General features: G+C 43.4%; 2 protein-coding genes across 2 annotated transcripts; one reads left to right on the top strand and one right to left on the bottom strand.

Moving 5' to 3' along the window:
* Positions 1 to 18254: 18254 nt before the first annotated feature.
* IL20 (interleukin 20) lies at positions 18255 to 23779 on the top strand. The gene is made up of 3 exons (XM_084853352.1): positions 18255 to 18359; positions 21369 to 21443; positions 23702 to 23779. Exons 1-3 carry the CDS (start codon positions 18255 to 18257, stop codon positions 23777 to 23779), a joined length of 258 nt encoding a protein of 85 aa, XP_084709478.1.
* Positions 23780 to 29553: 5774 nt separating this feature from the next.
* On the bottom strand, positions 29554 to 70487 carry LOC146348523 (interleukin-20-like). The gene is made up of 9 exons (XM_084851671.1): positions 70392 to 70487; positions 68769 to 68797; positions 62966 to 63095; positions 42447 to 42570; positions 37932 to 38116; positions 35517 to 35582; positions 31000 to 31152; positions 29975 to 30049; positions 29554 to 29785 (listed from the first exon to the last, which is right to left on the bottom strand). The coding sequence occupies exons 1-9, from the start codon at positions 70485 to 70487 to the stop codon at positions 29711 to 29713; spliced, it is 933 nt and encodes a 310-aa protein (XP_084707797.1). The 3' UTR covers positions 29554 to 29710.
* Positions 70488 to 72089: the final 1602 nt, after the last annotated feature.

The following is a 72089-nucleotide window of genomic DNA, read 5'->3' as shown; positions in this document are numbered from 1 at the left end:
AGAATGCAGCAGCTCAGCTGTTGTTGGAAGCGGCCCCTTTTCAGCATGCAAATCCTTTGCTGAGAGAACTGCACTGGCTACCCATTCACTGCCAGGCCAGGTTTAAGGTTTTGGTACCAGTGTACAAAGCCCTAAACAACTCAGGACCAGGATACCTGAGAAAGCACCTTCTCCCCTACCAACCTGCCTGGTCACTAAGGTTGTTGGAGAGCATGCTTCTGGTGGTTCCACATGGACCTGTGGCCTGATTGGAGTCCACCAGGAAAAGAGCCTTCAGTGTGGTGGCCCCCTTTCTTTGGAACTCCCTGCCCCTGGAGGTCAAGTAGGCACTAACACTGTGTTGCTTCCAGCACCTCCTTAAATTGCCAGCCACAGTTTTTGTTGGTGTTTTTAATAATTTTAATATGGTGTTTTAAACTTTAATCTGTTTTATATTGTTCTTCTTGTGTTAGCCACTCCATAATCTGTTTGGATGGGGAGCAGTATACAAATGTAAAGAAAAAGAATGTATTTATTTATCTATTTCATTTCATTTCTATACCACCCAATAGCTGAAACTCTCTGGGCGGTTCACAAAAATTAAAACCAAAGAGCACACAATAAAACAACATAAAATATATAAAACATTAAAGCCACAGTATAACAATACAACCAGAATAAAACCTAGCAGCAGTGCAAGGATTTATAGATTTAAAACAGCAAAGCTATAAGTCTAGTGCCACAGCAGAGAAAGCCCTCCTCCTAGTAGCCATCCGCCTCACTTCCTTTGGCAGGGGCTCACGGAGAAGGGATGCTGAGGATGATCTTAAGGTCCAGGCAGGCACATATGGGAGGAGGCGATCCTTCAGATAACCTGGCCCCAAGCTGTTAAGGGCTTTGAATGTTAATACCAGCACTTTGAATCGGGCCTGGAAATGGAAAAGTAGCTGGAAAAGTACTGGCATAATATGAGCTCTTTGGCCAGTCCCTGTTAACAGTCTTACTGCCCTATTTTGGACCAGCTGAAGTTTCCGGACAGTTTTCAAAGGCAGCCCCACGTATAACGCATTGCAGTAATCCAGATGAGAAGCTATCAGAGCATGGATAACTGTAGCTAGGTTATCTCTGTCCAGATAAGGGCGTAGTTGGTATACCAGCCTAAGCTGATAAAAAGTGCTCCATGCCACTGAGTTCACCTGTGCCTCAAGTGACAGTTCTGGATCCAAGAGCACCCCAAACTATGAACCTGATCCTTTAGGGGGAGTGCAACCCCCTCCAGAACAGGTTGAATATCACCTAGCCAGGCAGATGAACCACACACTAACAGTACCACCCTCTTGTCTGGATTGAGTTTCAGTTTATTGGCTCTCATCCAGTCCATTACCATGCCCAGGCCCTGATTCAGAACAGCCACTGCCTCACCTGGGCTTGATGAGAAAGAGAGGTAGAGCTGGGTGTCATCCGCATATTGATGGCACCTCAGCCCACACCTCCGGATAACCTCCCCCACCAATTTCATGTAGATGTTAAACAGCATGGGGGATAAAAGAGAGCCCTGTGGAACCCCATGGCATAATTGCCATGACACAGAGCAATAATCCCCCAGCACCACCTTCTGGAGACGGCCATCCAAGTAGGAATGGAACCACTGCAGTGCAGTGCCTCCAACTCCCAACCCAGACAACCTATCCAGAAGGATACCATGGTCAATGGTATTGAAAGCTGCTGAGAGGTCCAGGAGAATCAACAGGGTCGCACTCCCCCTGTCCCTCTCCTGGCAGAAGTCATTCTACAGGGCAACCAAGGCAGTTTCTGTTCCAAAACCAGGCCTGAAGCCCGATTGATATGGATCTAGATAATCTGTTTCATTCAAGAGTGCCTGGAGCTGTCCTGCAACCACCTGCTCAAGCACCTTGCCCAGGAATAATAAATAAATAAATAAATAAATAAAATATTCCCTGGCTTCTGCTCAATGCTAAGAGCCAAACTACATGTTACACTAACCAAGTAGTGTGTACCTGCTTTTTTACTCTGGTGTAAGTGTGTGTGGCTCTAATTTGGATTAAGACCACCATGCACCAGGAGGGAAGGATTAATGCTCCCCACCACTACCATTTGCCCTATTTACACCAATGGAAACTTTTAATTCTTTTCATCCCCCGTGGTGGGGGTGGGAAATTTCGGGCGGGGGGAATCAGTGTGCTGTGGGCTGGATCCAAATTGGGGCCATGCATGCTTATACTAGAGTAAATAAAAAGCTGACCCTCAACAACACATTACATTAATTGTAAGATGAATTTGGCTCTCAGAATGCACTATCCTCATTAGGCTGGTTTGCAGGGGGCGGGGGTTTCACCGCTTTTGGTGGTTTGTAAAAAAAACACACACACCCTTTTTTGTATTTCTGCAAAGCTCAAAGTTGTCTCAAGCACTGTTGTTGTTTCTCAGCAGCCCCATTTCTCTTGGGAAGAGGGGCCCAAAGTTTAGTATTGATGTATATCATTTTGCAAAGCACTAAGTAGAGACTGAGGGGCTTATGCTTACCACATGCTATTGTCATGTATGTTCTGCCCCAGCCTTTCTCAGCCTGGGGTCCTTTCCAGGCAGCATGGCCATTGGCACCAGGTTGGGGAAGGCTGTTCTATACCATTAGCAAAGTACTGAATGTATAATATGCTGTTTTGCCAGTTGTTTTGCAATGTGTTTTTCCTAGATACTCAGAGGCAATGAACACACCAATGGGTGAAGGAAAGAAGTTCATTTAGCTAAAATAGGCTAATAAAGCAAAAATAAAAAATAAAAAATGACCGGACACAATTAATATGCTTATTGCTTGCTGCTGGAGTCCCTTCCAGCAGCAAGCATAGCCCCAAAATCAGCCAGGCTTATACACAGCACTTTCGCAATCAGGCTGTGTCGAGACTCTGAATGTGTGTGTGTGTGTGGGGGGGGGGGGTTCCAGGGAATCATATACTATCCCCTTGATCCCTCCCATTCTGGACATGGTCTCATGACTTCACACATTCTACATGGGGGAGGGGGTGTCACTAGCCCTAATAATGGGCAGGTTGGCAGCCCAGACCATAATATTCTTCTTATCCATTCTAAGCAACAAATAGGTAACCTTGAGATTCTGCTGGAAGTTTATCTACATTCTGTTGAACAGAGCATCAATAAGTGATTCTCTGGGAACTAGCATACAGTAGCTAACACCACCACCCCAGCTCAACAAACAGGCACAACAGCACTCTAGACATGGGCAAGAGAAGTGGTGCATCATTGACTCCTTGATATACAATGGTTTTCCACATTTCCACTGCCTATGCCTTCTGCCTTTTCCAAGTATAAGGTAGCAACCTCTGTCTGTCTGTCTGTCTGTCTTTCTTCTGCCATAGCTCTTGCACCTTTCCAGCTCTGTGATAGACATACATTCAGCTGATGAAGCTTCCCAAACAGCTGTATCTTTTTGCTGAAAATCAACACCAACAAAATCCTTAGCCATTTAAATTTCTGTCTACTATGCATTTCTTAAATGCATAGCATTACAAAAACCATGCCAAATGTTGGCAACAGCTCTAGCCAAGAGCTTGTCAAGTGATCTCTGTGAAACTCTGCAAAAAGGCTGAGTACAGGTGGTAGTTGAATACCTAATTTCTTTTCTCAGCCAGCAGTTTGTTACCTTCTTTATCCTCATCAGCATGTAGGTGGGAGGTAATTGCAGAGCTCTACCAATAATCTTGTTACATGACAAAAGGAAACACAATTCAAAGCAGACTACGATATTGCTAGGCAAGGGTGTTATTAAGTTTACAGTACAAAACATGTCATTACCGAGAACTTCATAACCGCAGGACAGAGATAAAATGATGGCATGAAAGCACTTGGATAAATAGATATCCAAGTCTCCACTCAGTCCCTCTGTATGTTGCTCATTGGGGAGAAGGCAAGCCAACCACATCAAGATCTGTGAGGATCTCATGAAAGGCTTATTCATTTAAGCTATTTTTATCCCTCCCTTAGGCACAAGTGCTCACAGGGTTGCTAACAAATCCTAAGGTTCTTTTATTCTCACAACAACCCTATGAGGTAGGTTAGGGTGACAGATAGTGACTGGCCCAAGGTTGGCCAGTAAGCTTGATGCTTGAATTGAGATTTGAATTGGGCTCTCCTTAGTCCTAGTCTGACACTCCAACCACTATACCACACTGGCTCTTTGTGTACTTTTCCCTCTGTTCCCTTAGTCCAATGGGCTGGCATAGTAAGTTATGGACTCGGACTTTAAAAACTATCATTCATCATGCAGTACCTATGCTACAGCTCTGTTTTGAGGCTAGGACTGTTAATGTAATGCAGGGGTGGGGAACCCATGGTCCTCCAGCTGTTGGACTATTTATTTATTTATTTGATTAGTACCCGGCCTTTCTGCCAAGAGAAATGGCATTCAAGGCAGCTTAGAACCATAAATAAAAATTTATTAAAACAGTAATAAAACAAATACATTAAAACAGAATTAAAAACACAACCATAACAGAATAAAAAATGTCTATAGCTTCCATCATCCCTGACCATTGACCATACTGGCTAGGGCTCATGGGAGTTGGAGCCCAACAACATCTGGAGGGTCACAGTTTCCCTGACCTGGTTGCAATGGCTTCAGTGGGACTTTTGGCTTAAACCCAAGTACTCCGCCTTCACATTTTGTGAAATCGCACCGAGGAACTCTTTTAAAGGATAGAACCTTAAAAAGTACATTGCAGAAGTGCACAGACATTCAGTCCTGTTCAGACAATATGTTTGTGTTGACTGAACACATGTGGGAGAGGGGGGAGTCTGGATTGCACCTGCTTGCCCCTTCCCACACATTTGCCATAATTGAACAGACTACACATACAGGTTCTGTACAGAAGCTATGAACATGTGGAGTGGGGGGAGTTACTCCATGCACACTCAATCAATACAAATGTGTTATTTGAATAGTGGCTGGCTGGGGCAAGCTGGGAACTGCAGGATTTTTTTCTGTCCAAACATGCATAGGATTGTACCCAACATCTCTTTTTCACTTGAACATCTTTGAAGTTTTATCCTGTTGTGACTGAATATCAAAAACCTATAACACATCTACAGCATCTTCCTGTATGCATGGCGGGAAGTGAGCTAGATTAAAATAGCCAAGCCGTATCTCCTTATTTGAAGATAAAGAATCATTTTCCAAAGTGACTTCAGTTCCAAAATTTAAGAGAAAGGTTTTCAAAAGCATCCAAGTGAGTTAGAAATGGAGTTTTGCTTTTCATTACTTTTGCCTTTTCTTTTGTATATCTTACAAGCAACACTAAAATGGTGAAGAAAAGATTCGGGTACTTAGATTCTCTGGGTCTGGCGCAAAATCTTCTCTTGGACACAGTTTGCAAGCCATATAATCTCACTAGCATCAGTGGGATTTATTGGTAAGTATGCCTCTGCACTCTGTGCAGCACTCATATTTAACAAGAGTACATCGGTTTACACATGAACCTGAAAGCCCTAATTAGGCTGCAGCTCCCTGTTTAAATATTATTTATGTCTTCATTATTCATATCACCTTATCTGCTAAAAAAAAAAAAAAACCTTATCAAGGTGGTGTACCACTATTTAAAACAATAAGACCTTAAGGGAGCAATCCTATGCTCCCCCCCTCCCCGACAGTTTCTGGTGGGGAGGCATACGATAGTTTGGTTTCCTGGCTCAGAGACAGAGTCCCGACCCTGGAGTGAGGAATCCATGCTTCCCACCCCCTCCCCCTCATAGCAGGTGTGGAGAGAACTGTGCCAGCTACCTCTCCATGCTTGGAAAATGAAACATGGAGACGGGGGAAAGGGTGTGTTCCAGGGGCAGGTAGTGGAGGAGACCAGGACAGCTGTGATATGACATATCCTATGGCCGCCCAAGCCTCCTTCCCTCCCCCTCCAAGGCACCACTACTGGACAGATGAAATCGTCCGTTTAGTAGAAATGCAGGGCACCTGGAGTGCAGAGGTGAAGATTGCCTCCACTGTACTCCTGCCCTGCATGATGAGATACTCTGCAGCCCCCAAGTTCGGAAGCTGCTGGCAATCCAGATAGCATTGCATCCTAAAATAATCAAAAGAAGGACATTAAAAACAGTTAAAAAATTAAAGTACATATGTTAAAAGGCTAAATTGAAGAGATACATCTGCACATCCTTTCTAACATTCAAGATAGTGGGGTCCAGTCATAGTCCTTGAAGGAGTGCATTCCATAGTTTGGAGGCAACACAAGATAAAACCCTTTCCTGTGTGCCTGACTGACAGCCTCTGTGTCAGGATTCTTTTAGCCCCCACTTTATTTCAACACTGAAGACAACACAGACGAGACGCTTCAGTCTACAGCTTTTAATCTATTAATTCACAGGGTCATACAGATGCAAATTCTCAGTGACTCTCAGTCTACAAAGGAATGCCTTCAGTGGAATTCAAAAGGAAGTTAAGAGAGTTGCCCACCGTTTGAAGAGGAAGGTGGTCTCACTAGCCTAACTTAAGAGGGGGAGGAACGCAAGGCCAATCGGGCAGACGGTCTAAGTTCCGCCCCTGCCTTCTCTCTCTTTGCTCTGTGCCTCACCTGGCATCTATTAGACTCTCCACCCCCCTTCTGTTCGCTGTCTCTCACAGGGGTGTGTGAAGAGGAACCCTCATCTTCAGCCAGCTGGGCATTTGTAACCTGAGAAGCCAGCCCAGTCATGTCTGAACTAGCCTGGGAAAACACCTCCCCCATGTCTGGCAGTTCTCCTTCAGAATCTGAACTGCTATCCCACTCCCTCTGCTCAGAAACAACCCTGACACTCTGTGGGCTAAGACACCATCAAAAGGCCTCTCCTGCCAATTTTAATACCCAGTCAGGTTCATAGAGAGACAGGTGGTCCCTTAGATAGTCAGGTCCTAAGCCATTCGGGCTTTAAATGTTAGAACCAATATGTGCATTTGTCTTTCACACTGGACAAGCTTGCCAGAAGAAATGCTGCTGCACCACCAGCATATCTGCAGCAAACAATTTCAATTTTAAGTCTGGAGCTCTTCCATGTGGTAAAAGGAGTTCAGCCAAAATTTTATGGGAAAATGGGCACTAATGTTTATGAAGGCCATAAGCATCAGGGAAGACACTTATTGACACTTGTTCAGTAGGATCTCTCTTGAATCATTGTTACAGGGCAGAGATGGAGAACATGTAGCCCTCCAGATGTTGCTGGACTGCAACTCCCAACAGACCTAGCAAGCATAGTCAATGGTAAGGGATGGAGTCCAACAACAGGGATGGGGGGGCAGGTGTTCCCCATCCCTACACCACTGGCACTCTGTTGTAGTCGCCCTGTTGCCTTTTGTTTGATTTCCCCCATTTGTGCTTCTCCTGCTTTTCCTATCTATGGCTTGGATCCAATGGTGTCCTTCTGCCAGAGGAATGGAAACTGCTGGTGGATCAGAATGTCCCCATCCTCTCCTTCCTCCTGTGATTCCCCATGTGCCCTCAAATCTGCTCCAGAGGGTCCCCCAACCCTCCAGAGCAGATTGGGGTCACAGAGGGTTGCCAGGGGGAGGAGAGGATGGGAAAGTCCCATTCCACCGGTGGCTTCCATTCCGCTGGTGGAAGGACACCCTCAAATCCAAGCCTGTGTGTCTTTCCTCTTCTGAAAACAGTGTATTATTTGTTGGGCTGGTTAACTTTAAAAATGCTTAATGTAGACACAGATGCAGCAGGAAACTATTACATGCCTAAACCATTTTGTTGGTTAGCAAAGAAGGGGGAAGCCTTGCATGTGCATAGAAGGAGTGGGGCAGTGCCATTGACCCCACCATTGATGTTGCATGGCTAGGCTAGCCCTGATCTCCACTGTGTGCGAACAACGTCTACACACATGCAGCTACTCATGCATAGGGACTCCTCTTCAGACGTCTGCACTCGACATGTGGATGGCAGCAGCAGGGCCAGCAGTGCAGCCCCACTCTTCCTTCTACATGTAAGTGTCCTGCATATGAGTAAAGGATGACTAGGGTTTCTGTCTCCTTGGGATTATGCAAGTGGAGGCTGGTGGCTCCAGTGTCAGTTGGGCAGTGAATCCGCTCTGGGTTTCAGTCAGAACCAGTCAGAACTCTAAAGGAGCTGGCCAAGGTGCTGAATCGATTTTATTTATTTATTTTATGTATTTACAATATTTATATACCACTCCATATCTAGAACAGATTTCAGAGCAGTGAACACTGGAGATAAAACAGTAAAGGGATATTAAAGATTAAAACATGTTTAAAAACAGAATACCAATAGAAACCGTGACTGGTCAATTGATGAATTCCTCCTGGAACAGTTTTCAGGAGGCACCAGAAACAGCACAGTGTTGGTTCTTGCCTGACTTCCAGGGGCAGGGAATTCCAAAGAAAGGGGGCCACCACACTGAGGGCTGTTGTCCTGGTGGACTCCAACTGGGCCATAGGTCCACCAGGAGCAAGCCCTCTGATGACCTCAGTGACTGGGCAGGTTGGTAAGGGTTCACTGCCATTGGAGCCACCAGCCTCCACTGGATTGTACAATATGGTTGTAAAATATCAGAAACACGTACATAGGATTTAGGAAGCAGCCTTATAACAAGTCAGACCGTTGCTCCATCTAGCTCTGTATTGTCTGCACTGACAGGCAGCAGCTGTCCGGGCTTCCCAGCCCTGCCTGGAGATGCTGGGGATTGAACTGGGGACCTTCCGCATGCAAGGCAAGTGCTCTCCCACTGAGCTACAGCCCTTCCCCTAATGAGCTAGTACTGACTGAGCAGTCTATGATGAGGTGGAAATGTGCCCTTCATAATAGACAGCTCTATTTTTACTTGTTTCAAAGGCTTATTTGAAACAAGTAAAAGGAAAATACTTATTTCCAACATGAAAGACAGATGGCAGGAAACAGGCATGTTTCCAAACAAGCATAGGGAACATGTGAAATCTTGACTTAATAGTTCATTTATTTTTAGGCCACCCTTCCTACAAGGAATTCAGAGAAGTATATATGGTATTCACCCTTTTTGTCTTCAGAAGAGCCCTGTGAGATGGGCTAGACTGAGTAATAATGACAGTTCATCCCATAAGCTGAGCAGACATTTGGACCTGGCTGGCTTTCAAGAGAGTGTTCCAGTGAGTTACACCCACTGGAATAAGATATGGGAATATGTATAGACAGTGCAAGGTCTTCACCATACATTAATACTCAAATTACACACAAAAGGCTGGTGCACACATACCATTGGAGATGTAGATGAGCCCCAATCTTCAACAAATATCTTGCTGTCCTATTGCAAAACCAGCATCTTCCTGTGCAAGGTAGGGCTGTTTCCCAGGTCTTTTCATTCCTATTAACAGCTCTCCTGGCTGGGTAGTGCTAGAATGGAGGATGACTGCTTCCCCTTTCTTCTGTACATAGCCTTTCTGCTATGTTTGATTCCCAGCAGCAGCCTCAAACAACTCCATTTTGGGCACTGCATGGTCACTGTGGATATTTATGAAATACGGAAAGGCTTTGGAGACATCAAGGAAATGATAGTGAGTATTTGGACAGGGGTTTGGAAAGGCTTCTGCCACTACACCTCCAAAATGTAGCAGCAAAACAGAACTGTTTGCCACACTCCAGGTGAGAGATGGAATGAGCATGAACTAATGGAAGTAAGTTGAATGGCTACGAAACAAGCACCTTCTTGTTCCTTATATTGCTTGCTTGGTTGGCAAGCCTGATGTCTTAGATGTGACCAGTGGCTGGTTATAACCACAAGCTACACACTGTGATTATGTTGTTTGGTTGGGAGTGACTGTTGGATGAGTGGAGTGCATGTGTTGAATGGTTGAGGGTACATTTGAATGGTGGGTGGGTGCTGAGAGTGTTTGGGTAGTTTTGGTGTGGTAAGGATGTACTTGGGAAACCCTGATACAGGGACCCAGGGAGGGGGTACCACTATTCCATTGATTTGGGGAAGGAGGAGGGGGATGGGATATCAAAGTAGAATGAGCCAAAGATGTCTACACACTGTTCTCCTTCTACTCCCTTCCTCTACCTCTCATGTGCCTGGTAGCTCATCCACTGAGCCCTCCTATCTCACGGTGCTGCTATTTAATGCCAGGTTGGTCTGCAATAAGAGTGTACTCATTCTAGGGATGGACAAAAGGGACTTACCTTGTCCCGCAGCTTGCTTCGCGGTGGGGGGGAGGCGCCCCGCCTCGCCCGGCCGAAATTCAGGCCGGGGGGGGAGGCGCCCCATCCCTCGCCAGCGAAATTCAGGCCGGGGAGGAGCGCCCCGTCTCCCCGGCCGCGAAAAAAAAAGTACAGTAAAAAAAAAAACCCACACACCCATGATAGGCTACATAACGATTTACGTAGCCTATCACAGCTAGATTTCCAAAGTCAGCCATGATTGGCTACATAAATCGTCACGTAGCCTATCACGGGTGACTTTGCAAAAAAAAAAAAAGCGCGTACGCAAATGGCGGCGCCCCATGGGCGCCACCATTTGCGCTCCTTATTTGGACAGGGGTAGTCTACGTAAAGATTTACGTAGACTACAGCAAAAATAAGGGCAACGCAAATAGTGTTCCCTTATGTTCGCCATAGTCTATGTAAATCTTTACATAGACTACCCCTGTCCAAATAAGGAACGCAAATGGCAGCGCCCATGGGGCGCCGCCATTTGCATACACGCTTTTTTTTTTCCCCCAAAGTCACCCGTGATAAGCTACGTGACAATTTACGTAGCCTATCACGGCTGACTTTGGAAATCTAGCCGTGATAGGCTATGTAAATCGTCACGTAGCCTATCACGGGTGTTTTTTTTTTTTAACTTTACTTTTTTATTTTGTAATGGCGGTGGTGGCAGCCGGTCGGGAGACCAGCCACTGCCCCCGCCGAAACGCCGCTGAAACGCCGCCGGGACCCGCCACCGAGAGGGACATTCGCCGAAGGTAAGTCCCATCCCGGGGGGGGGGGGCGGGGGGCCGGCGGAGAATTTCCCCACCAATTTCGGGGGGCCAAATGCGTCGGCACTCGGCCTCCCAAAGATTCGTGGAGAAATTCTCCGCCATCCCTGACTCATTCATGATTTAATCGTGGATGAGAAGGCCGACCTGGTGTGTATCACTGAGCCTTGGGCGGGTGAGATGGGTGGGGTTGATGTGACTCAGCTCTGCCCGCCTAGGTACTTGGTGCAGCACCAACATACGTTGGAGGGCAGGGATGGGGGGAGTTGCTGTGGTTCATAGAACCTCCATCACCAGGAAACCACTCCATCTTGGAGCAGGCCTTGAGGGGCTGCACCTGCTGTTGGGCCATAGAGACAGATTGTGGATGCTGTTGGTATATTGCCCACCCTGCTGCCCAGCATCTTCCCTGACTGAGCTGGCAGAGGCAGTCTCAAGTGTGGTGATGGAGGAACCCAGGATGGTGGTTCTGGTTGACTTTAACTTCCATGCTGAGGCTGTCTCTGGAATTCCACCTCGGGACTTCATGGCCTCCATGACAACCATGGGGCAGTCTCAGGTTGTCATCAGCCCAACAAATGAAGCGGGGCATACCCTTGATTTGGTTTTTGCTCCAAGTTGTGAGTTGGGTGGCCTGAAGACTGGGGGGGTCCAAGTAACCCCATTGTCATGGTCAGACCATTTCCTGGTGAGGTTTGAACTTGCGGTGTTATTTCTCTCCTGCGGGGGGGGACCCATTTGGATGGTCCATCCCAAGAGACTGATGGAATCCAATGGATTTCTGAATGCTCTTGGGGATTTTCCAGTGGCAAGAGCTGCTCATTCAGCCAAGGCTTTAGCCTCACTGTGGAACAGTGAGATGCAGAGGGTAGGGATGTACGAATCCTAGTCACCCGTCCATTCCGGGGCATTGGCGGTGGGGGGGAGGGGCTCCGTCTCTCCCCCCGGAATCCTTCCCAGACCGGCTCTGCTCTGCAGCAGCTCTGCAGAGCTGCTGGCTGGGGCCAGGTGGCGGCCGCCATTTGCGTGCTTGCAGTCAGCCGTGATAGGCTACGTAAGTATTTACGTAGCCTATCACGGCAAAGAGCAGGGACGCAAATGGCGGCCGCTACGCTATTTGTGCCCCTGCTCTTTGCTGTGATAGGCTACGTAAGTATTTACGTAGCCTATCATGGTAAAGGCGGCCACGCAATTGGCAGCTGCTATGCTGCCATTTGCATTAAATATGCAAATATGCCATTTGCATATTTAAATGGCAGCCACTATGCCATTTGCGTGGCTGCCTTTACTGTGATAGGCTACGTAAATACTTACGTAGCCTATCACAGCAAAGAGCAGGGGCACAAATGGCGTAGTGGCTGCCATTTGCGTCCCTGCTCTTTGCCGTGATAGGCTTCGTAAATACTTACATAGCCTATCACAGCTGACTGCAAACACGCAAATGGTGGCCGCTACGACGGCCGCCATTTGCGGCTGCAGCAGCCTGGCAGTGGCCAGCTGGGAGACCAGCCGGATCTGCCTCCGCCGCCACATCCGCTGCCACGTAAGCTCCGTCCCAAGGGGATTCCGTGGGGGGGGGAGGCCGTTCCGCCATGGATTCCGGGGGGCTGCATTCTAAAGAATCCGGCCTCACTGGAGTCCGTGGAGGAAATCTCTGACATCCCTAGCAGAAGGCCATCGACTTGATTGCACCTGAGTGCCATTTCCAGCACTGTAAAGCCCACTCTGCTCCTTGGTATTCTGGGGAGCTGTGGTCAATGAAACAGGCTGGACATCAGCTAGAGCATAAATGGCTTAAGACTTGAAGCGAAGATGACCGATCACACTCTAGATCACGTAAGCGTGCCTATTGCGTGGTGTTGTGGGCAGCAAAGAAGGTTTATTTTGCTGCCCCGATTGCGTCCTCGAGCAGCCATTCAGTGGAACTCTTCCGGGTGGTCCAGGGGTTGTTAACAACCTCCCCAGCAAATGGGGCCCTGGCCCTGTTGAGGACCCACTGTGATCTCTTTGCATCGCACTTTGAGGACAAAATTGCTTGTCTCTGCAGCAAACTTGATGCTGTTGTTATCGCAGTTCCAGCCAAGGTGTCTGATACCACCATCTGCCCAATTTTGTGGCATCAGTTCCAGTTGCTGTGGCCTGATGATGTGGACAAAATGCTGGCAGCAATGTGACCAACCACATGTCCTCTTGATCCCTGCCCCTCCTCGCTAATAAAAGCTAGCTGAGGGGTATGACTGGGTGGGTCCAGGGAGTGATAAATGCTTCCTTGTGGGAAGGGGTGGTCCCTGCTCTCCTTCAGGAGGCAGTAGTGCGGCCACTCCTGAAGAAGCCCACTCTGGACCCAATGGTACTAGATAGCTACTGCCCAGTGTCAAATACCCCTTTCCTAGGGAAGCTGCTTGAAAAGGTCATGGCAGAGCAACTGCAGGCACTGTTGAAGGATGCTGATTATCTAGACCCATTCCAGTTTGGGTTTCAATCTGGTTACAGGACTGAATCAGCCTTGGTCACCCTGATGGATTACGTTTATTGAGAGAGGGGCAGGGTTAATTCTGCTCAGTCTCTCATCACCTTTTGATACCAGATCAACTCTGTGAGATGGATATCGGAGGCACTGTCTTACAGTGGTTCTGGTCCTACTTACAGGACTGATTTCAGAGAGTAACATTGGGTGATTATTCTTCAGCCCCTTGGCAATTGAGCTAGGGGGTGCTGCAGGGCACCATCTTGTCCCCAATGTTGTTTAACATCTATATGAAGCCACTGGGAGCGATCATTAGAGGATCTGGAGCTAAATGCCATCGGTATGCTGATGACATGCAGCTCTATCTCCCTGTGACATGTGAATCAGGAGAGGCTGTGCAAGTCCTGGATCAGTGTCTAAACTCAGTAATGGCTGGATGAGGGCCAATAAACAGAAGCTGAATCCTGGCAAGATGGAAGCCCTTTGGGCAAGTGTTCCTGAGTCTGGGAGATAGGCTCGTTGCCTGTTCTGGATGGGGTTGCACTCCCCCTGAAAGATCAGGTTCGTAGTCCTAGATCCATCACTGTCACTGGAGGCCCAAGTGGTTGCTGCAGCTCAGAGTGCCTTTTACCAGCTTTGGCTGGTTCACCAGCTATGGCTTCTGCTGGACAGGAATATCTTGGCCACAGTGGTACAGGCATTAGTAACCTCGAGACCGGATTACTGCAATGAGCTCTATGTGGGGCTGCCCTTGAGGACGGTCCAGTAGCTGGAGCTAGAATGCAGCAGCTTGGCTGTTGTCGTGAGCTGCGCCTTTTAGTATGTAACTCCTTTGCTGAGGGAACTGCCCTGGTTGCCTCTTCACTACCAGGCCAGGTTTAAGGTATTAGTACTAGCGTACAAAGCCCCAAATAACATGGGATCAAGATACCTGAGACAGCACCTTCTTTACCAACCTGCCCAGTCACTGAGGTCATTGGAGGGCATGTTCCTGGTGGTTCCACATGGACCCATGGCCTACTTGGAGTCCACCAGGAAGGGAGACTTCAGTGTAGTGGTCCCCTTCCTGTGGAATTCCCTGCCTTTGGAGGCGAGGCTGGCGCCAACATTGTGTTGCTTTTGGTGCCTCCCTAAGACATTGTTATTTCAAGAGGCTTTCCCTGAGTGACCAGCTGCAGTTTATTATGTTTAAAATCTGTTCTTTAAAGTGTTTTAATCATTTTAATTATGGGGTTTTATTCTTTTATCTTGTTGTTCACTGCTCTGAAATCTTTGATGTGGAGCGGTATATAAATATTGTAAATAAAAATTTAAAAAAATTAAAATGTATTTGGAATTGTACTCAATTTAATAGAAAGTTATGGAGACAAATCGTGATGTCTTCTTTTGTATATCTGAACCATTTGCGTTTTTTCTTCTTCTTCAGCAGTCTCAAGACCACTACACTAGCATCCGATTCTTACAGAGATCATATTCTCTTCAAGATACCAAGGTAACTCTCCTGTACCAATCAGTGATTAAGTTGGGGAAAATTAAGATCGTGTGTGTGTAATGTGGCAAACATCTCAGATTTCCCAACTAAACCTTTGTACTTGGGAACTCATGCCTTATACTGATTTCTTGCTTAAGAAAGTGCATCCTTTATCTCATTCTGAATTTGCATTTTGGAAGAAACATGCAGTGCAAATTAACTGCTCGTATTAAAAGACACAATAATTTGCTTTGTTGATGTGCCCATTTGTCCGTGTTACGTGATCAGGATGTGTTCTTTCTTATTTGGGAGAGAAGGTTTCATATTCCAACTAAATATGTAACCTAAGGAAGGAAACCTCTTTCCGGGCCTTTATAATCTGACACTGCAATCCTACACATTTACTTCAGAGAAAGTCCCATTGAATTTAGTGGGGCTTACTTCAGTTTAGGCATGCATATGATCATACTGTAAATCCTTCTTTATTCAGGATGTGTCTACCTTTTAATTAGCATTACCATATTTATGCCAAGATCTATCTAAGCACTCCTCTTTTTTTATTTATTGTACTAAAATATTTATAAACTGCCTTCCGCCCCCAAGCCAGTGTACAGAAACAGAACAGAACATTAAAGCAAATGTACACAACAAAATAAATAAAAAATTGAGCTATTATTTTTAAAGCCCAAGAGAGCAGAATCTACTAGACTGGGGCCCTAAGAGCTTTAACCCTTTTCTTTCCCTACTATGGGCCTAATCCAGAGCAGGGCCTGTGCCTGCAATTTCTAATGCAAAAATTATTATCTATTTCTTTAATTATTAATGTTTATATAACACCTTATCTACTAAAAAGCCATCAAGGCCATGTACAACAATTTAAAACAGTGAAAACCTGCAACAATATAAACAAGAACATTAAAAACGGGGGGGAAATTAAAACTACATATTTGGAAAGGCTAAGTTAAAAAGATGCATCCTTACACCCTTTCTAAGGGCCAAGAGTGTGGGGGCCAATTGTAATTCTTGAGGGAGTGCATTTCAAATAGGCCTCTGTGGGTAATGGTGGCCTCGAAAGGGGCCTCTCCTGCAGATCCTGTAGGATCTCTCTCTCCTGTACCTGGGAAAGTTCATAACGAGACATGCAGTCTCTTAGACAGCAAGGTCCTAAGGCATTTTGGCACTTTAAAGGTTAAGACCAAGATTTTGAACTGAGCCTGGAAAGCAATTTGCAACTAGTCCAGGTCTTTTAGGACAGGTGTAATTAGGGTGACTCTACACAAGCAATTTATTGCACACTCATGATTGGTCACTCACGGAATTTTGCAGGTCCTTTACATAACGTTATGAACCTCCAGGATGCCTTGCGCACTTTCCCCCCTTTATTGTGCGTTCAAAAAGATGGGAGATAAACTAGTAATAAAAGTTAATGGTGCCATATCGGCAGTGGGTAATGCCAGTTTAGCGCCATGAACTTGCCGAGGAAGGACTTTCCCCAGTTCAAACCAAGTGTCTCTCAATCGCTGATGAGAGGGAGAAGAGACTGAAATGCCTCCCTGAAACAAAAGGGGACAGATCTGATCCCCCATCCCACCAAGCTCAGAGTCAACATCCTCTGTTGATTTGAGCACCCCATTAAGTTCAGTGGGGCTTACACCTTGTAAGTGTGCCTAGGGCTGCAGGGTAACAGTACAACACAAGTTAAGCTATGAAAGCAAGACTCCCCCGCCCCCTGCTCCTTTGCACATATACCAGGGAGGGAGGCACTTCCTCTACTCAAACCATGTGTCTGCTATGTAAAGAAGCCCACCCTAATCCCACAAAGAAAGCGAAAGCAGAAAGCCCTGGAAAGGATGTGGGGTTTTTTGCTTAATGTAGCGACACCCATGGTACTGTTCACTGGTTAGCAGCCTCGCTGCCACATTTGCACCAACTGAAGCTTCTGGATACTCTTCAGGGTTAGCCCCTCATAGTGATAGAGATGCATAAAGCAAATGGGTCTTTATTTTATTCATTTATTGCATTTATATCCCACCTTTTTTTCTCCAAGGAACCCAAGGCAGTTTACATGGTCCTCCCCCTCTCCATTTTATCCTCACAACAACAATCTTGTGAGGTAGGTTGGGCTGAGAGTCTGTGACTGGCCCAAAGTCACCCAGTAAGCTTCATGGTCAAGTGACGACTAGAACCTGGATCTCCTGGCTCCCAGTCCAATACTCCAAACACTATACCACACTGGCTTTTGCATTTGAAATGGCAGGCATGGGAGGGGGAATCTGGATTGGGACCATAGCAGGGGAAGAGTTAAAGCCCCCTATTCCCCACACTAGTGTCCTGATCTATATAGAGGTGCCTACTCTAGAATAAAATGGGGGGAAAGATGTAGCTGCTAGCTATGCCTTTAAAGTAATATCTGCTTTGGCCCTTAGATATCCTGGCCCCAAGCCATTTAGGGCTTTATAAGTAAGAATCAGCACCTTGAATTGGGCCCAGAAACAAATAAACCAGTGGAATATGGCCCATAAAATACACACCAGAAAGGAATCTAGCTGCAGAATTTTGCACCAGCTGCCCTTTCCAAACACTATTCAAAAGTAATCCATGTAGCGCACTGCAGTAATCTCAACTGGAAGTGATTAAGGCATGTACCATTATGATTACATATTAGTAATGCATGTTCCTCTGGCTATCCACACACATATATTGCTTCTAGTAAATCATTGTTCTCCTTTCATTAATTAATTAATTACATTTCTCTACTGCACAATAGCCAAAGCTCTCTTATTAGTACCAATAGTACCAAAGTTAGCAATAATTCCACAACCACAGTTAAGAATAACTGATCTGTAATCTGGATCAGACTAAAAGAGAATTTGCTTTCTAAATTTCTCCCCTGGCAATTTTGTTTCTGGAGCAGGCTACAAAGAGAATGTGCTCTCTGTCAGTTTTGATGTTGAATATTGTATATTCTCTAAATATTAAAATACTTGCAAAAAGAAATGTCCATTTGTACTTGATATTTGATTATTTGATATCTGGCAGGTCATGTTTGACAGTAGTTGGTAGCTGACATACAGTGGAATTTAGTATTTGGCACATGACATTCAGTGGTAGTATTTGACAGTATTTGAGAGGTGACATGCTGAGAAATGTAAGCAGGTAACTGCTTGTGATGCTTCATATTAGATAACTGAGAAAATCAAAACAATTGAGACAAGCCTCTTATTTGAACTGTAAAGTTGAGTAATATTATTCACTGAAATAAATATTATTCTAACAAGATATCTTATTCTGACTTGCTTTAGTCTGAAGACAGATGTTGCTTCTTTCATTACTTGCTGAAATTCTACCTGATGCATGTCTTCAATCAATGCAGGGAAGGAAGCAACTTTCATGAAAGGAGGGTCAGCCGCATTGCCAACAACTTCCTCAGCATCAAGAAGGAAGTGACTCTTTGTGTGAGTTATAGTAATAAATAACGGGCAATCCTATATTAGCACTGGGAAAGCTATAATAGCTGTTGTACACAATATCTAAGTAATACGTACAGTAAAAGTTACTTTGCTTCTGGTTCATGGGATGTTGTTAGTGTATGGTGCTTATGGAGTTGGGTTAGTCTCCTACAGGGCAATCCTACACATCAGAGATAAATCCCATTCAGTGGGACTTGATACCTCCCAATTCAGTGGTACTTGTTCAATGGGACTTATTAAGTAAGTCTGTATAGGATTGCAGGCTAAGAATCTGTCAGATTTTATTTCTATTGCCCATCCTTTCTGCACCTCACCCCTTTTTCTAAAGTACCTTATCTGCCTGCTTTAAAATACATATCTTTTCCATTTCCTCTGTGCGTGTTTTCTGTGCTAGAGACTCAGGGCTTTTCTACACAAGGCATTTATCATGCGCTTGCCATTCCCTACTCATGGTTGTGTATGGGTTCTTTAGATGACACCATGATCCTTCAGTTTCACTTCTGTATCTATCCAGCACTTCTGGTGAGGTTTTTTTTTTTTTTTTAGAGCTGAGAATATGTGGCATTTAATGGTGAAAGGAAAAGAAAGTGCAATTTCCTCTTGGGCATTTGCACTATTCTGCTATACCACAGTACCACCTAGAGGTTATCTAGCAGAAAAGCAGGAAAGGAAATGCTCCTTGTGTAGTGCTCAGATCGCAATTCTGCCATGAAACTGAAAGTAGATACAGTGGATAAACAGCCTCATGTAGAAAAGCTCTCAACTGCTTTTAGAAAATTTCTTCCCTGTGTAATCCCAGCCACCTGGGGATCATGCCATCACAACAAAAAGTGCCCTGCAAGATCTGGCTACATGATAATCTCACTGAAGAAAGGAAAGCAAATGAGCATTGTAGGCTCTGACCCTACCCACTGCCAGCATGTGGCTCCTGACCAATAACTAGCAGGGGAATGTGGCCCTTGGTGGGAAAAAGTTCCTCCAACCCCATAATAAAGTGTAGGTTCTCCAATTGTAGGGTGGGCCCTTCAAATGGGGAGGAGGAACCAGAACCTCCAGTCAAGCAGACTTTGCCAATCGCAGACAGCCTGTTTCCCTCACTCTTTCCTAAACTGGACTTAAGCAGCAATCATATGCACTTTACATGGGAGTAAGTCTCATTGAACTCAGTGGGACTAACATCAGAGTAAACAAGCATAGGCGGTGATTGCGGGGGGACTGGATCTGGGCAAGAGTGCACAGGCATGGGAGAAGAAGGAAGGGGGCGGGGTTCTCCTGCTTTAACACCATCACCCCCTAATATCCTTTCACCTCCATCTACAGATCCTCACATGAGGCTGCATGTGAAGATCTCTGTGTGTTCACACCCTGAACAAATGATTGGACTTTGATTCAGGGTAGAGGCACTGGAGGAAGAGTGTTTTGGAAGGGGGGGGGGAGGCTGAGTTCAAATAGTCTGAGAAATGCTGCGGTGAGGGCAAGCTGCATGCAAAAGTCTCAACCCACAAGGAACTGATCACTTCATAAGAAATACACATATATCGCAAGGAATAGAATCTGGGTGATAACAAAGAGGACCTACCTACAGGGCTGGCCCTACCATTAGGCTGCATGACCATCTCAGGTGGTAGATGCTGGGGATAGGGAGCAGCAGTAAGTTGTTGGATGACAGAGCTGTAGACGCCACTCAGCCTGCCCTGCACTCCCTAAACTAGCCCTCCAATCCTCAAGGGCAGTGGAGAATGCTTGCTGATCCAAGAGTAGTCTTGAAATAAGATTCAGCTGCCAGTCTAGTTAGTTTCTGTACATGGAACTGGGGTGGAGTGGGACGGGGAGGCCAAACAACATCTTGTCCTTTCCCTCAGACTGCAAAATGTCTTGAGTCAGACCTGCCTCTGAAAAAGTTAAAATGTTTCCGATGCTGTTCCACTGCCAACTTGAGCTGCATTGTTCGCTGACAACTGGATATGATCCCCTAACTATTAAGGCTTCTGTCAACTCCCATCAGCAAGAAATTTTTCCAGAATGTTAGATAGGGATGTACACGTTCCAAAAGTTGAAATGTTCCACTCCCAACCCCGAACGTGAGCAATTTTTCGGGAAAAGTGTGCACATTCTTCGGCTTGCAATCACATTTGCAAAATGCATCCTTTTCGAAAAATGCACACTTTAACATTCGGGTTTTTCAAAAAGGACACATTTTCATGCTTTAATCAATGGGAGGAAGGGTGCATTTGGATGCGCAATTGGAAAAATGCATATTTCTCCTGTTCAGAAATGCACACCTTTCCCGTTAGAAAAACACACACACTCACATTCAAAAGTGGGAACAAAGCAAAACTAGCATCAAGGTGGGAAAAGGAGAGCCTTGCCTAGCTCAAATGTTGCTTGTTTGCCCGTCTCTAATGTTAATAATAAACATATTAAAAATGAATGAGTTGGAAATACTTTAAAACAGAATTCCCGCCTTAATTGTATTTGTTCAATAAATCTGTATTCAGGTATGTCATTTTAGAATTTGTCTTCAGTAACATCCCAGAGTTCCTGTTTCTTGTGAAGTTGGATTTTATACAGTTCAGTATGTCATTCTTTGGTGTTTGTTCTCATTAGTATTACCAGCTCCTCCGTATGTGGCACATGTCAACCAATCAGTTATGTGCAGCACTCCAGAATAATTAAATGAGTGGATGGTAAATAAGCAACTAGGAAGACTGATTGTAAATTGATTCCAAACTGTTCCTGCATACCCGTTTTTCCAGACTTAAATTAAATGGTGTCACTGTGCATTTTTTATGTTTACATGGGTGGAGAGTAAGCACCCTCATTCCCACTCACCCACCCTCCTCAAATCTCACAATTTTGTAATCCGGTATTTGCTTAGTATATAGTATACACTGTATACACTTCATTACTCCTGTGATTTTGGTTCAGCTGTTCAGGGGAAACTCGAAGAAATATGCCTGAACATCATTTAGTTAATGTGTTATTTCTCTCCAGGATACTGTCACAACATGCCCCTGTGGGAAGCAAGCTAATCACAGATATGAACAAATCCTGAGTCAATTTCAGCAGGTAAATGTTCTTTTCACTTTGTAATTTACGTACTGGAAATGGAGGAGGTCATTTGAGCTGGTTGCAGAAGATGAATTTGAATTGACAAGTGGAATTAAGCTGAGCTGGAACACATTCATGCCACTCCATAAAATCAGTTCTTATTGAAGAACATTTTATCCTACAGACTTCACAGCTCAGTTCATTCAGAGAAACAAGCACAGCTTTTCCCACAGCGTTGTTGTCAGACCAGAATCTCTGACTGGCACCGATATGTACATTAACAGCCAGGGCCATCCCAGCCATAAAGGTAAGCAAACCAACAACCTTGGGTGCCAAAAATTCAAGGGGCACCTCCCTCAGCTATCTAAATAATTTTGAGACACAGAGAGAGAAACAGAGAGAGACTGCACTTTTGGAGAAAGTGCATGAAGTCACTTTATCAGCTGATTGGCTAGATGATATGCCATGTATTTAGGCTCAGCTTCAGCACCGAATGTCATTGGGCCCGTGCTGGGCCCCCATGTTCCGATTGGGCCACTGCACTAAGACCTGCCTGCCTCCCCTCCCCAAGCATTTAATTCCAACAACTGCAATTAGGTGGGTGGCCACCATTTTGTTTTCCTCACCTGCCCTGGACTTATGCAAGATCCACCGCATTGTGGGGAAAATCAAAAGGCAGATGCCAGAAGGCCCCACTTCTAAAAGTGGAGCTTTAAAAAGAAAATAAAGTCTGCAGCGGTACATGGTAAGCCCCTGCCCACAAACTAGGCGGGGGGGGGCATCCACATAGGAGTGAGCCCATCAAGGGCCCTTCATTGAAGGCCTCCTCAAGCCTGGAGCCACTCTTGTCTGCATTCCACAGAACACACGTAAGAGTCTTCTGATCTCCACAAGTCATTCAGAGCTCAGATGTAGTTGTAAAGGGGAGGAAGTAGAGAAGTGATGGATATTAAAAATGAAAATGATAAGAAAAAAATAATCACGTAGTCAACACTTGATCATTTAATATGTAATTGTCATGCTGCTCAGCAAGTAGTGCAAAGGAGAGGGAAAACCTGAAAATGAAAAGTGATAAAGTTACATGTTGGCAGACTGAACTATAAATCAATGTATGCTTAATTGTTGAAGCACGTGCAAGTGCAAAGAACTGCAACATGAAAAGCATGCAGTTTTGAAATCCTGGAGAGTTCCAGGTCAAATGTTATTTAAATATTTTCATAGATGGTGGATTTTAACATTGCAGGATGCTTTCTTCTTCTTTTCTGGTGGGATTTTAAAATGGCTTTGAGGGATTTGTGCCTGCAGAGCTTGTTCTACATTCTTCTACTTCTATGATAATAGAGGCAAATGTGTGTCTGTTTAGCTCTAAGACTGTAAAACCTAAAAACCTGAAACTTGGAATGCATACTAGAGGGACTCTAGGGGTGTGCATCTCAGGGTTTATTTCATTTCAAAATGCATTAATTAATTTTAATTAATGTGACTGCTCCAGAGAGCCCCGCCAGCTGCTTTCTCACTGCAGCAAATGCAATGGTGGGAGGGCAGCTGGTGGGTCTCTCAAGAGCACCTTTTGGAGGCAGTGAGGGTGGGCCCTCCTGGTGAGGTGGAGTCATACAATTCAGAGGGCTTTAGCATTGCACCAGGAGAGGGGCTTTGCCTAGGGGTGAAAGCAGCCATGGGTTCACTCAGATGGGGCAGGCACAATGGGTCTAAATCTGACAGATGTGTAACATTCCTTGAAGACTTTGCTGTTAAAACCATGGTCTATTTGAACCTGTGCAAAGCTGGGTTTGTTCACTAGTCATAAATGTAATAACCACAGATTAGTGAGCAAAAAATGAGTACCTATATAGACTTGAAATTAACCAGTACTCTGCTTTGAGATTTTAAGAAACCAATTAAAAATAAAAATAAATGAGATGCTAGAGATTTGTACTTGTATCTCCTGTCTCATATATATATATATATATATATATATATATACACACACACACACACACACACACACACGGACCTGTGCAGGGAAAAGGGCAATTTGGACTGGGGGCATAGCTCTGCATCGAGGGAATTTATACCTTTCCCTTTGCATTGTTTTCTGATGTAAATTGCCCCCTGCCACAGAAGCTGCTATTTGCCCCATTAAGGAAAACTTAAAGGTAACTTAACAGTATGTTCTATTACATCTTTCTGTCCAATGCTGGAGGCACTGTAGGAAGGAATATTTTTTCTCCACGGTAGTAGTTTGGAAAGCTGACATTTTTCTGTTCCCTTTTCAGATAGACTCTCGCTCTGCAGTACTGAAAGCCCTTGGGGAGCTTGACATCCTACTGGACTGGATTGAAAAGACTGACTAGAAAAGGACTAAGCATAAAAGTGGGCCATGCAGCAGAAATTAAATGAATTAACCTCTGTGAACCCTGAAAAGCTTCATTTGCTGTCGAATATCTGCCAAATAGTCATTATCTGATACATGATGGTGATATTAGACATCTGACAATATTTACTGTATCTAATTATTATTAATGGGTTAGACTAAAGGTGTCTAAAAGTGCAATCCTGTGCATGTTTAGAGAGAAAAAAATCCTACAACCCCCAGCGTGGTCCAGTCAGCATGGCTGGCTGGGGCATACTGAGAGTTGTAGGACTTCTTTCTCTAAACATGCACAGGATTGCACACTAAATATCATTTGATCCAGTGAAGGTTCCTACTAATGGGAGGCGAAAAGTTATTTATGTCAGTTTTCTCCCCCCCCCCGTAACTCCCCATGCCCCCTCCCACACTGTTCCAGTGAGCGCCCAGCCCTTCAGAGAAGATTTTTGTGGGCCCAAGGGGCTGCAGGGGGTGGGGGATTGATGAAAATAACCTTCCCCTTCCATTAGCATGGGACAAGAGCATCCTTTCCATGAACAGACTATTCACAATATTCAATACTGAATAATGAACAACCAGTAGCAATTAATATTGGACTTTCAGCTTCATCTGTAGCAGTCCAGGTAACCTTTGTTTATATGATTATTTATTAATAAATATTTATTTATTTAACATGTTTACATCCTGGCTTTTTATTCCAAAGGATCTGCAAGGTAGCTTAACCTCAATATATAAAAACAAGTTGCACCCACCTTCCCCTTATAAGAGCTTTTTGTTAGGCTGGCTTGGGTGATATTATGTTGTTTGACTTTTTTATGATTAAGTGACTTGGGCTGCAATGCTATCTACTCTTATCTGGGAGTGAGCCCCATTGAACAGGACAGGGCTTGTGTCTCAATGAATATGCATGGAATCGCACCTTTGGGTTGTTACTGTTTGGAACTCTACTGTTTAGATTTGGTTTTTGCTCCAAGTTGTGAGATGGGTACTCTGACGATTGGGGGGGGGGGGTCCAAGTAACCCCATTGTCATGGTCAGACAATTTCTGAGATTCGAATTCACAGTGTCACTGTCCTCATGTGGGGGTGGGGGAGCTATTCGTATGGTCCACCCCAGGAGACTGATGGGATCCAATGGATTTCTGAATGCTCTTGGGGATTTTCCAGTGGCGAGAGCTGCTGATCCAACTGAGGCCCTAGCCTCACTGTGAAACAGGGAGATGCGGGGGGGCCATCGACTTGATTGCACCTGAGCGGCCTCCCTGGCATTGTAGAGCCCACTCCACTCCTTGGTATATTGGGGAGCTGCAGTCAGTGAAACAGGCTGGACATCGGTTACAGCACAAATGGCACAAGACTCGAAGTGAAGATAACTGAGCATGCTCTAGAGCACATAATCATGCGTATTGCTTGGCAGTGCAGGCAGCAAAGAAGGCTTATTTTGCTGCCTCTATTGCGTCCTCGAGTAGCCATCCAGCGGAACTCTTCTGGGTGGTCCAGGGGCTGTTAACCTCCCCAACTAATGGGGCCCCAACCCTGCTGAGAACCTGCTGTGACCTCTTTGAATCACACTTTGAGGACAAAAGCGCTTGTCTCCACAGCGACCTTGACACTGTTGTTAGCGCAGTTCCAGTCGAGGTGCCTGATGCCACTATCTGCACAACTTGGTGGGATCAGTTCCAGTTCCTGCAGCCTGATGATGTGGACAAAATGCTTGCAGCAATGCGACTGACCATGCGCCCTCTTGATCCCTGTCCCTCCTGCCTAATAAAAGCTAGCCAAGGGAGTATGACTGGGTGGGTCCAGGGAGTGATAAATGTTTCCTTATGGGAAGGGGTGGTCCCTTCAGGAGGCAATAGTGTGACCACTCCTGAAGAAGCCCACTCTGGACCCAATGGTTTTAGACAACTACCACCCAGTCACAAGTACCCCTTTTTAGGGAAGGTGCTTGAGAGAGTTGTGGCAGAGCAACTGCATGCACTGTTGGAGAATACTGATTATCTAGACCCCTTAGCCTTAGTCACCCTGATGTATGACCTCCATTGAGAGAGGGACAGGGGGAGTGCAACCTTGTTAATTCTGCTCAATCTCTCATTGGGTTTTGATACCATTGACTATGGTATCCTCCTTTCCTCAGCCCCTTTGCAATTGAGCTATGGGGTTCTGCAGAGTGCCATCTTGTCCCCAATGTGGTTTAATATCAATATGAAGCCACTGGGAGCGGTCATTAGGGGATTTGGAGCTAAATGCTCAGTATGCTGATGACATGCAGCTCTATCTCCCTGTGACATGTGAATCAGGAGAGGCTGTACAAGTTCTGAATCAGTGCCTAGACTCAGTAATGGGCTGGATGAGCGCCAATAAATTGAAGCTGAATCCTGGCAAGATGGAAGCTCTGTGGGTGAGTGGTTCTTGAGTCTGGGAGATAGGCTCATTGCCTGTTTTAGATGGGTTTGGGGGTACTCTTAGATCCCTCATTGTCACTGGAGACTGAAGTGACCATGTTGGCTCGGAGTGACTTTTACCAGCTTCGGCTGGTTTGTAGCTATGGCCTCTCCTGGACAGGGATAGCTTGCCCTGGCATTAGTAACCTCAAGACTGAATTACTGCAATGCATTCTATGTGGGGCTGCTCTTAAGGCTAGTGCAGAATGCAGCAGCTGAGCTGTTGCCAGGAGCTTCCCCTTTTCAGCATGTAACTCCTCTGCTGAGGGAACTGCACTGGCTGCCAATTCGCTACCGGGCCAGGTTTAAGGTATTTGTACTAGTGTACCAAGCCCTAAACAACTTGGGACCAGGATACCCGAGAGAGCACCTCCTTCTTTACCAACCTGCCTGGTCACTGAGGTAATTGGAGGCATGTCCCTGGTGGTTCCACATGGACCCATGGCCCAGTTGGATTCCAACAAGAAAAGAGCCTTCAGTGCGGTAGCCCCTTTCCGGTGGAAGTCCCTGCCTTTGGAGGTTAGGCAGGCACCAATGTTGTGTTCCTTCCAGCACCTTCTGGAAACATTTTTATTGCAAGAAGCCTTCCTTGAGTGACTGGCCGTGGTTTATTAAATTTGGCCTTATTGGAACATGTCTTTTAAAAGATGTATTAACTGTTTTAACATGGTGTTTTATTTTACCTTTGCTGTTCGTGGCTCCAAAATCTTTTGATATGGAGTGGTATATAAATATTCTAAATAAATAATAGAAATGTTTGATGTGCATACTTGGGACAAGGGGGATGGTTTTATGTGTATGCATTTGTCTGTCTTTGTGAATCTTTGCTTTTTGAGGATGAACGCTCCACTCCTCATGTTTTCACCTAGACATATTTAACCTCATCTGCAGGGCAGAGTTTTGAGGTTTTATAGGGAGTTCCAAAGAGATTTAATAGGGAGAGGGGTTGGCTTTGTGGTGCATTTTTATGATTTGGTGTGGTCAAGTGTTGTTCTTTGAACTGAAAGTTTTGTTATGAATGTTACTTTTGACTAGCATTGGCAGAGCTATCCTTGCAAGTGCCAGATCTTCTCCGTTCTTAGAAAGTGGTGCTAAAAGCTGAACATTATAAAAACAGCATGATATTAGCTGTGTTTGGATGTCACAACTTGCGATAACCCAGAATTTTGTTTTTAAATCTGGGTTACCACAACGGATCCAGCATGCTAGTGTATGTGACTTGTTCACTCCTGCTTGGCTCCTCCTGTCAGTGGGAGCATCTACACAAGCCCATCACTCTCTGTCTCTGGCTTGGTTATGGTTATGTTTGATCTGGGAACTCCGCCTTGTCTCTCCCCTGACAAGCCAGAGTTGTAACTCAGAGTTTGTTCTCATTTAAAAAAAAAATACTAGGTTACTGTGATGAGTGCACCAGGCCAGTGAATCCAGGCCAACTGTGTCTGGGGAATGCCCATAGGAAAGAGGTTCACAACTGGACATCTTTCCATGGAGGAAATTGCACTTGTCCTCTTCTTTTAATGTAAGCTGCCTGATATATATCCCCAGAAAATCCAGGTCAAGTGTAGGCAATGTTTTTGGGCAGTGGGCACATTGGGCAATTTGAGAAATTGTCCTGGGGTCCACCATAAAATGGCTGCATGGCAAAGGACAAGTAATCCAGCCAAAAGGCTGAATATAAGGCACAGGTGGGTCTGAGCCAACACACTAAACAATTCATTTGCATTAACAGTCATTAGCGCCACCAGAAACCAATTTCACAGCAATCTCAGCTGCCAGTAAGAAAATGTGTGTTTTTTTTTAAATGGGAAGGGTAGGGTAGGGTAGGGTAGGGTACCTTGGTGGGTGTCAAGAAAGATGTCTGGGGGCACACTGGTGCCCAATGGCACCACGTTGCCTATCCCTGACATGAAGGTAAAAATGGCAATTATTGACTTCATTATAGAAGTATCACACAAACATGTAAGAAGCAACAGAGAAATCTGTGGAAACTGTGTGCAATTAAATTGCAAATGTTGGCCCTCATACTATCCCCACCCTCAACATTTTCTCTCAGAAGGATTAGTAGATGTAAATCTGCTACTGGTATCTCCTGCCATCGCAAGATAGTTCAATGAAGCTATTCTTCAACCATTCATGCCTATAAGTAGGGCTGTGCACCGCTTCAGCTCGAAGCCCAAACTCCGAGACAAAGCAGGGTGCTTTGGGCCACTTCAGGCCACTTCTGAGGCAAGGCAGAGGGGCCCAAAGTGGCACCAAGTGATCCAGAAGCCCAGCTGTGCCACTGCCGCCACCACCACCCAAGCCCCGGCTCCTTACCTGGGCCCTCGGGACATGTGCCAGCAACTATCTTCTTGATCCAGGGAGTTGCCATTTTTAAAATGGCAATCCCCTGTATTTCCAGAAATAGATCCTGCAAAAATGGCAGCCATCAAGCATGCAACATTAATGTAGTGTACTTGACAGCTTGACGGCTGCCATTTGCATAGGATCTATTTCCAGAAATACAGGGAGTTGCCATTTAAAAAATGGTGACTCCCTGGAACAAGAAGATGGCTACTGGCACATGTCCTGAGGGCCTAGGAGCTGGCGGCAGAAGTGGTGACAATGATGACGACTCCCTGGAACAAGAAGACGGCTGCTGGCTCACATTCCAAAGGCCCAGGTAAGGAGCTGGGGGCTCGTGCGGCAGATCAGCAGGGCGGGTGGAGCATGATTTGGCCATCTGAATCCCACTTCAGCTTTGGAGGCCAAAGCAGGTCTGGGGACCCTCAAATCAACCTGAAGAGAATTGGGCCCACCTCAGAAGACCTGAAGCAGTCTCCAAGGCGGATCGGGGGGTCCCTGCACAGCCCCACCTATAGATTGAAAGTCCAGCATTCTAAGCCTACTCTAAGTTCACTCTTCTTTTTTACCTTCTGCGGTTTTAAAAAGACTCATTGTCAAAGACGATGTTTGGAGAATATAATTTACATTAATTCATTAAAATTCATGTTTGAGTTGGAAGGATGAAATCAGTCCTATTCTCCCAGTGTGGGACTACAATTCATATCAGATTTGAGTGGAATGAGTGAGGGGGGTCTGAGCCAACACACTAAACAATTGCTTTGAATCAACAGTCTTTAGCACCACCAGAAACCTATTTCACAGCAATCTCAGCTGCCATCTAACTAAGAGATTGCCTACCCCTTCTAAAGGGCTGGATTTTTCTAATTTTTTGTAGCAAGTTGTATAATATTCATGGCAGAGAATAACATAAAAAGAAAAGAAGCACTGCAAATGCCCATGTCAAATTTAAATTTCAGTTCTAATGTGCTAGGAAGAAAGAAGCTCAATATGGCCAGTGTTTTATTTCAGATCAATATGTGAGTGGTCAGTACAATACAACGTGAACTGTTTAGGTGCCCACTTTTATCTTATTAATTCTCCAGATTTGACGTTTATGTAGTACAGAATACTGATTGCATTCTGATTCTAAAATGCCTCCAACCAGTCAAGCAGGATATCCAGTTCTCCAAGGGACTTTATGGCAGCTGAGGAAACATCCATCTGAAAGTTGATTGAAATGAACACTTGGTAAATAATAAAACCTTCCTGGGGTGAGTCATTCACATTCCAGTCTAGTCAATGTGTCCAGGCATAATCATTGCCTTTTAAACTTTTATTAACACCATAACTGACAACAATTTCTATAGCAATTTAACATTCATATCTCAGGTTATGTTCAGAACAGTTTACCTGCTCATAGTTGGTGATGATCTGCAGATATATGTTTACTGCATCTTCTCCACAGTTGCACATATCTTGATGTTGCTGGAAAAATACAGTAAAAAACATTACAGGTTTTGGATATGCTAGTTTCTTCAGCTGCTGAACAGTACCACAGTGCATACAGCACTCCATCTAATAGCAACCTTGGGTTTTGAGTGCAGACATAAATGGAGCCAAAGCAGGGCCACTGAGGTATCAGCATGCTTGGGGAAAAAATGTAGAAGTACAAAAAATCTGTAAAAGTAAAAACTAAACCTAAGGGGGCAACCTCCCCACTCAAAAAATCAGCGCAATGAGGCCACATGATGTTGAATGTTAGTTAGAAATGGGGGGAAATGGTACAGGGAGGGAAGAGTAGAATGCCCTGCTTGGAGAAAATGGCTGGCTAGAAACCTGAATAGCAGCACTCCTGTTATGACACTGGATATGCTGAAGCATTTTGTTGCAGATCCTACATGTTATTTTCATTTCAGTAACCATCAGTGGCAGACAGACACAACACCGTCAGAGCATTGTGTATAACTTTAGCCCCAAGCAGCTGCTACTTTAGGGCCAGAATTGCCTGCTTATGTGCCTGTCTGCTTCTTCCTGGTCAACCTCTACTTCTACATTTCTGCATAGATCATGCAGATATTTTGCAATACTGATCACAAAAACACAATTTAGTTCTCTAGCACTCTCTCTTCCAAAGGAATATGGCCCTTTAAATCTGTCCTCGAATTTTCTACCACTTAAGTGAACAATACCACCATGAACAAATCTCAAGATCAGCCAGAAATTTAATTACCAGCCCATTCTAGTAAACCAGAACTGGGCAACCCATGGCAGTCCAGATGTTGCTGGACTCCAACTTCCATCAGCCTAAGCCAGCATGGCCAGTGATCAGGGATGATAGGATCTGTAGTCCAACCTTGCAGTAAATATTCCAGGCAATTATTTCATTTTCTACAGAGAAAATGTGATAATTTCCACAATCCCTGCATGTAACCTACACATTCTCTGAATTTCTTCTCAATGCTGAGGAAGGAGTTGGCGATGCCACTGACTTTCCGATTGATGTGAAGGCTTTCTGTATCACAGTGCCTGAAGACTTTGTCCAGGTAGAATCTTAAGATGCGACGGATAAGGCAACATCTGTCTAAAGACTTCAGAAAAAGAGTTTGGTTTATTAAAGCACTGTAAAACAAAGGTTCTAGACAATGGCAGTTGCCAATTTTACAGAACCCCAGGAAAAGTTCACATTGCAAAATGGCTTCCCATATACCAGCAGCAAAAATTGCTATGGGTTGTTTGGTAGATGGGAGTCAGCTGAAGAAGAAAATCACATGTGGGCATATCCTTTCTCTTTAAGGTTTCCTGCTTTATTTTATTTATTTTTCTAGGCAGCCATTCAGGTCAGAAGTCATATACCCAAACATTCCCCTCAGCACTGACACACTCCCCTTTATGCCACTCTGTAGATCAGGGGAACAAGGCAAGACAGTATTGCCCTGGCATCTTCCATTTTGAAGTGGGAGGCAACAAGGATGATGTGGGAGCTATAGAGGATGGAGGAGCTGCAACTTAATCTTTGCCTGCTTTCGTATACCACAAGCCAACTGCCTTCATTGAGAGTTTAGAAAAGTGTGTGTCAGAAGAACATAAGAAGAGACATGCTGGATCAGACCAAGGGTCCATCTAGGCCAGCATTTTGTTCACATAGTGGCCAACCAGCTGCCCACAGGAAACCCACAAGCAGGACATGAGTGCAACAGCACCCTCCCTGCCATGTTAGCCAACAACTGGCATACATAGAGGCATGGTGCCTCTGATACTGGCATATATAGCCATCAGGACTAGTAGCCATTGGTAGTCTTTTCCTCCAGGAATTTTTCTACTTCCTTTTAAAGCCATCCAAATGGGTGGCCAACACTATGTCTTGTGGTAGCGAATTCCATAGTTAAACTATGCACTGTGTGAAGAAGCACTTCCTTTAATCACTGCTGAATCTCCCACCAAAAGTCTCCCACCAAAAGTGTCCTCTCTGGAAGACCCCATGTATTAGATACAAGCATCTTTTAAAATGTTTCTTTCACTTCAATATTTCACTATTTAAAATGTTTCTTTCACTTCAATATTTCCCATCAGCAGGTGGATAATCCTGTACAACTGGAACTGATGGATTAAAGCAAGCCAAATTAATTAGTTAATTAACTAGACTACCCAGCTGTTATGAAAAGCATTCAGATGCAGCACGGATCTACAGTATATCTTAAGCCTCTTTCCGAAAACAGTGCCTCCAGCACCACATTGTTTTCCAATTATATTGTTTATAGCATACCCCAGGGTTATTTCCTTGTAAAAAATATTGTATTTATTTGTTTATTAGCACTGTTAGCCATTTTGAGAATTCTGGGATGGAATGGTGGAGTATAAACAATAAAATACCAGCTACACCATTTACAAGATTCTTTCACTTCCCCTCCAAAAGCTGACCTATCATGAAATGTAATCCAAAACATGGTTACACAGCTGTAAGTACCATTAAGTTCAGTGGGCTTACGGCTACAGTCCTATGCACATTTCTCTGGGAGTCCCACCCAACTCAGTGGCCTCACTTCTCAGTAGATATGCGTAGGGTTGCACTGTTAAGCATGCAGACCTATGCATCCCTACCTGGAAGTAAATCCCTACTTGGGAGTAAGTTTCAATTACTTCTGAGTAAACATGCACTGTTAGTTTTATTTAACAGACATACATTGATGGGGAAATATACCTCCAGTGCAGCAACAGGCTGAACAGAATAAAACCCACCATTTGACAAGGCAATTTGTCCAATCTAAACACATAGATTTCAAGACCCTTTGTAGACTTTGTTGGCTTATAAAACCATTTATATCTCACCTTTCCATTTGAAAGAAAAAGCTCAAAGTAGCTTGCAATGAGTTTTTAAAAACAACCACGGCCCATCATCATTAATAAATGAATCAGTAGAAATCAGAAATTGAGGACAAGAGAAATAGAATGGATAAAACCAAGAACACACCAAGCATAATTTCACTCACCAGGGATCAATCCTATATTTTCAGCATGGCAGGCAAAAGTCTGATGAAAAGGGGAAATATTCACAAGGCAATGGTAGAACAGTTGATTTCCAGAGCCTGGGCACACCTTCTGAGAAGGTGTTTTGCTAGGTTCCCAGCTAGTCTTGCCTCATCTACTGGTGAAATGTGGAGAAAAGCCTCTTTTCTATCATTTCTTTGAGCAATTAATGTTCAGTTAGTACTCACTGGATGCAGGGGGTCTATAGTGTTTCTGTTGGAGGATTATCACATTTTCCCAAGCTTCAAACTGAAGTAGTCAGGACTGGCCTTAGGGATGGGTGAGCTGAGCTGAAGGGGGCATCAAGCTGAGCTCAGTGGCTGTGTTTTTGACTGTACTGTCTGTGGTGAGCTAGTTTGGCAAAAAACAAGCATCCGTTAATTTATTTCAAGTTTCTACAGATTGTTTGGGTACTAACTACAAAAACGATCATCCTTCAATTAGCTTTAAAGTATGTTTCTTTTTCAAATTTCCACTTTGATGTCATTTGTGCTAGGTACAAATCGGTGGAGCACAGCTTTACTTTGAGGCAACGTCACCCAACACTTAGAACCTCAAATGCTGTTAACACTGTAAGCACTACATAAATAATAATAAAATAAAGCTGTCAGCTGTTAGAGGTCAGCTGTATACCTTTTTATTTATATTTTTTGTTTATTCTTTTTAAAGATAAAAACAATGGATACTTTAAAATAAAGAATGCTTACCAAAAGACAGGAACTGCTACAAAACAAAATATTATAAGTAAAACCTGTGATAGATCTGCTGTGTTGCATAGTGCACTGCCACTGCTCAGAATGTAGCTTTTTGAACCTTGGCTTGTGCAAACAGAAGCACGGTGGCTGAGAGATCAATGTGTTGAGCAAGGTGATTCTTGGTTGACATCACACCTGCACCTGGCCCCATAAATCCTCTGGGTGGCCCTACAAAACTGACCATGGGGGGAAAGGCACCAGGGGCCCTCCTTGCCCAGGGACCTCTTTATCTCAGGGCCAGCCCTGGCAGTAGCAGTATGTTGTTGCTGGGAAAACATGATTCTCTTTCTCTCAGTCTTTACTGTTTGAATATTGCTCTTCTTTACAGCTCAAGCAGTAAAGCTCAAGTACTCAATAATTACTATGCTATGAGCTGCTGTGCATAACACCTTTCCTCTCACTTTCCTCCACAGGCAATGCATTCCCTGCCTGACATCACCATGTCAAAGCCCTGAAGTTACGGAACCAAAAAAGAGGACAGAAAACCTCCACATGGCTACCCCATCATCCCAGCAAGGCTTCTGATGCCCCTATAGCACATTGAATGGAACAGTGTGACATGGAGGATTTGCAAAGACATTGCTTATTTCTTTATTTCATCTGTATCCCACTCTTCCTCCAAAGAGCTTGCAGCAGCACTTTTCTCATTTCATTCTCTCAATAACCCTGTGAGGTAGGTTAAGCTGGGAGATAGTGCCTGCACCATGATCAGCCAACAAACATCATGGCTGAGCAAAGTTCTGGTCCAAGTTAACCAGGATATCAAGTTCTAACCATATGTTACATATTTTAACAGTGTAGAAGATATAGTGGATAGTTGATAGGGTATGCCCTGTAAAGGATGCTGTCAGGAGCGCCCTAGCTGCCTCTTGCAGTCCCCACCAATAGCCAACTCAGGACACAGACGACGAGGAATTCTTTCCAAGACTTTATTCCTTTATTACTTTATGACTCTTTCAGAATACTAGTCGCTAGCGCCAAAGCAAGGAACAGCACTGGGGAAAGATAGCTGAGTAGCCTAAGCTCCAGTTAAGGCAGTTGGTCCCCGTTTAAAGGAGAATCACGGGAAGACCCTGAACTTATGGGCTAGGGAGAGATCCTCCCTCTTTCCCTTGGGTCCTTGGGACGCAACCGTTGTTTGCGCGCCAAACGAGCGCTACGCCTCCTTTCGGCGCCCTCCATCTGTCACCGCTCCCTGCGTCTGCGCCAAGCATCCAGCAAGCCCCCCTCCAGCGGTCTCTCACTGCCAGGGTCACTATCTATCCCAGGAATGCTGGCAGGAGGAATCTCTGCCAGGTGCTGTGCTTGTGAGAGATGAGCAAGCTCCTCTCCCACGGATTGCTGTTCCTCCTCAGAATCAGAACTGCTCTGGGGCTCTATTGGCTCAGTTTCCACCCTGACAGATATCCCCTATGAAGGATAGTTTAGAGGGCATGCCCTGTAGACTATTAAGTGTCCACTATCCACTTGATTGGCTACACTCTTAAAATAAGTAAAATATAGCTGGAGCATGATATCCTGGGTAATCCTTTGCTCAAAGTGGGATGAACAGTGTGATCATCAATTTAATTTAATTTGATTTACCTCAAAATCTGCTCATGTTCTATAAATTAAATGCCATATTCTTGCTACAAAGGAAAATGCAAGTGAAACTTCCAGAGTGTAGCACTTACTTGAAAATCATGCAGAGAATGTGGATGCAACAAAATACTTGTTGTTCTGATGGAATCTCTGGCTTGCTAAATAGGGAAAAGAGAAAATCCAATCTAGTGATACATGTTTTGGCCATACCGATTGTTAAAACAGCTTCAGCTGTTTGAACAGGGCAGGGCATTGATTACTTTAGCATAATGATAATGGTAGATTTCAGCTTGGGGTGGGGGGATAAATTAAATGACATCTGGAGAATAAAATAGCCATAGTGGTTTCATGGCAGCCATGGAGATATTTTCCATGTTTCCAAAATTGAATTATGAGCTGCTAGGATTTCATAGAATAAAATTCACCAGAAAATGTTATCAAAACAAATGTTGGAGGGAAAAATTATTCTAAAAGCTCTTAAAGTTTGCATGTTAAAGTTTCAGAATTTGTTGTTGAGAAGGATTGAATACAGATGGATAAATCTGTCCAGTTTCACACAGTTTCTCATTTTTCTAACATTAAGTCAATTCTGTCCAATTTTCACATCCGTTTACTTTCCTTTTTCTTTTCTAAATATTCACATGAAAATTTACATGTATTTTTGGGCATATCTCTTCTAATATATACATTTTTGTATGCACTTTTCCAAATGTACACATTTTTGCAAGTAGTTTTCCCTAATATAATGCATATTATGCAACTTCCTTATTATACACATTTTTATGCATTTTTTATTTGTGAGCTGCATCACAAAATTTGGAAAAGTATGGCTATTGCTGTATAACTGGTTCTGATTCATATGTAGGTCTGGAAGGTGCAAATTTGGTAAATTCAAACAAATTTCTCACCCATCACTGGGATTGAAATGAAATGTTTTTGATCTAGGAAACAAGCAGCCAACCAAGAGAGCAGGTCATTTTTATCTGGATTCACTGTAAACTCCAAGCTTATACTTCAAAGATCAAAAGGGATTTGAGGGTCATCTAATCAAACATCTTCTTACCTCCATACACCACAAACTAAGATTAATTCTATTGAAACTGTTTAATCAACCTTCTTTTTAAAACTTGAGAGATTAAGCTTTTTCTAAGCATTTTTGTCCATTGCATAACTTTTAGGAAATGTTTCTTAGAGCCTAACTCTAAGGCTAACTTTATTCAGAAGGAACCCCCATTAATTTCATCTGGGCTTTCTTCTAAGTAAGCGTGTTTAGGATTGGCCATGTGTAGTGCAATCCCATATATGTCTCCTCCAAAGTAAGTCCCATAGAGTTCAATGGGGCTTACTCCCTGGTAAGTGTGTATAGGATTGCAGCTTTAATTTTGCATTTGCTTGATCTCATGTTTTTCCATTTAAACTCACTGGATGCAATCTAGCAGACTAAACCTGCACCCACAATTTAGTTTTCCTAATGGGCTCGTGGATCTTTTCATCCAATAACTGTCAATGAGACCCTATACAGTGGTAAATAAAACTGAGATTTTGAGTGTTATTTCTTGTCCTGTCCAAAACAGAATAATGATTTGCTTTCTTCTTCGTGGTTGCCTTTTAAATACATATAGACTACTATCCTAGCTGTAGCTTAATGTTCTCTCTATGCTGAATTAATTGTGGTTAAACCAAAACAACCCATTTTGTTTTGTGTTCCTTTTCTCAAGTGTTGAAGCACCTCCCATTTTCCACGTGTTTCATCACTTTTTGCAAATACATTCATGCCAGTGGTGCCCTTGCTGCCATTTCTTTTCTTCTTTTCCATCCCAGGCTTCCTCACCCCTATTTGCCCACACTGTTGTTTAGTCCCATTGGCTGTGGTAACACATGTGGATTTGTCAATTACATAACAATGCTACATCTATCTGATGACATCATGGACAGTTGGAAACAAAATCAGTTGGATTCAACTGTAACGTGGACAAATGAGGCTGAAAAGAAAATGCAAAGAAGGTAAAGAGAAAATATTCCCAACAACCAGCACTAGCAGCTAAGGGAACAAAATTGTGTCAAAAAGGAGGGAAATAATGCCAGTGTTGGGCAAAGTGAGAATTTATTTTTCCCCAATCTGTTCAACTGCATCATATGTGCTACTTTGAAAGCAAGTATTAAAATAGAGGGTATTCGACACAGACCTACTAAATATACCCAGTATATTTCCTCCTATTTCTTACAGTTAAGAACCATTATAATATATGTTGATATCATACATTATATGCTATGAATTAACTTGTCCCATTCATTTCAATGGGCCTACTCTAATAGGACTTTAGTTGGATTCTACCCCTGATTCCCACTACCATTGTTTTCAAGATTTTTGGACCTTCATGAAATGCAAAAGGTCCAACTCAAGGAAGCACGAGAGCAGGGCATTATTGTGTTTGCTTCTATGCTTCCTCCCTATTGAGTTTGCAAGTGATTAGAGTATATTAGATGGAGCAGAGAACAATACTTACTATTATTTTTTTAATTGTAGCAAAGCTATCCCGAATTTCATTAATATTCATTGAAATACTGCAAGGTCCAAACCGGAAAAGGTTGTTCCCAATCCCTGGTGCCAAATACAAGGACCATGTTATGAACAGAAGAAAGTGAGATAGGCTGAAGAACACTTTCATAGTGCTGGAGTATGAAAAACCTCCTGTGGAGACGAGAAAGATTCAGTTTTAAAAACATGTTTTACTGCTTTTTAGATCTTGGGCACTGCTGTTGCTATTTTTAGACTGATGCTGTTTTAACTTGTTCATAATCTTGTTTTTTATTTTTATATGTTATAGTTTTAATTGTTTGTACACCACCACTCTTAATGGGTGGTATGCTGTAATTAATTAATAAAAATCTTACTGAATTATTTGTATCTACATCATGGCCATTGCATCATGACCTGTCCATAAGGTTTCAAAAGCTGGTCACCGCTGGATGACGAATGCTGGATCAGATAGACCGTTACTTTGATCCAGTCTTGTAAATTCTTCTGTTCTTTTTACCAAAGATTCTCAGTTTTCCAAAGAATAGCATTTCAACCATTCACTATCTGCATCTCCTCAAGAACATTTCTGTAATATTTTATTATGTGTATGGTCTACAATGTCCATATGCTGATTCATGTATCTGAATCCGGAACCACTGGAGCATTCTAAGGCCTCCTGTGAGGCCTTGGCAAGGCATTTTGCAGACAAAATTGATTGGATTAGGAGTGTTATTCCGTGCGCTGTGGATACAGTTGGTGAGCAGGAGGCGGGACTGTGGCACACTGGTTTTGTGGGATCAGTTCCAGCTTCTTCCTCCTGATGAAGTGGACAAGGTGCTTTCATCTGTAAGGCCGGCCACCTGCTTACTTGATCCTTGCCTATGTTGGCTGATTATGAGCTGCAGAGAGAGGCTGGGTGAGGCGATCAAGGTGGTGGTGAACGCCTCCCTTGAGGAGGGAGTGATGCCATCAGCCCTCAAGGAGGCAGGGATAAGACTGCTTTTAAAAAAGCCCTCCTTGGATCCCCAAGTTCTGAACAACTTTCGCCCAGTCTCGAATCTGCCTTTTGGGGGCAAGGTGATTGAGCGGGTGGTGGTGATGCAGTTGAAGGCACACTTGGAAGAAGCCAATTATCTAGATCCATTTCAGTCAGGCCTCAGACCTGGGCATGGGACAGAAACAGCCTTGGTTGCCGATATGAGGAGGGCTCTGGATAGGGGCGAATGCTCCTTCCTTGTTCTCCTCGACCTCTCAGCAGCTTTTGATACTGTTGACCATGGTATCCTCCTGGACCGACTGGAGAGGTTGGGCATTGGAGACACTGTATTACGGTGGTTCCGGTCCTTCCTCTCCAGCAGGTACCAGAGGGTAGCACTGGGAAAGGAGGTTTCGGACCCATGGCCGCTCACTTGTGGGGTGCCACAGGGTTCCATCCTCTCCCCGATGCTATTTAATATCTATGTGAAGCCACTGAGGGCTATCATCAGGAGGTTTGGGGTGTGGTGTCATCAGTATGCGGATGACACGCAGCTCTGCCTCTCATTCAAATCTTCACCAAGGTTGGCCGTAGAATCCCTGTCCAAATGTCTGGAGACGGTGAGTGGCTGGATGGGGAGGAATAAGCTGAAGCTGAACCCTGACAAGACCAAGGTACTTTTGGTGGGAGACAAGAGGAGGTTGGGAGATGTTGACCTGGTGTTGAATGGGGTACGGTTACCCTTGAAAGACCAGGTCCGCAACTTGGGGATTATCTTAGGCTCCCAGCTGTCCATGGAGGCTCAGGTGTCAGCTGTGAGCCGGACAGTGCTGTACCAACTCTATCTGATACGGCGGCTGCACCCCTACCTTCCCGACCACCTGCTCTCATTGGTAGTACATGCCCTGGTCTCCTCTCATTTAGACTACTGTAATGAATTCTACGTGGGGTTACCCTTGAAGATAGTTCAGAAGCTGCACTGGTACAGGACGCAGCGGCTCACCTGATGAAAGGCAGCCACTGGCGAGATCACATCACTCCAATGCTGAAGGAGCTGCACTGGCTACCAGTTGTTTTCCGGGCCAAATTCAAGGTGTTGGTTTTGACCTTTAAAACCCTATATGGCTCTGGCCCAGCCTATCTCAAGGAGCACCTCCAGCAACACCAGATAGGCCGCTCAACAAGATCAGCCTCGGATGGCCTTCTCTCTGTCCTATCAGCTGCCAGGACAGCTAGGCTGGTGAAGACGAGGGAGAGGGCCTTCTCTGTGGTGGCCCCCACTCTGTAGAATTCCCTCCCTAGGGAACTCCGCCATGCCCCTTCTTTAATGAGCTTCCACCATGCATTAAAAACATGGTTGTTCAGGCAGGCATTTGGGGTGAGCTAGGGTAATTTTAGAAATGTGATGTTTTTAATGTTGAATTTTATTGTGTTAACTGTTTTTACATCACCCAGAGTGGCTGGGTGACCGGCCAGATGGGCGATTAATAAATTTAATAAATAAAATAATAATAATAATAATAATAATAATAATAATAATAAATAAAGAAATAAAGAAATGTGACCTTAGGTTCTGAACTGAAACAAAAGATCCAATAGCAGAAAGAATGTCTGGGCAGGTTTGAAACCAATGAAGATGCAAGTAGTGTTAATAAGTGCAAACTTATGCGTATTGGACAACTAAGCCTGATTACATATATGCACCAAAAAGTTGAATTGGGCCACTTCAAATTGGTCCTGATGCTTCCCATCTGAAATGACCAGAGCTGAATCTGAACCCACATGGAACTTTGGGTGTGATTTGGCAATCTGGAAAGATGGCAGTGTCTGCAAAAAAATAGCATCTTTTAAGGTTTTGTTTCTCTGCAATTGTCCAGGGTAGGGAAGAGGGTGAAGGGAGGGAGTGGGGTTGAGCAACTAATAGATCCACCTTCTAATCACAGGCCATGTTTTCACAAGGGCTCCCCAATCACTGTGCTTTGAGGGCCTGTGAGTCTCAAAACAGTTGCTTTCAGTTTCTTGTGTTCTGTTGCTATTCTATTCTGGTAGCAAGCAAGTAGCAAGTCTGGGGAGCTGTGGTTCTAGGTTCAAGTTCTGTTTGTTTTCCTTTCTTCATGATTTCAAAATGAAAATCCTTTCTTTTTTCTTTCTTAAGCCATTACATCAATCCTTATCCCAGTCTTTTTCCTGCAGTGCAAATATTTATTTTGTTCATGATGATACCCTTATCTTTGCAGTGTGCTTTTTTTACTTCCTTAATAGGTGTTCTGTATCTTCAGTTGTGTAGAATTTAGGCAGTTAATCCATTTTAAAATGTAACAACCCCAACTACAACCAAAAAGTACTCACTAACCTATGTTTTGCCGGACTTCAGGATAAAATACATCTGAGGGATTCATCTATCAAATGCAAAGGTTACGTTTGTGAGCATAGGCTATGTTGCTCACTTTCACTGCAAATAAAGCTTTTTTTTTGTAGAGGGCGAAGCAAGTTTCATTTCGTTGGGTGCCCCCCACACAACCACAGGTCACCCTGTTCTTGTTAGAGAACTATAGGGCATGATCAGCATGTTATCACTTTGATGAGAACTCAACCTTCCTGTTTGTTTACCCTAGAGGGGCTCTCCCTGCCTTCCTTGCTACACTTTCAACAAACAAAACTTAAGTTACTATAGCAAGTAGTAAACCTTTGCTTAGCCTCCGACTTCAGTGGCTGGCCATGCAAGCATCCACTAAGGGACTCTGCTGCCACTGGCTCACCAGTGCTGCCCCTGGAGAGAGGTATGATCCAAGCTCACCAAAACCAGTATGTCAGGAAATATGCCCCTAGAGATACGAGTGAGCTCATCAACATTTTGTTCCTGGAATGTGTTTTCCAGATTCGTCAGCCAGTCCTTTAGTTGCCAGTACCTCTGCCACTTTTGGATATCAGTAGTGCTAGCCTGTAGCCATGGACTTCATGAGATGGCCATTTCCAACACCACCATGGGTCACTATTATGCGCCACAACCAGTTCAATCAGTGGTTCCATCAGTGTCAAAGCATGCACTTGGGGTTCTGCACACCTTTCCCTTGCTGCTCAGGAATGCCCTTTGGGTTTTCCCTGCCTTTTCCCTGCTGCACCTTAAATCCCCCCCAAAGCACCAAGTAGCAGAACTCATTAAGACTTCCCTTAAGTCTTAATGAGTACAGTCTTAAGACTTAAGGCTTCCCTTAAGTCTTAATGGTACAGCTAGGTGGGACATGCCAGGATAGATGAGATGGGGTAAGGAAATTCAGGGAGGGAGTAAGCTAATGCTGAATGAACATTACAGATGTTCATTCTGTACATTCTGTTCATCCCAAAGGGGATACTGTAAAACAAACAAAAGAGTTAATAATAATATTAATAGTAATAATAACACTTTCTAATTGAAATTTATTTATTTCTTTTAAGCAAAATTAAGGGTTTTTTAAAATTGGTTTCAAAAAATAAACCAAAAGTTTCTAACTTGTCTAAAGTCCTCTGTAATATGTCAAAACTTACGTTTGATTGGCTCCTGTCTCTTGTATGCCGGGTTCCTCAGCTTCCTTGCTGCACCATCAAGTAAAATTGTACACAACAAACTGTAGGTAGTAAACCTTCCAATTCTGTTGCTGCTGTGTGGCTCCTGTCCAGGGGGAGTAAACCTGCATACTAGCACATGGCCTTTGTGTACTCCTGGTTCATATAAAGTAGTAAACTTTCAAAGTACATTGCCCTATGCTCGGCTCCTGGCTCAAGTACAATAGTAGTAGCAAAACCATAGAAGTTGGTTGCCTTTGAGTGGCTCCTACTCTAAATAAAACACAACCTATAGAACTCTCACCTAGCAAGACTGGCATTGCTGTGGAATTATGGCATGACATTTTGGCAGAACAGTCCAGATGGAGTGGGGGAAGGATGGCGCTATTCTTCCAATACCACCATGCTTCTTTATTTTAAAAGCCCTAAACTGGTTTTCAGTCATCATAACTCCTCTTCTGAAACTTTGCAGGTTTCTTGCCAAGGGACAGCTCTATGATGACTGCCACTTTCATACAAATGTCTAAGAAAACCACAGGGGAAGGGAAGGGGAAGTGATTCACTCTCCCACTCCCAAATTTGAGGACCCTCTTTCCACAGAAGTGCGGCAACTATTCTTCTGAAGCTTTGCAGTTTTCTTACTTAATGCATCCTCTATGCCCTACATCATTTTCATAGCAACAGCCCACAAGGAACATAGGAGGATCACTCTGAAGCACTTCAGGCCAGCTGGACAGCTGTCCACCTAGCCACACAAGCCCCTGCTCCTTACCTCGTCCCATGGGGAGCATCCACAGCCGTCGCCATCTTGCAGGGAGTCGTTATTTTCTTTTAAAATGGCAACTGTCCTCCTTTCAGTAATTAAATGTTACATAGAGTGCGGCCATAAAGGGGCCATCTATGCAATATTACAGGCATAAATGGCCCGTTTATGCCTGTAGTGTTGCATAGATGCCCCCTTTATGGCCGCAATCTACATAACATTTAATTACTGGACGAAGAAGAGGAGTTGACTTCCTCCAAGATGGTGATGACTGCAGGCGATCCCCATGGGTCCAGGTAAGGAGGAGCAGGGAGCTCACACAGCTAGGCGGGGGTGGACGTGGGACTCACACGGCTGGGGGGGGGTAGGCACAGGGCTTGTGAGGCTGGGGGGGCACTTCGGCTGTCTGGATCTTGCTTTGGATCTGGAGGCCAAAGTGGGTTGGCCCAGCTCCGGATTGTGCCAAAGCGGGTTGGGGCCAATTTGGAAGCTCCACATCAGCTTCCAAAGTGGGTCAGGGGCTCCCTGCACAGCCCTAAGGATAAGCACATCCTTTTTTTTAGATACCCTCAAAATAGAAAGGCTGATCCTGAACATAAATTCCTGCATTCATTTGACACTTCGCAGTTTGGATTTCCTCAAAAGATGGAATAAAGAACTTATTGGCAGTTCTATTTCTTGAAAAAATCATATTTACAGGCATGTATCAGGAAAACCCCTGCATCTTTCTGTGTAAAATTTGGCAGGCTTCATCCCCTCATTAGGGACTGCTAGACCTACAAATTTCATCCCATTCTGTCAAAGATCCCAAAAGCTATAGCAATTTCTGGATTTTCCATGATAGTCAATGGAATGCATGCATCTTTGGATTTCTGAATCTCAGTTCAAACTCAGGACCTAAGTCAAATCAGGTGGCCCCTTACTCAGTCCAAGTCAAATCAGACCATTTTCCAAATCACTGAATCGGGAATAAAAATGAAGTGTATATTCAGTGCACATTCTTACACCTTCTCATATACCTTAAACATCTTACACTGTCTTAGGTTCAAATGGCTGGAAAGTGTGCATATACATTTAATATTTGTTAAGATTAAAAGGGAAATTAATTGCTCTCAAAATACAAGATGGAGTCATCCGATAAAATTAATAAAAAGAAAACTTTGTTTAATTTCAAAGAAGTATTTATTGGCCTTACAGTACATTATTGACCAATACACTTTATAGTTATTGAACACTGCCATTGTTACTAACATTAGAGGATTTTAAAAATATTCAGGCTGCAATTCCATACCCATTTACCTGGGAGTAAACCCCATTGAACCCAATGCGGCTTACCTCTAAGTACATGCATAGGATTGAGCTGTTAGATAAAATTATGAAGGACAGATTTATTGGTACTCAAGTACAGCATAATCCTATACAACAAAGGTAATCCTTTGGGTAACTGGGCACAAAAATAGCTGCTTTCATAATGATATATGTACATTCAGATAAGTAAGGTTTTCATCACCTCAAAATATGAATGTGGAATTTTCTGGTTCACAAGCTTTTGAAGAGGTTTCTCTATCCATCTGTCATGAAGCAAAGTACAGAAAGCCATTCCTATGAAGATATGAGTCCCCTTCATAAAAGCAAAGAGCAGCAGGGCTGTGCTCCTGGCTCTGCCCTCACCACTGGGTACAGTGCTTGGCCTCACCTACAGACATCCATATGTTAATGTGGACATCTGCAGGGGGAAAGCCTATGCACAAGCAGCTGCCCGTGTGTAGGCTGTTCTCTTGCAGATGACCTGGCGAATGGGAGGACATCTGTAGCTGGGCTGGCGCTAGGCAGCATGACTGACCTTGGGGGGAAAGGCAGGAGTACTTCCCTGAAATTGCTGATGGATGACCTTTTTCAGGAGAGGAACGGGGGGGGGGGGTGCAACCACTTTGCTCCTGCTTGATCTCTCAGAGGCTTTTGACTGCGGTATCCTCCTGGACTGTCTCCATGAGCTGAGAGTTGGTAGCACTGTATTACAGTGATTCTACTCTTACCTATAGGGCTGCAGGGGAGGCTGGTGGATCCCATTTCAGTGGGGTGAAGATTCCTTTCTGGGTTTTACTTACAACCAGCCAGGAGTCTAAGGGAGCCATCCAAGGTGCTATCCCCCCCAAAAGGGTCAGGCACCTTGGATAGCTCCTTTAGACTCCTGGCTAGTTAGTAAAACCCAAAATGGAATCTGTGCCCCACTGAAACCAGATCCACCAGCCTCCCCTGTGGGGTTGGTTCCAGAGAATAGCATTGGATGATTATACCCCAGCACCCTGGCAGTGACGATGTGGGGTTCTGCAGGGTACCATCCTGTCTCCAATGCTATTTAACATCTATGAAGCCATTGGGAGTGGTCATTAGTAGATTTGGGGCATGGTGTTAACAGCACACTGATGTCACCCAGCTCTGTTTCTCTTTTACATCTGAATCAGGAGAAGCCATGCATGGCCCCCTCTGAAGATCTTAAAGATGTAACCAGTTGCCACAAGAGAAGACAGTCCTTCAAGTAACCTGGGTCCAAGTTGTTCAGGGCTTTATACGTTAATACAAAACCATGAACATGGCTCAGTATCTAATAGCCAGCCAATGCAGTTCCTTCAGCACAGGTGTAATATGCGAGTGACCAGGCACCTCACTCCATACCCTGGCTGCTGCATTCTGCACCAGCTCTAGAGGGGGCCTTGTTGATTGTGCCATGACTTATGGAGTGTCATTTGCTGACAATGGGACAATGGGCCTTCTACTTGGTGGCACTGAAATGCTTCGCCCCCTGTTATTTGGGAGGCACCATCAGTAGTGTGCTTATGACGGCACAAAGAGGTATGTAAAACCATAGCTCTTTGTGCAGGATTTCTATTACGATCTCAGGATATGGGTTTAATGAATGTTTTAATGTAAACCCCTTAGAGGTTTTTTTATGATAAGTGGTATAAAAATATTTGAAATTAATAAAATAAAATAAATATTTACAGCCCTAAACTGAAAGAGACATAAGAGCATGAATAAAACAACCCATTTTAAGGAGCATATAAACAAAAAGCTCAAGAAAATAACATAGTCTTCACTTGGTGTCTGGAAGATGTCAGATTGGGTCCAGGAGGACATAGTTAGAAATGGTTTTCAACAAGCCTGGCACCACCACAAATAAGGATCCACTTCTGGTGCCCACCCAACTCACCTCTGAAGTCAGGAGGACCCAAAGAAAGATGTATCAGGCCACTCTAAGCATAGAGTGTACATAAAGAAGTGGTCCATCAGGTATTTTATTTAAAATGTAGTATCCTATCTTTTGCATTGAAAATGCTCCTCAAGGCAGCAAACAATCAAATAAAATAATATTAAAACAAGATAAGGACAAAATATGATATACAATAGTACACACAGCTATTAACTCAACAACAACTAATTTATTCAGTTAAATTCAGAAGGAACCAGTAAAACAAAATTTTAAAAACAAGGAAAAACACAGCAAAGCAACCAAAAAATGAGATCTCTGTGAAGACAAAGGAAGAACAAAAGCAATGGAGTTCATGCAATTTACAGATAAATCCAGTAGATGAACCAGGACAGTGTAAGTCTCATGGCCTCTGATGTCTTGATTTTAATGCACAAAGAAGGGGAACAAACAGGATGAACTTGAAATGCTAATACAAGAAGGTAAGTACAATCTGATATCTATTACTGAAACTTGGATGGGATGACTGGAACATAGTAAATGAAGGGTATACGTCTTTCAAAAAGCATATACAAACAGAAAGGAAGGGGATAGTGTTATATCTAAAACGTATGCACCTGCATGGAAATCCATGAATCTTAGATTGCAAACCCTGTAGGAGAAGGAAAGGAGGAGAGAGAACCAAAGAGATATTTCTGTGGTAGTATGCTACAGACCATACAGCCAACTGGAAGAGATACACAATGCTTTTCTGAAACAGATTTAAAAAACATTCACAGAGACAAGCTACAGCAGAAATGGAGGGTTCCAGCTATCCTGACATCTGCTGGAAGTCTAGTTCTGCTAAGAATGGAACATTCAACAAATTCTTGATTTGCCTTGCTGGCAACATGATCTTTAAGAAGGTAGAGGAAGGAACAAGGTGCTGAATCTGGGTAGAAAAGTAGAGAAGACATATCTGATTGTGTTGATAATGAATATGGAACAATTCAAGACTGGCACCTGATTCTCTATGTGTTCTGCTGTCACAAATACCTTAGATACACATGTGAGATACAAGCATCGAACACCTTTGACAACAGGTTTGATCAGAAACAGGAACATCCTGTAGGTTATATTAGGTAATGATACACAGGCATCTTATCAAATAACATGTTGGGCTTCTTCACATGGAGCTTTTATTCTGCTACTGAGATTGGTTACTCATGGAAGTTTGCGGGTCATTTAGATGATGTTGTCAATCTCCAGGGCTCTCCCACACTAAATGACCTTCATTCCATTTTTTAAAAGATTGGAGATGAGCTATCAAATTACAGTGCTTGAGTTCCGTCTGAGTTCCCTCCATGAAAAGAGGAAAATCCGCAATAAGAGGAGCTAGACCAATGAAACATATGGAAGACTCAGATAAGGGGGGAAAGGGGGAAGGAAGAAAATGAGAGTAAAGGGAGTCTGTTGTGATCCTGCATTTAAAAAGGAAGTAGAAAGCCCCATTTTAAATGCGGGATTTTAGGCTGGTGTAGAGATGCTCTTTGTAACTCAGGAAATGCTTCAGTCAGTGTTGGCATTCTCAGTCTGCAGTTTAGCACAGATGATGGCAGATGAAAGGTTACTCCTTGTGATATGACAAAGCTTATGATAAATGGAGTCTATTGACTAGGTAATTAGAAAAAGGAGTTCTGTGGCGCCTTAAAGCCCTTACCGGCTTCGGACCTAGCTATCTAAGGGTCCGCCTGTCTCGTTATGAACCAACAGCTTCCCCTAGTACATGCATGTTTATATGCACTATCCCCAAATATATGCTTTTTTGTACATTATTTTCCCTAATGCATGCATTTTTGTATGCATTTTTGGATTGGAGAACTACAGCGCAAAATTCAGAGAAGTGTAAAAATGGAAGGATTTTCATATTCAGTCAGGAAGTCTGAATTAGGTTGACTCATATTAAAATGAGAACAAAAGGAATTTCATCCACATTCCTACACTCTGCCAATGGTGCAGTGGTAAATTTTGAAGTGCAGGCACTCGTGACAGTCCCATAGGCCCACCACCAAGGAAGGGCCAAAAATGCTGGCAGCTGTGTTGATCCATATCATCTAGGAGTTTACATCTCCACCAGGAGGAGGTCTTTTATAAAGCTATCGGGTCTTAACTGCCCATTCAAGAGGAGGCCATCCCAAAATACTTTGCATTACAATAGGGATAGCTCCCAACTATCTGTTGCAGCTACCTAACGTAAGATTAGCAGCCACATGCAAGCAGACCTTTTCCTTTATCGCCCCTCAGTTGTGGAACAACGACCAGTGCCAGTTGAAATGTGCCTTCTGACCTCTTTGAAGGTTTTTAAGAGGGAATTAAAGACTCTGTTATTCTGGCAGGCCTTCCCTTTTTAGAACTCTCATTCCTCTTTGTTGACTGTTATATATTGTTTTTATGCTGTGTTGTTTGTATTGTTGGATTTTTGTTAAATTATTTTAAATTTTGTACACCGCCTATTTAATTGAATAAATAAATAAAATAAACTATACATTGTTGCTGAGAAAAATAATTTCTCCCACAGCTACTGTGAGAATTGCAGCTAAGCTCAGAGGGAACAGGGGTGGCAGGTGACATCAGCAACCCTAATAAAAAAAAAGTATGGGTACCTCATCCCTCCAAGACGGGGTTCCACGACACCACTGCTCTGTGCCTCATGGATCTTAATGTAGCCTTGCCTCACAGGCAAATCTCACACATTGGGCTTGCAGTGGTCTTCATTCAACACATATTCGTAGTAATTTATCATTCATTCATTCATTCATTCATTCATTCATTTATTTATTATTAACATCTGCCAAAAAGCCATCAAGAAAGACAGTGTACAACAATTTAAAACAATAAAACTTGCAACATTTCTTAGCCTTGCCACCCTAGATATGTTATCCTCGTGCCATCATTGGTCTCTTTTTGATGCCAGTTCAAGTCTGGCCTCTTTGTATGAGCTTTTAATGGTATTGTAGGTTGTAGCCATGATTGCTCTTATCCGTGTTTTTTTAGTTTGTTGTATTATGGGTATTTTTAATATTTTTATTGATTTTGTAATCTATCTTGAGGGTTTTTATAGTGGACAGGTAGGATAAATTCTTCTTAAACAAACAAGCCCATTATTAGGGAATGCCTCTCTAACGTGCCATGGTGACGGGGGGAAACCCTACTAAAAAGTGTGGGAGAAAGAGAAATGCGTTCATTCCTTTGTAGCACTAGAGGGCAGCAAATGTTAAATTTATTTAGGACCAGAGAGAGTTCAGGCTGAATAAGGATGCCATACAACAAAAGACTGGGGTACAACGAGCTCCTCTGCTCCATTGGTGCAGCTGGTTATGGTCATGCTGTGTCATTACTGGAAAGCCCCATGCCTGGTCCTCCAGGCATAGATAGGGAGGTAGAAGAGATGTGCTGCTCTATGCGCATACTGCTTCTATCGCATTGCTGTAGGGTGGCCACTTGTTCATCGCTAAAAAAGAGGAAATGCAGCACCAAAAAGGATGGCAAAATAGGACACTAATTTTCATAATATTTACATATGCTAACTTACTATGCTAACAGATGCAAATTTAGAAATAATAGCTATAATTTAAATAGAAATAAAGTACATCTCCCCGTCGTGACCTGTGTGCCTACGTCGTCCACTCCCCAGGTGCTAATTGTTGGTGGGCAACATGCTCTCACTTCTTCCTTTGCTTTTTAACCAGACTAGGACTGGGCAGCCTTAGAGGACCACCCTCTGTAAAGTAGGACACCTGACCACCCTAGTTGCTGTTAAAAACACAGGAAAGGAGCAGCGCCTAGCAGCTATAATATTTGGAAGACTCTTAAAAGATTAAAAGTGTGCTGCATGACTTTCGCAGCAGTTGCACTAATATGTAGACAGTGCATGTGTATAGCACAGTGGGTGTGCTAAGATGGGCATGCGCTCTATTTACCATGCGAAGACCACATAATAAATGCGTTACACAGTTCCATCTCAGTTGTATTGCAGCACAGTCAGTGATACAGTTAGGTAATTTAAGACCCTGGACTTGAGGGGGGGGGTAGTCATTTTGAATTATTGCAGCTGTGAAGCACACACCTAACATTTCTCTAATTCGCCCCCCCTTCCCCTGCCGTTCTATGCTTTACAACTTCTACATTCCTGAAATATTAGAGGAATAAATCCTGTTTGCCAAAGCTGTTTTTAAAAAAGAAAGAGCAGGAAATTCTCTGAGCATGTGCGGTTTCGCATTTTAAACTCACTTAAATCAAAGCACCATCATAACCGCAGGAATAAAATGGAGTCTGCTTTTGCTGCCCTGATGCATGCTAACCACATTTACTTGGGAATAAGAATAAGAATCCCAAGTTCTTATAGCATCTGTAACCATGTGCCTGCCTGGCCAGCCATTGCAGGGGGAGGGGCTGGGTTGTGGGGCCTGGATTCTGCCCCAGTGTCCAGCTCTGCTACTTGCACCACTGGGCACAGTAAATTAACTATACACTGTCATCTCAAGTACAAGCCAGCCTCTGGACGCTGCCTCTTCCTTAGCCCAGGAAAGGGATGGGGAACCTTTTTTATGTTGAAGGCCGCATTCCCTCAGGGGTGATTTCTTTGGAGCTGGGTGGGGTCGGGTCAGAAGTATGTCAGACTGAAGCCAAAAGCAGATGTGATCAGGGTGGGTGGTGGGTGGGGCCACCCCATCCTCTCTGTGTCCCTCTCGCCTTCTGTCACTCTCCCCTTCTCTCCCTCTCTCACTCACCTGACCCCACCCCCGCAATAAAAATTGCTCCACCCAGAAGCCATTAGAGGTTGCCAATTGGACACCGACACCAACAAAACTTTCTTTTTAAGCCTAATTGTGGCAGCAGCAGGGAAGAATTGTCAAAGGGTCACAGCACAGGGGGTGGGGAAGGTTAACCCTCCCCTCCCCAGGTCTGACATCTAGCCGCATGTTACTTGCATGTCATTGTACTTGGCCTGCACCTGTGTTTATAAAAGTGTACAGAGACTTTTTTGTGTGTTCATATTTCATTTTGCTCCAATTTGCAATTTATTATGTTTGTTTAATTATACTTGACTTTTTATATTAAAAATACAACTTCATAGTACATTGTTAGAGAAGATAGCCTAATTCTTTAAAAAAAAATGCTTTATAGACATAAATAAACTCCCAACATTGAATTAGAGTGAAATGCACTGTTATTCGTGAATCTGCATGTAAGGAGCTTTCCAATGAAGTGTGCTTCATGCAAATCTGTCAACAGGAAGGCAGTCAAAAAGGGATGTCCAACTAACTCCCAACTTTGAATTTTATATATAAGATAAGTTAGTCTTGCTCATCAATCTCTCTCACCATCATACATGGTAACTGCAGAAAGGAATATTATATGCAAAAAATATATATGCTGAGTTTGGGACTCTGCTATTATGGCAAAGTTAACATATTATATTTAATGATGGAAAATAGACAGCAGTGGGATAAATCAGACCCTTCAAGTCTGATTAGAGGAGACCTGAAACTCCTCAGACCTGAGATATCTGAGTAAAAACTCTTCTGACTAGGATGCCCAAGCAGCAAGTGCATATCATACGAGTATACAACCATCTTCAAAGAGATATTTATCTCCACAGCTTATCCTAAGATTCTCTCTCTTGCTCTCTGAATATGGTTAGATACTTGTATCAGATCTGACTGGAGGAGGCTTTCATAGTATTCCTTCTGGTTTTATGAGCATGTGCCCTGGTATAAATCAACTTGGATAATGTGTCTTCTGGATTTACTCTGAAGCAGCTACTTTAAGTCCTTAGATGTGCCACCGAAGATGACTATAGAATCAAAACACATTTGGCAACTAGCACTGTCCGCCCACAGTAGATTGTTCTTGGGAATGGAAAGTATTTGTTCAAATAGCTTGTATTACTTCTTTGTTTTTCACTATTTACTACATGTAACTATGGAGTTTAGAAGTGGGTTTACCTCCATGTTTGGTAACTGACATATATTTGGTTGTATTTGGTGTCAATTTGGATTATTTATTTATTTGTTTGTTTATTTATTTATTTCTATACCACCCAATACCCAGAGCTCTCTGGGCGGATCACAAAAATTAAAACCAAAGAACACACATAAAACAATACAAAATATATTAAACATTAAAACCACAGTAAACAATACAACCAGAATAAAACTGGAATAAAACCTAGCAGCAATGCAGGAATTTAAAATACAGATTTAAAACAGCAAAGCTAAAAGTCTAAAAAGCTAAAATGTTAAAATGCCTGGGAAAATAAAAAGGTCTTCACCTGGCACCGGAAAGAATACAATGTAGGTGCCAGGCAAACCTCACTAGGGAGCTCATTCCACAGCCGGGGTGCCACAGCAGAGAAAGCCTTCCTCCTAGTAGCCACCCGCCTCACTTCCTTTGGAAGAGGCTCACGGAGAAGGGCCGCTGAGGATGATCTTAAGGTCCGGGCAGGCACATATGGGAGGAGCCGATCCTTCAGATAACCTGGCCCCAAGCTGTTAAGGGCTTTAAATGTTAATACCAGCACTTTGAATCGGGCCCGGAAATGGACTGGCAGCCAGTTCAGCTGGAAAAGTACTGGCGTAATATGAGCTCGCAGGCTCATATTAGCTCGCAGGCCCTGTTAACAGTCTTGCTGCCCTATTTTGGACCAGCTGAAGTTTCCGGACCGTTTTCAAAGGCAGCCCCACATATAACGCATTGCAGTACTCCAGACGAGAAGTTATCAGAGCATGGATAACTGTAGCTAGGCTATCTCTGTCCAGATAAGGGCGTAGTTGGTATACCAGCCTAAGCTGATAAAAAGTGCTCCATGCCACTGAGTTCACCTGTGCCTCAAGTGACAGTTCTGGATCCAAGAGCACCCCCAAACTATGAACGTGATCCTTTAGGGGGAGTGCAACCCCCTCCAGAACAGGTTGAATATCAGCTAGCTGGGCAGACGAACCACCCACTAACAGTACCTCTGTCTTGTCTGGATTGAGTTTCAGTTTATTGGCCCTCATCCAGTCCATTACCGTGCCCAGGCCCTGATTCAGAACAGCCACTGCCTCACCTGGGCTTGATGAGAAAGAGAGGTAGAGCTGGGTGTCATCTGCATATTGATGGCTCCTCAGCCCACACCTCCGGATAACCTCCCCCAGCGGTTTCATGTAAATGTTAAACAGCATGGGGGATAAAATAGAGCCCTGTGGAACCCCATGGCACAATTGCCATGGCACAGAGCAAAAATCCCCCAACAAAATCCAAAAAATTCTGGAGTCGGCCATCCAAGTAGGAGCGGAACCACTGCAGTGCAGTGCCTCCAACTCCCACCCCAGACAACCTATCCAGAAGGATACCATGGTCGATGGTATCGAAAGCCGCCGAGAGGTCCAGGAGAATCAACAGGGTCTCACTCTCCCTGTCCCTCTCCTGGCAAAGGTCATCCCACAGGGTGACCAAGGCAGTTTCCATTCCAAAACCAGGCCTGAAGCCTGATTGAAATGGATCTAGATAATCCGTTTCATTCAAGAGTGCCTGGAGGTGTCCTGCAACCACCCGCTCAAGCACCTTGCCCAGGAAGGGCATGTTGGCCACTGGCCCATAACTGTTAATGTCCTCCAGATCCAGGTTAGGCTTTTTCAGGAGTGGTCTGATTACCACCTCTTTTAAAGAGGCTGGCACCACTCCCTCTCTCAAGGAGGAATTTACAACCTCCTGAATTTGGATATATGCTATTTTATTGTTGTGTTTATACATTTTAGTTACATTTTGTATATAAGGATATTTTTGAGTCAGTAGTTGTATTTGGGTTTTTTTTTCTGACTTCTTTATGTTGAGGTTTAATTTTGAGTAGTCAGGAAATCATTCCTCTTGGTTTGAAAGCCTACAGACATGCAGGTATGTGTGTAGAAATCTATCCACACCTTTCGCTGATCACAAGGAGGCTAGGATAGGGCCAGTGGCTGTGGTCACATCCCCCACTCCATGTGTTCACTGAATGCAGTCCTTTGAAGTACGAGTGCGGCTCTTGTATGGAACTTTGATAAGGGAGAGTAAATTGGTTATCTGTTCAGTATTGAAGAAACAGATAGAGAGCACAATACTACACATTTTTTAAAAAGTTATGGGAGCTGCTAATGCATTAAGGCAGGGGCAGGCAAGTGTGGGAGGTCTGGGCATAATTTTTGCCCCCTGGATTTTTGCCACGGGCCACACTGGGGGATTTAAAAAACATTAATCACCAGCTTGCCACTCAATAGTGCTCAAGGAGTTCCATTTAATTTTTTGCATGCTAAATGAGGCTCCTTTAGTGCTCCATAATGGCTACAGAGTACTAAAATGGACAAATTTAGCTTGCAAAAAACCTAAATTTGACCCATGTGAGTGCTCTCTTAGCCGCTACGGCATGCCATTTTGTTTGTTTTTAATTCAGGGATGCAGCAGGGGCAGCAGGGCTGGATGTTACCCACCCCTGGATTAGGGGGACTGCATGAGCGGCTTGTGCAGTGAGGAAAAAGAAACCCTGCTGGGTGCACTCTAGTACTGAGCAACCTGCCTCTTTACTGTTATCATAACCATAATACGTTTAAAAGAGGGCAGAACAGCAGAGGCAGCAGGAATACGAGGAGCATCACCCACCTACTCTATGTCTTCAGCTGCTCAAGTGGTACCACCAGTTCTACATGGACACCTGGCCCTAGGGGGTTTGCATTGCTTTACTGGAAGACACAGCCTTTCTTTGGGACCATCCGGAATTAAGGGTCTGTGTACACATGGAAAAGATGGAGGTGGGGATGAGGTGGAGATGGAGAGGATACTGTTGCATGTATTACTGTGAAATGCCTCCCTTAATGAGGCTGATGTGAAAACACTTTAAGGGGGGAAATCTGCAGTGATATTATTTTATTTATTTATTTATTTGACTTGTACCCAGCTTTTCTACCAAAAACGGAACTCAAGGCAGCTTGCAATGACTAATAAAACTTGATGAAAACAACAATAAAACAAATACATGAAACGCAATTTAAAACAATTAGAAACACAACAGTAACAGAGTAAAAACAGCCTCCCACCCAACAGATCCACTTATATACCAGAGGCCAATTTGAATAAAGTGGTCTTTGCCTGTCAGCAGAAGGAGCGGGAGTGAACCTAGCCTGCCTTAGCAGGGAGTTCCACAGCCAGGGAGCAACCACCGAAAAGGCCCTTTCTCGGGTCACCACCAAATGGGTCTGAAGAAAGCAGTCCAGAAAGAAGAGCCTCTCCAGAAGATCATTAGAAGCAGGCAGGATCATATGGGAGAAGGTGCTCTTTCAGGTAGCCTGGTCCCAAGCCATATGTGGAACCCAATCTTTCTCCTCCCACTTGCCAAGGGAAAGGAGGATCATGCTCCCGCACATAGCAGTGGCAGATGGCCTCCTTTACAGGTGGCACTTTAAAGGAGGTGAGCATTTTCATTTCCCCCTACAAAATAGCTAAAATGGGGGTGGGGTGGAGCTGCTTCACCCTCCCATTTGAGTTAATTCCTACAAAGCTATTATTTAGATATTATAATGTTATTATATTTGGCTTCATTTGTAATTTATTCCAGAGAATTTGCTGTCTAGGCTGAGTGTCAGAAATAGCAGAAGTTATAAATTGTTCTAAATAATAAATTCCCTGAACAGTTTCTGTTTTGTTTTTTCTCCTCGGCACAGTTACATTTTGGCAGGACCCAAGAACTGGTGTAAGATTTTAAATTACCAAATTTGATGAACAAAGCAATACATTATAGTTTGTTCATCCGGTTTTTATTGTGGTAGAATAAAAGTAGTTGCTTCTCAGCAAATCATGCAGCTATGACTCAAAACAAGCTGGAAGCTGATATAGATTAATAAGGTAATGGTATATATAATGCAATCTTTGCAGTCACGTTCTAACCACAACCACAATCACGTTAAGTGTGAGAGTCAGGCGTGATCGTTTGCTGTGAGTTTCCATTGCTTTAAGAAAAGAGATGCTTTGTTATTTGTACAAGTTTGGAAGATGCAAACAATAGAATCTAAACTACAATATAATATTGCAATGGGTAATGCAATTGTGTTGTTTCAAGTGACTCCCCTCCCCATCCAATTTTACTCTAGAGTAGGTGCAGGGGAAAACCTGGATTGGTACTCTAGTGTAGGGGGCTTTTAAGAGCACCTACTCTAGAGTAAAAATGGGAGCAGGGAGGCATAACGTCTAGATATGGATTATAGTAATGTCAGCTTTGGGCTTAATACTGACACTTGTAGTACTAGTTGAAGATGCTTGTTCAAGGCTTTTGATGGTAGTAAAACATTGATAATTGGTGGCTTCTGAATTTGAACACTGCCCTTATGATCTGGGTGGGAGAGGAAAAGCACTTGGAAGTTACAGTATGAATGGCCATTACAGACACTGTCTGGGTTTTGCAGCAGGCTGGAAAAATGACCTTTGAGGTGGTGGGGCATGTGCTCCTAGACTATACTTTGGGGAGAACTGATGATGTTTTAAAGACAAGCACTGCTTGTCTACTTCTCCATGCTCAATATGGATAGTAGAATTTGTAGATAAACATAAACCACACACATGCGATAAAGTCTCCAGAACTCTCTCCTTACAAAGAGTGACTGCCCTAGATATATCTAAGATCTACAGATATTATATATCTATAATCCAAGGAAGGTAGTTTGCGTACAAAACAATGTGACAAAATGAAAGCTGTCTTCCTCTCCCCAAAACAATCCCTTAGCTGCTGTTATTGTTTTGCCACTTGCTGTTCAGCTAGAAGTTGGGAACATAGACAGGACTCGTGAAATTTGGTCTCACTGAATAAAGTGAGAAATTTGCTGTTGATTTAACCAATCCAGAATTTCACTCCAGACTATAAACTCTTTGACTGCTGTCCAGGTCAACTTAGGTGATTAAAGTCAAGTCGTGGAGAGTCTGAACCTACAAATTGGCCTTGGCCATAGTGAAATAGATTCATATTGCTGCAGCTCAAACAATGCCGAATCTAGTCTTGGCAAGAGGGAGCAGAGTCAGTCTGATCTTACCTATAGCTAGCAGAAAGCAAGCCACCCACAACATATTAGTTTTCTGTTTTAGCAGATGCTAAAGTGTAGCAGCAAACTGTCAGATGCTGTCACATAACTGGTTGTAGGGATGACTGGTACTTTCCTAGATTTGCCCAAATGGTATTTAGGAGCTGAACAAGGGTCATATACAGGATCCATTCAAATCATAGCCATAACCCCGGAAAGAGTGGGAAGAAGATGCTTAGCTGTAACCACCCTAGTTTCATGCTCAAAAGTCATGAACAGACTAAGGCCCACACTGCCAGTTGTGCTGTTATGTAATTCTGGAACCTGAATTCAAGAGTCTTATGGCGGGCCCTTTAGATGACCATGTCTATTACTTTGGTTGTGAAACACACAATTAACTGCTTCTACAGTACTGATATGTCAAAGCAAATCACAAAATAACCCCACCCTCCAAAAGCCCTGTATTTAGCCTTGAGTTAAAAACAAAAAAAATCAGTTCTGCATGTTAAATTTGTGTGAGTCATAGAGCCATCACAACTATGGAAATAAAATGGCATGTGCTGTGATACTAACCACATTTACCTGGGAATAAGCACCATGTAGAAAAAGATAATAGATTTTTCCACTAAAAATAACAAAAAGCATGACTGTAATTTGTACATGTGTTCATTTGGGGGTGGGGTGGGGGACTTGGGCTGCAGGGCCTGGGACTTCAGCCCCAAGAACCAGTCCTGGCTGCATCACTGCATACTGCTCATCAAAGCCCTGCTTAAAGAGGTCAGTGAACTTCTGCTAAAGTAATGTCAGGTGGAGAAATGCTTCACGTATCGTTGTGAAATATTCTAAAGAACATCGAGATGACATTCGGGGAATTTTCCAAAGGCTGCAACAGTTACTCGTTTAGGGTGAATTTTAAAATTTTGCAACAGTTTTCATGAAACTTGCAGCCATGCTCACGTTTTTGCAATATCTGTACAGAAAAACAGCCATTGAAAGTAGTTTGTTTGGGGTTTTCTTAAAAGGAAAAAGCAAGATTCTTTAGCCTTGTGCAAAAGGGTTAACTAAACATGGAAAATCAGTCATTTGTACTGATCCGCCCATTACCGATACTGTCATGGGTGAGTTCTCTCCCACAGCAACTACATTTCAAGGGGGTTGATTGGATCCAAACAGCCTCCAGTGATATTTTGTAAATGCTTATGCAAGCACTAGTGGGAGATCTGGTGTGGTGCTAGGATAAGTACTTTCTATTATAGTTCTTATTCTTCTGCTGCACAAATGGAAGAACATCTTGGCAATTAGTTTCAGTTTTCTCACACAACATTGTAGCATGATGTGTAGGAAAGGATGTCAGAGAAATCCACAGTAGAATCAAATGAGTTCAGATTTCTATGAATCTGACCCACAGACCAGGCAGTGGACCAGCTTTTCCTGAACTGCACGGATTCCATGGACTTGTGGACTGGTTTTTTTCACTTTCTGGAATTTTACACAAATTTAGTTGTAGAAAAATGTGCATTTTGGAGGGATCTGCTCATTTTGGGGAGATTTGCACATTGGGGGTGCGCATTTTTGCATGTGTGAATTTGCACAAAATTTGTGCAAATTCAAAAAATTGCGGGTAAAAATGTTTCCACCAATGAGTGGACAACAGAACAAAAGGCACTTGACAATCTGAAATGCAGACTGAATGGATTTTACAAAATTAATACATCCCTAAGTGTGTGTGTGTGTGAGCGCGTGTATGTGCTCGTGCGCTTGTGTGCTTGTGGATATGTTCTACTCACAGCTCTCTCTCTGTATGGGTACATACGCACACACACACGCACACACACACACACACACACGCAGCAGTGAATAGAAGACACTTTCCACGTGAAGAAGGACAGACATCTTAGTTTCAGTACAACTCAGTGTGTTTCAGTTTTCATAACATTTTTCAATCCTTTAGATGTGGTGAGTATTTGAGTAATAACAGTGTGTGAAAAGAAGTAAAAGGTAACTTTAATGTGATTTTTGATCCTCCAAGCTACACAAAAAGAGACAGTAAAACAGTACTTTTACTAGGATCACCAAGAAAAATTCATGAAGTAGTTCCACAAAACTCTTCTTAAAGCTGGACGTTTTTTTAAAAAAAGGCAGGGGTGTAAAAAGATATTTCTGGTAGAGGGCATGATGGAAACCTAGACTGCTGTTTGTTAGTCTTGAGCTGACAATGGAGGAAACTCATTAGATTACATTGTCCTTCTTTAAAATATCCCAGGTTGCACTAAAGCATTCTGTGATGAAGAAGCAATGGCTAATTTTGAAAATATTCTTTAAAAGGCAGTCATTAGCAAAACTTGCTTCTGGCACTAATCATGGATCACTTGTGGAGAAGGTGGAGAACAGTATTCAAGAAAGCATGCTAGTCTTTATATTAACAAACCTGTAGATTCATTTTAGAAAGTCAATATTAATTTTAGAAACTCAGTTGAGTAGTATTACCTAACGTTTGGAGTACATCTTATTCCCCCTCAAACAATTCCCATTATCATAGATGCTGGTAGTTCTGGATGGCATATTCTTGATTAGTTACTTCCTCCAGTTTGAGGATGCCTCTCCTAGATAGCTAAATTCAGTATTCTCCAAAGTAGACCAAAAAACACATCTAACTGAGAATTCAAAAATATGTATGTATATCTCTATATATGTACAGTGCACGTGACAAATGAATTTCCAGTTTAGTTACATTCAGCTGGTGAATTATAATGACATCTCCTTATAAGAGCTAGTGTTGAAGTGGGATCAGCCAGACCTGGTTAAAATCTTTGCTCAACAAGAAGTTCACTAGATGACCTTGAGACAACCTCTCTCCACTTTACCTACAGGCTTGTGTGAAGATAAAATGGAATAACTCCCATGGATGTTGCTCTAAACTCCTGGGAGGGAGAGGGTGATACAAATACAATAAATAAGCATATCCTGATCAGAATTGTAGGAGTTATGGAGCTTGTTGCACAGATATCCCTAAACATCCAAGGCCTGTGTGCTGCTGTATCCACAGAATGGAACATACAACTGGACCTGAGACTTCTCACTGGCAGCCACCAGTCACACATGCTCCACTACCAGGATCTGGCAACAGTTTGGGACTGTGCTTGGAGATTCAGCTGCCACCCCTGGTAGTATTAGTGCCATCTGTTGTCCCATTGCCCAGCAGAGCGTAAGGCAAGGGTACTTATGTGGCACACGTGGGGGTTAGAAGAGAACAAGAAGGCTGATGGCTCAGCAGCACAGCATCCTAAAGTCAGTTTGGAGGCCCAAGAGAAGGAACTGGCAACACATAGCCATGCTGCTCCCCCCCCATGCTGCCCCCATCAACCCCCGCTGCCACTATTGTGCTGTCAAAATTTGTGGCAGTGGCAACAAATCTGCTGTTTGTTGCCAAATTTCAGTGGCAAGCTAAATTTGTCCTGCACAGATCTCTGTAGTGGGTGGTGGTGGTGTTTTTTTTGCTGTCAATGAATTTGGCAGCGCAAAAGCAGGAGTGCAATCCAAGAGTGGGAGTTGAAAGTAGCCCCTGGACTCCCCAAAGTTGCCAAGCCCTGCCCAGTGCAATCCTCTTTGCCAAGTCAGGTAAGATGTGCTGTAATTCCAGAAATACCAACATTTTGAGAAACACTTAGATGGCAACTCACTTACCTAGGAGTAAGTCCCATTGAGCTTAATGGGACTTGCTTCAGAATAGACACATATAGGATTGCCCGCTAGAGTGGTGGATAAGCACACCCCTGTCATGGTGCTGGAGTTATAAGAATTTAAGGAGTGTAATATAAAACATTACCTTTAATATATATATATATATATATATATATATATATATATATATACACACACACACACACACACACACATGCACACACGCACAATGGCGCTGGCCTACCCTTTCCACAATGCATGTTCCTCTAAACACACCCACCTTGTACTTCAGAAGTGTTGCTCTAATGAAAGACCATTATGAGAAGCTCTGAGAAAGCCCAGGCATACCTGTAGTTCTTCAGCAATCATCATACTTATAAATGCATTAAAGATATGAATCTTTCTCACTAAAAGCTTTCAAACAGCAACTGAGTTCTTATAAACTCAGGAGAGTTTATAAGAACCAATCATGAGAACCAATGTCTTAAAACTGTAGAGGCTTGACACCATAATGTGTCAAGCGATGAATTACAGAAAACATAGCATATCATTCTTTTTCAGTTCTTATTCTTCTATGCTCCACAGTTCAACACAAAAAAACAGGACTGGCTGAAAAGACATGATTAGTGCTCCAAAATTCCTCTTATTTTGATGTAGTCCTAAAACTCCCCTCAAATGTTAACATTTTTGTAAAACCAGAAATGCATGCTGCCTTAGAATCTGTAAGCATCTTCATGTTGCAGTGCAGCTGCTATGACTTCATAACATCACAGCATACCATGTCTTAAGTATCATTGGCTAAGATAGTGCAGACTAAAGTTAATGCAGCATCTGTCACCTTTCCCCAATGTGGGGCTCTCCATTTGTCCTTCCAGAGCAGATTTGGTGGGTGCCTGAGGGTCTGTGGAGGGAAGGAGAGGATGCAGAAGTCCTGTTCTGTAAGTAGCATCCATTCCATGGGCACAATGAGGATGTTGGATTCAACCCCAGATGTTCTGGGTTACAACTCTTGCCACCCCTGACCACTGGCTATCCTGCTTGAGGATGATGGCAGTTTCTTTTCAATGTTTCTACTTGCTGTGAACTTGCATATGTTGATGTTCTAGGTAGTAGCATTTTAGTAAATTGAGAGCCATGCTGATATTGAACATGGCTATAGAAAGCAGTTACTGAAATGAGTAGGCCAGGGTTAACCACTGAGACTTTTAGGACCCTGTTACTCATCTCTGTGTCTCCTCAAGATTTGTTCCTTTCTACCAGTAAACTGCATATGTCAGCCTTAGGGTTCATTAATGATTCAAAAGATGCTTAACAGGCAGACCCCTCATCATATTAAGCATAAAGAAACTTCCTGGTCATGGTTCTGGTTGCTTAATTTGTGCATGCCACCAAAACCGAAACCTGTCTTTTCAGTAATACATTGCCTGTGAAATGTAATCTGCATGAGTATCTGTTTCTTCACAAAGATGTTGCCAGAAGTAGACAGAAAATAGTAATAGCTTAAGTATGGTCCCAACCTCAAAATTCAAGGAAGTAGAGAGAAATCTGGTTTTGCTGGTGCCCCAGAACTAAAACAATAAAATAGATTTTAAAACTGGGTTTATTTAAAGAAGCTGGGATAGGTGAATAGGGATACGTGCAAAAAACCCTAGAGATGGATGAATCTGTCAGTTTCGCTTTCTGTCACATTCAGATTTTTTAAAACTCACATTCTTTCTCTCCTGAATATGAAGAACTTTGCGAATTTTGGTAAACCCTACAAAATGAAGTGGAATGAAATTCTTACCCATTTGTACCAGCCAGATTCAACAGGTACAGCTGTTTCAATAGGTACAGATTCAACAGGTACAGCTGTTTTGAGCATGGAGAGGATCATGTTGTACCTGCCTGCCATATAGCTGGTAAAGACGAGAGGCCTATCAGAAAGAAGAGGTGGAAGCCCTAATTAAGCACTAACATGGTTGAAAACACAAGGAATTCACACCCAGACTTTTAAAAGCAAAGTACTCAAAGACCTGGGCCTGGATGGACAAATCTGTCATGTTTGGTTTCTCCCATGCTCTATTTTTTAAAAAATCCCAAGTTCTTTTTGCCCTGAATATGGGACATTTTGGTAAATTCTTATCAAAACTGAACTGAAATAAAATTCTCACCCATCCCTACGAAGAAAGAGAAGACAATGCCATAAACCAATACAGTGTTAGAGAGAGAGAGACTATAACTCAGTGTTACAGCACATGTTTTGCATGCAGAAGATCTCACAGTCAGTACAAACATCTCCTATTTAAGGATTTAATTACTGAAGAGAATCTCTACCTGAGAACTCGGGGAACTATTGCCAACCAGAGTTGGCAGTACTGAGCTAGATGGACCCGTGACCTGACTCAGTATGGCAGCTACACATGTTGCAACTTTTGGTGGACTGCAGCCAAAGCAAACCAGTTGTATCACAAGAACCACAGTACTGGGCCAAAGCAATATCCTTTACTATATCCATGCCAGTGATTAAAAAAAAAAAAAAATCAAATGCAAAAAAGCTGGGAGACTCACATCTAATGATCAGTTTGGGGGACACTTGAAGTGTGACGTTTTGCCCCAAACCCTATTGGTTATTTATATTATCAACTGAGGCTGCAGTCCTAGACACACTTACCTGCGACTAAGTCCAATTGAACTCAGTAGGGCTTACTTCTGAGTAGACATGCATACAATTACCCTGTCAATGTTGTATTGTCATTGGTTTTCCCCTTTTCTTGGGAAAATTAAAAAAACTGACAGCAGCCAATACAAAATTGACAAGTAGTATTGACAAGAAGTCATTTTGTGTCCTTAAAGCTCAACAGTTTTAATAGAAGTTTAAAATCCTAGGCTTTCAAAATTCATCTCATGATTTTGAAATGTTGGTTTGATGTTAATCACTTGAAGCTAGTTCTACTAAGACTGGAGAAAGATCAATGATCCCACCCCCTAAAGCATGGAAGGTGGTATGATAAGAGGTATCACTGGTATCTGTGATATACATCACAAGGTCATTTACCACCAAGTGCCCTGAGGGAATGAAGAGGAGAAGGAAGGAGGCAGGCAAAGAAAACACCCAGCACTTGCTGTATCTCCAGCTGGTGTCATTTTGTTTTAAGTGTGCGGTTTTTAATATAACAATGTGAGTTATAAATGTTGTGAGCTGCTTTGAGGACACCAGTTGACAAGTGGCACGTCAATCTACAAAAGAAAGGAAGACACACTTTTTATTTTGTGCTGCAGTCTTCTATGATCAAACAGAATTGCAAATCTGAGAAGCACTACAAAACTTGTTAGTAAGTGCCGAAATAACTTGACCAACATTGGCTACTATGCACCTTGAGGTGGGGGGGGGGGACGACAGACCATTTTCTGCTTCTCCTCAGACAGCCAAACCACTGCCAGTGTTACCTCCATACCATTTATGGTACCCACTTATGCATCACCAAAAAAGAGAACAAAAGGGGGCATACTTACATAACATTTGCATATGTTAGTGTATATGTATAGATACAAATGCAAAAAAAAAAAAAATTCTATCATTTAAATAGAAATAAAATACATGTCACCTTAGCAGGGAAGACTATCACTATGGGCAGTATCCAATGCTACCTGCACACTAGTAGCACCCACTGCTAGCACAGTGGGACGCTAGCAATTCCTGAAGCAACCAAAAATGAGTGGAAATGTTCATTTCTGGAATGGGGTGGGTCAGTGGAGCTTGCAGAAGGGAGCTCTACTGACCTGTTCCATTCCGGAAATGAGCATTTCCGCTTGTTTCTGGGGTTGCTTTAGTACTGTCGCTGCACCCATGGGTGCAATAGAACAAGCGGACATGCAGTGACAGTATTGGATACTGCCCCACATGAACCATGTGCCTACACAGTTCTGCTGCTCAAGGTCCCTGCTCTCCTTTTTTTATGGTTATCATTAAACCAGTCTTGGGACCATGCAGCCCTTCAAACAGAGGAAGCCTTCAAATAGAGGACTGTACTTTGTAAAGTAAGACACATAGGCACCCTAGTTCCACTGGTTGTCAGCAAGTGAATCAGGAGGACCTACAACTGGATTACAGTGTGATCTAAGTGGTGGGCAGCAATACCACCACACAAATATATAGTAAAAATAAATAAAGTTAAGTGAAGGGTCCCCAAAAGCATGTTTGCACTGAAGCTGGGCCCTAGGTCTGAAAAAGTTGGAGATTACTGCTGCTCTATATGGTCTTCAACTCTCTCTGTATAATTTTTTTATATATACAGAGCCAAATTACACCTTAGCTGCATAGCTCTGGCCTTCAGTGTGTGTTTCCCCACCACCATTGTTACAAACTGCATCCAAAGGAGGATGTGTTGTTAAGGCTTTTTGATGCCTGGTTGAAAACTGAATAGCCTTTACTACTACTACCACTACCACTACTTCTGCTTCTTCTCTCTCTCTCTCTCTCTCCCTCTCTCAATCGGTAAATGGGGGGGTGTTAATTGAATTTAATGGGTTTGTTTAACAGAGGGATTGAGTTGCATATATTATTCTGTTGGCAACCAAGCCACTCATGACCTAGACCTTTCACCATGTCAGTCTCTAATATAAAATGAAAGTGAGGGTGATGAGTTCAAAGCCATTGTCAAATTAATAAATGGGCCCCAGAAGTTATGCTGTGTCGGATAATGTATCAAGCCTGAAATCCTATACCCACTTACTTGGGAGTATGCCCCATTGTACTGTGTGACTTACTTCTGAGTAGACACATATATGTTTGCACTGTAAATTAATGGAAAATCCAATGTAATAAATGGCACTTTAAAAATGCACTTATACTGGAATGTACAACAATAAAATGAATTAATTATTAATGAATAAAATAGGAAAATATTTCCTTTACAATTTATCATTCCACTTTACCTCCAAGTGGGGATAGTCTCCATCTGTGCTTCAGGTATCACTGCTTTCCAAAATTTCTAGGTTCCTTGAAACTCTTTTTTATTTAGGCTGTAATCCCATACCTACTTACCTGGGACTGAGCCCCATTGAACTCAATGGGACCTGCTTCTGAGTAGACATATATAGGATTGCTTGGTTAATCTCATACCACAATTGCCCACCCCCATCAGCCTGCCAAAGACCTGTTTGGGTCTTTGGCAAAGACCTGTGTGTGGGGGGGGAGGCCTGAATCTGCTTGGAGAGTCCACCTCATGAAGAGTCCCGTTCCTGAGCAGAATCTTACCCTTCTCCCCGCCAGCCCACCAAATAGCTGTTTGGTGGGGTGGGAGGCTTGGATCTGCTGGGATGGGAAACACAATGGCTGGGCAAAGAATGCTCTTACACTTTTTCATCCACATTCTCAGAAATGTGAAACTGGGCCCATATTTGTCACTTTTGAGGTTCAGGTGAATAATTTTTTTGAGTAGGTTTGAGAAACTCATAGAGAACTTGAAGCTGAGTCATACTTACTGCTGAGATCTTTGTTTTCCCAAACTGCACCTTGGCACATGCAAAGGTGCACTGTGAGGGAAAACATGGCTGCCTCTTCAAAAACAAAACAAAAAAGCCAGCTGAACTGTCTTGTTCATGGTGCCCTACTACTTCTGATTAAAGGATGGACTATTAATTTTTGAACTGGTTCATCTCCATTTGTCTTGATTTTCCCTCTCCTAGGCGCTGCAAAATTCTTAAGACTTTGAGGAAAGTTTGAAGGTGTGGGGTGGTTATTTTTGTCTTTTTAGCAAACAATACAGTGGCTTGTTCTTACTTTTAAATTCCTTTTCCTCTTTTGTCAAGGAGAAAATGGGGAGTGGAGGAGATGGGTGGGAAGAGAAAAACTCAAATGGCTTGCTGTTGACAGTCTTTTCACAGCTACTACTGGCTCCTGGCTAGACATTTCCTGGTGTGCCCTTAGAGATATCACACTGTGAAGTTTAATATGTGATGATGCAACAACCCCCCAACACACATACACATACTTTCCCACAAAATAACAAATGCATAGGAAACACTCTATATACATCTTCAATTTTATCGTCTGATTTCACTTTTTCCCCTAAGTGAGATTTTTTAAAAGTAAACATGCATGACTCTAACTACTATAACTTACTCCCTTCAGTAGAACTCAAGGCATCCTCCCAGCTCCTATCAGTGAAGGCAGATGTTCATCAGCCTCATCCCAAACATCTCATAGAGTGATAGACCTACCAGCTTTCCCAGTTGAATTTCTGCTCACATTTCCTGGAAGCAACTGAATTGGTCCACTCCCCCTTTTATCACTCCCCTTGCCTCAAGACTAACACAGCACTGTTGCTATAACGAGTAATATATAGTGGTTATATATTATATTCAGTAGAACTCAAGGAGTCTTTGTAGCTTTTATCAAGTTCTGCTTGGTGGGCTGTTTGGCAGGCTTGGGTGCGGGGGGGGGGTGCGGGGTTGGATCTGCTGGAGAATTGGTGTGAGGAGAGTCCTCCTCATGTGTTGGGTTCCCAGCAGAATCCAGGGCCCCCTCCACACCACCCATCTTTCCCACAGATTCACCCCCCACCCCATTATATTATCTTTCTCCTTCTCAGCCACTAATAATATGAAGTACATGGCAGGGTTTTTTTTCCACCTTCTCCACATTCTAAATCAGCTGTGATGGGGGAGGTAGAGGGGGGTACTGAGCATGCCGAGGCTTATGGTTAGTCCTACTGACTGTCATTACATGTAAAACAGCATATTTTAAAGACTAAATGAAATTAATAAATGAAATTCTGCAATACAAGAAGAATAGTATGCCACAATTGTTTCAGGTAAAACCCTCTGGTCTCTTCAGGAGCTGTGACTACAAAATGGTTGCCAACACTTTTTTTCAAAGTCATTTTTGGCACAGGGAGGGGTGGTGTTATGGGTTTGTTTATTGCTTTTTTTGTCTTTAAACTGCTCTTTCTCCCTCAAGTGGTCACCAATCATCCTGACATTTTCAGGGTATGTACAATGAACACTTCTTTCAGGATCCTGAAAATTTTGGAAAAATTGGTGAAACAGTTTCATTTTTATAAAGGTTAGAATGATTCAACCCACTGTTCATCATTTAAAAGGGCTCAATGCTCAATTTACTGGTGGACCTTAACATAACCATCACTACTGTGGTGGTTATAATAAGTGTTCTTCCTGGCCAGGAGGGACAAAGCATGTTCTCTGCAGCTGCTCCTTTTCTGGGTGATGGATGGACCAGGTTGGTTTCCCCCTTTTTTATATTATTCCCTGTGTTACTCAGGTCCCTTTTGGGGTTCAAGTGCTAGGAACAGAGGGCTTATACAAAAGCCATGGAATAGAATGGGAGTGAAACTTTGGTTCACAAGCCAGCCTGTCTTTCTTTGAGGACAGAAAGTTTTGCTGCCTGGAGTCTGAGTTGCAGGCAGTCATGCTGACAAACCTGTGGAGAAGGTGTACAAAAACAGACCAGTCTGAGGAGAAGTTACAATATTTGTTATTCCTCACAGCTAGCAGCTTCATCATGAGTCCAGAATGTTCCTGTATACCCTGATAGCACCTAAGGTAACATCAGCTGCCTAAAACTATATTTAAAAGACTGTTTTCACCAATCCAGAACCAAATTTCTAGTTGGCAACTGAAAATAAAGAAAAGGGCCAGTCAAAAAGCAGGAAAAGTTTGGGGGAGTCAGTGAATCCAAACAAAAGGGACTGAAGCCTAGGAGGGGGACTTTGTTTTCAGTTCTTTCTTTTGTTTGTTCCATTTGCATAACTAAGGGATGTCATGGGAGTGCGAGAGGGGGTGGAGTGTAGCGGATTCGCCCCTGCTCAGCCTCCCAGACCCCATACACAGAGCTGCCACACTCACCCGACCCCTCAGCAAGTCACCATTTTGCGAAAAAATGGTAGCTTGGGTTTTCCGTAAATGTAATGTTATGTGAATGGTGTCTGTAAAGGGACCATTTATGCAACATTACAGGTGTAAATGGTCCATTTACGCCCATAATGTTGCATAAATGGCCCTTTATGGACACCATTTACTAGGACTGTGCACTGCTTTGGTTTGAAGCCTGAAGCAGATTGGAGTGATTTGGACAAGCAGTCCAGTTCCAGAGCAGGGCCAAAGCAGTCCAAAATGGGTCAGATCGATTCTAAGCACTTTGGACCACTGCAGCCTGATCTGGACAGCCACCCACCCAGCCTATAATGTTGCATAGGTGGCCCCTTTATGATTGCAGTCTATGCCACATTCAATTACTGAAAGAAGAAGAGAGCTGCCATTTTAAAAGAAAATGGTGACTCCCTCCAAGATGGTGATGGCTGTGGGTGCTCCCCATGGGTCCAGGTAAGGAGCAGGGGGCTTGTGCAGAGGGGCGTGGGGTTCCTGCAGGGAGCGCTTCAGCTGTCTGGATTGCACTTTGGATCCAGTGGCTGAAGTGGGTCGGCCCAGTTCTGGATCAAGCTGAGGCAGGTTGGGGCTGATTTGGAAGCTCTGAATCAGCCTCTGAAGTCGGAGGGAGAGGTATCCCGGCACAGCCCTACCATTTATGCAACATTACATTTATGGGGAAACCTGAGCCGTTATTTTTATGCAAAATGGCAGTTTACTGAGGGGCCGCTGGGCGCCTGCAGACCATGTGGTGGCTCATCCAGGGAGCTGAACAGTGGTGGGTGGACGGCCGGCAGCTTGGTGAGCGCTGATGGCATGGACAGAGGTGAGTCTGTCCACCCCTAGCACAGCTCCAGTTTTTGCTAATGGATTTTTGCTAATTTGGGGACCCTTTGGTCCTTAGTTTGCAAGAATACTTTATGTTTGAGATAACACAGAATTTCTTTCTTTGACCATGTCTCTCTTTCAGTTTTTAAGGCTGCAACTGGCCATCGTTTCTGAGCTAGCTCTTTGGGGCTAGATGCCTGGCTCCTGAGCAGCTCAGTTTTCTCCCACTATTTTATTTTTCTCACTGGTGAGTAGGGATGTCGTGGGTGCCTGACTGGGTCGGGGAGTCTGCTGGACTCCCCACTTCCCGCTCATGCTCCTGAGCCTGGCTCAGCAAGCCACTGCTCCTGCCCGCCAAGCCATGCAAGAGGCCTCTAATGTTGCAGAAATGGCCCTTTATGGACACTATTGCATGCAACATTAAACATACAATAAATCTAGAGCACCCATTTTGTGTTAAAATGGAAGCTTGCATAGAGGAGCAGGCAGCTGCAGTGTGCTCCCAGACCACTCACCGAGCCCTCTAGGGGCTTGCGCAGCCCGACACAGGTGGACAGCAGCGGAGGCTCCTCGAGCGCCTGCTGACCTCGGACTTGGGTGAGTCCATCCATCCCTACTGGTGAGGCTCAGACTTCACTACCCTTTTCCATTTTAAAACATTCTCTCTACTTCCTACCTGGATTAATTCTCCTGTCTGGACTTTGCTGAGTCCTACACCTTCGACTCTGGGAGAAGTCTCTTTCAACTTTCCTCTGCATCCACAAAAGCCTGTTTTTCAGATCTCTGCTTGGGATCGGTAGCTATACATTCTTTTTATTTTCCTCTTTCCTTTCCGCTGAAGGTTTAGACTATACTGCAATATAGTTGAAAGCTTCAGACATTGCATTTGACTAGTTTGGCCTTGTGGAAATTTACGTGAAGCTAAGTAACAATTCAAACTGCTGCTAGTTGGGCCAACTATAACTTTTATATGTCATAGTTATTCCATTTGATACTTCAATACAGATTTCCTAACATTGTTTTCTAATAGTTCTTAGCAAGAGTTAAACTGTAGTTTCTTTTGCATAGTGTAAAATAACCTGTGTGGTTCATGAGTAGTACATATGTATTTTCTTTGTTTGTGCTATATTAAAAAAAATTTGCGCTAGAGGCGGCCACTATATTCCAGTGACAATAAAGCTTTTTAAGGCCAAAGGATTTGTACAGTGTACAAATTGGACCATATTACACTTTTTTCCACCCTCGAAGTATTTCAATCTACATTTTTGAGGGCCATTCTCCAAACTCCACGGTGCCTCTCCAATGTAATTCTACGTCTGGAGGCTGGACTTCAAAAGGTTGATACCAGGGTCTGGCTCACAATTTTTAACATCTGGCTGAAGTGTACTTTTTCTCAGTTGGCCTAGACCTGCTAATTCTTTATGATAGTTTTCAATCTGCATGTTTCAATAAATTATATCAAAAGCTACAGTCCTACGGTTTTTCACCATATTCCCTGATGGGATATGAAACAGCCAGGCAGCTACTTAGACAACGTCTTGCTGACGCAGACCATCAACAGGATTCAGGATCAATCTCCCATCCCAGTCTATATGACAGAGTGCTCTGGCCTCTTCATCTGGAAAAATACCTTGTTACACTCTCGGTTCAAAAAAAATTGCAGAACTTTCATATTAGCCTGAGGTAACTCACTTCCCTCACCAGTCCTTGAAGGTAGATATAGAAAAGTTCCTTACCGTGAATATAAGTGCCCATGTGGGTCAGGGGAGATTGAAACAGTATCTCATGTTCTCCTATACTGTTCTTTTTATCAGGATGCACGTAAGGGTTTATTGAACCATTTTAATTAAATTGCCAGGACATCTAGACACCTTTTATGTTTATTTACTTCTTTCAAATGTAAAAACACACATCACTCTCAACGTTGCCAAATTCTGTGCAGTAGCAATTAAAATACGCCAGGCCTTAATTTGAGGTTTTATTATATATACTTTGTGCTATGTGCGCTTCCTTCTTCAGCAAAGGAGATCGTTACCTTGTCGTGGTGCTGGAGCTTGAGCACCTCAATGACATCATGAGCTAAACCGTGAAGGGACACCCAAGATAGGAAGGTCATGGCAGAGAGGTCAGACTAAATACAATCCCTGGGGAAGGAAATGGCAACCCACCCCAGTATTCTTGCCATGAAAACTAAATGGATCAGTACAACCAGA

Source organism: Heloderma suspectum, chromosome 4, assembly GCF_057233095.1.
Source record: "Heloderma suspectum isolate Gila_16-S chromosome 4, 16-S_ref, whole genome shotgun sequence".
Classification (NCBI taxonomy): domain Eukaryota; kingdom Metazoa; phylum Chordata; class Lepidosauria; order Squamata; family Helodermatidae; genus Heloderma; species Heloderma suspectum.
The sequence above is the reverse complement of the archived record's forward strand: the minus strand, read 5'-3'. Positions and strand labels throughout refer to the sequence as shown.

Coding starts and splice junctions, on each gene's coding strand:
- IL20 (XM_084853352.1), top strand. CDS start 18,255: ATGCATGTCTTCAATCAATGCAGGGAAGGAAGCAACTTTCATGAAAGG. Junction 18,360..21,368: donor AGAAGGAAGTGACTCTTTGT/GTGAGTTATAGT, acceptor ATTTCTCTCCAG/GATACTGTCACAACATGCCC. Junction 21,444..23,701: donor TCCTGAGTCAATTTCAGCAG/GTAAATGTTCTT, acceptor TTCCCTTTTCAG/ATAGACTCTCGCTCTGCAGT.
- LOC146348523 (XM_084851671.1), bottom strand. CDS start 70,487: ATGGATGGACTCACCCAAGTCCGAGGTCAGCAGGCGCTCGAGGAGCCT. Junction 63,096..68,768: donor AGAAATTTGGTTCTGGATTG/GTGAAAACAGTC, acceptor TCTTTCTGATAG/GCCTCTCGTCTTTACCAGCT. Junction 38,117..42,446: donor GAGACAGGAGCCAATCAAAC/GTAAGTTTTGAC, acceptor TCGTCTCCACAG/GAGGTTTTTCATACTCCAGC.